This window comes from Oncorhynchus keta, chromosome 25, assembly GCF_023373465.1.
Source record: "Oncorhynchus keta strain PuntledgeMale-10-30-2019 chromosome 25, Oket_V2, whole genome shotgun sequence".
NCBI classification, from domain to species: Eukaryota; Metazoa; Chordata; class Actinopteri; order Salmoniformes; family Salmonidae; genus Oncorhynchus; species Oncorhynchus keta.
Window position 1 is genome coordinate 24,459,567 of NC_068445.1, and position 62,244 is coordinate 24,521,810.

General features: G+C 42.0%; 2 protein-coding genes and 1 non-coding gene across 3 annotated transcripts; 1 reads left to right on the forward strand and 2 right to left on the reverse strand.

The window, feature by feature from the left end:
• The first annotated feature begins 31,596 nt into the window (after positions 1-31,596).
• On the forward strand, positions 31,597-31,652 carry LOC118371723 (U7 small nuclear RNA). The gene has a single exon (XR_004823062.1). It is a non-coding gene; the product is annotated as a U7 small nuclear RNA (small nuclear RNA).
• A 2,364-nt stretch (positions 31,653-34,016) lies between these two features.
• LOC118371716 (proliferating cell nuclear antigen-like) lies at positions 34,017-35,798 on the reverse strand. Its single transcript, XM_035757288.2, has 5 exons — positions 35,537-35,798; positions 35,271-35,338; positions 34,923-35,117; positions 34,568-34,691; positions 34,017-34,466 (listed from the first exon to the last, which is right to left on the reverse strand). Exons 1-5 carry the CDS (start codon positions 35,796-35,798, stop codon positions 34,390-34,392), a joined length of 726 nt encoding a protein of 241 aa, XP_035613181.2. The 3' UTR covers positions 34,017-34,389.
• Positions 35,799-49,829: 14,031 nt separating this feature from the next.
• zgc:152830 (uncharacterized protein LOC767682 homolog) lies at positions 49,830-60,011 on the reverse strand. The gene is made up of 16 exons (XM_035757287.2): positions 59,862-60,011; positions 58,196-58,237; positions 57,998-58,088; positions 57,747-57,895; positions 57,432-57,540; positions 57,046-57,173; positions 56,797-56,896; positions 56,392-56,467; positions 55,978-56,063; positions 55,756-55,860; positions 55,562-55,637; positions 55,248-55,366; positions 54,840-54,923; positions 54,674-54,731; positions 50,465-50,646; positions 49,830-50,363 (listed from the first exon to the last, which is right to left on the reverse strand). The coding sequence occupies exons 1-16, from the start codon at positions 59,870-59,872 to the stop codon at positions 50,229-50,231; spliced, it is 1,551 nt and encodes a 516-aa protein (XP_035613180.1). The 5' UTR covers positions 59,873-60,011; the 3' UTR covers positions 49,830-50,228.
• Positions 60,012-62,244: the final 2,233 nt, after the last annotated feature.

The window sequence follows — 62,244 nt, forward strand, 5'->3', positions numbered from 1 at the left end:
TATTTGAATATAGTGGCCATTAGGAAATTTGAAAAACTCACAAAATAATGGAATGGCATCAAATGCCACAAAATTAACTGAGCCAAGGTGAATTATTGTTCACCTCTTCTGAATTATTTGTATTCTCTTCTCTGTCATTAGGCTACTGTTTACCATAATAGGCATCCAATTCAATGTCATCATGTGGAGAAGACCAATCCTCTGGGGAGGACTGTGGTGTGTGTGTGTGTGTGTGTGTGTGTGTGTGTGTGTGTGTGTGTGTGTGTGTGTGTGTGTGTGTGTGTGTGTGTGTGTGTGTGTGTGTGTGTGTGTGTGTGTGTGTGTGTGTGTGTGTGTGTGTGTGTGTGTGTGTCTGCACACACGTGTGTGACCAGAGGCGTCATGCCCATATACAGTGCCTTTGGAAAGTATTCAGACCCCTTGACTTTTTCCACATTTTGTTACATTACACCCTTATTCTAAATGGATAAAAAAAATAATGATAATCCTCAGCAATCTACACACAAAACCCCATAATGACAAAGCAAAAACAAGTTTTAGTACATTTTTGCAAATGTATTAAAATAAAAAACAGAAATACCTTGCTTGCATAAATATTCAGACCCTTTGCTATGAGACTCAAAAATGAGCTCAGGTTTCCATTGATCATCCTTGAGATGTTTCTACAACTTGACTGGAGTTCACCTGTGGTAAATTCAATTGATTGGACATGATTTGGAAAGGCACACACCTGTCTATATAAGGTCCCACAGTTGCCAGTGCATGTCAGAGCAAAAACCAAGCCATGAGGTCGAAGGTATTGTCCATAGTGCTCTGAGACAGGATTTGGGGAAGGGTACCAAAAAATGTCTGCAGCATTGACGATCTCCAAGAACACAGTGGCATCCATCATTCTTAAATGGAAGAAGTTTGGAACCACCAAGACTCTTCCTAGAGCTGGCCACCCTGTCAAACTGAGCAATCAGGGGAGAAGAGCCTTGGTCAAGGAGGTGACCAAGAACCCGATGTTCACTCTGCCAGAGCTCTAGAGCTCCACTGTGGAGATGGGAGAACATTCCATAAGGAAAACCATCTCTGCAGCACTCCACCAATCAGTCCTTTATAGTAGACTGGCCAGACGGAAGCCACTCCTCAGTAAAAGGTACATGACAGCTAGCTTGGAGTTTGCCAAAAGGCACCTAAAGGACTCTCAGACCATAAGAAACAAGATTCTCTAGTCTGATGAAATGCCAAGTGTCACATCTGGAGGAAACCTGGCACCATCCCTAGTGTGAAGCATGGTGGTGGCAGCATCATGCTGCTGGGATGTTTTTCAGCTGCAAGGACTGGGAGACTAGTCAGGATCGAGGGAAAGATGAACGCAGCAAAGTACAGAGACATCCTCCGGACCTCAGACTGGGGCGAAGATTCACCTTCCAACAGGACAACGACCCTAAGCACATATCCAAGCCAACGCAGGAGTGGCTTCGGGACAAGTCTCTGAATGTCCTTGAGTGGCCCAGCCAGAGCCCGGACTAGAACGCGATCGAACATCTCTGGAGAGACCTGAAAATAGCTGTGCAGCAACACTCCCCATCCAACCTGACAGCGCTTCAGAGAATCTGCACAGAAGAATGGGAGAAACTCCCCAAATACAGGTGTGCCAAGCTTGTAGCGTTGTACCCAAGAAGACTCGATGCTGTAATCGCTGCCAAAGGTGCTTCAACAAAGTACTTAGTAAAGGGTCTGAATACTTATGTAAACGTAATATTACAGTTTTTAATTCTTTATAAATTAGCAACAATTTCTAAAAATCTGTTTTTGCTTTGTCATGATGGGGTATTTTTGTAGATCGATGAGGGGAAAAAACAATTGAATCAATTTTAGAATAAGGCTGTAAGGTAACAAAATGTGGAAAAGTCAAGTGGTCTGAATACTTCCCAAAAGCACTATATATACAGTATATACAGTTGAGAGAACAAGTATTTGATACACTGCCAATTTTGCAAGGAATGTAGCCCAACCCAGCCTTGTGCAGGTCTACAATGTTATCCCTGATGTCCTTACACAGCTCTCTGGTCTTGGCCATTGTGGAGAGGTTGGAGTCTGTTTGATTGAGTGTGTGTACAGGTGTCTTTTATACAGGTAACGAGTTCAAACAGGTGCAGTTAATACAGGTAATGAGTGGAGAACAGGAGGGCTTCTTAAAGAGAAACTAACAGGTCTCTGAGGAACTCACATTCCTTTCAAACTTTTACACGGATTTGAGCAGAAATGCAGAGAAGCATATTTAGTTTCTTTAAAAAAAACACCAGTCAGGATACAGACAGCTTAAGAGGTATGCTTAGATATGCAGAAAAAAATACAGTAATGATTATGGCTCCAGACTGCAAGAAATAGCTGTTTCAATTTATGGACGAGGGGCTTAGGCCCCCAACGGACCTCCAACCAGCCATCCTCACATACTTTGTGCCCGCTCATATTTTTTCGGTACATCACGCCCAAGAGGCTCAGCGAAAATCCAAATCAATTTAGGCGACCTTGTTTTAGTCTGAGGCTGCTCATGTCAGAGAAAGGCGGAGAGGGTGAGAGAGAACGGGGTTGGAGTGAGAGAGGGTGTGAGAGAGATGGGGAGGGAAGGGAGAGAAGAGGGGTTGGACTTGGAGAGGGTGTGAGAAAGGGAAGGGAGAGAAAGAGATATAGAAAGGGGTGTGAGAGAGAGGGCTTGGATTGGGGGAGGGTGAGGGAGAGAGAGGGTGAGAGAGAGAGAGAAATGGGGAGGTAGGGGAGAGATAGACAGGAGAGAGGGGTGAGAGAGAGAGAAATGGGGAGGTAGGGGAGAGATAGACAGGAGAGAGGGGTAAGAGAGAGGGCCTTGGATTGGGTGAGGGAGAGAGAGGGTGAAAGAGAGCGAGAAATGGGGAGGTAGGGGAGAGATAGACAGGAGAGAGGGGTAAGAGAGAGGGCTTGGATTGGGTGAGGAAGAGAGAGGGTGAGAGAGAGAGAGAAATGGGGAGGGAGGGGAGAGATAGACAGGAGAGAGGGGTGAGAGAGAGAAATGGGGAGGTAGGGGAGAGATAGACATGAGAAAGGGGTGAGAGAGAAATGGGGAGGTAGGGGAGAGATACACAGGAGAGAGGGGTGAGAGAGAGAGAGAAATGGGGAGGTAGGGGAGAGATAAACAGGAGAGAGGGGTGAGAGAGAGAGAGAAATGGGGAGGTAGGGGAGAGATAGACAGGAGAGAGGGGTGAGAGAGAGAGAAATGGGGAGGTAGGGGAGAGATAGACAGGAGAGAGGGGTGAGAGAGAGAAATGGGGAGGTAGGGGAGAGATACACAGGAGAGAGGGGTGAGAGAGATAGAGAAATGGGGAGGTAGGGGAGAGATAGACAGGAGAGAGGGGTGAGAGAGAGAAATGGGCAGGTAGGGGAGAGATACACAGGAGAGAGGGGTGAGAGAGATAGAGAAATGGGGAGGTAGGGGAGAGATAGACAGGAGAGAGGGGTGAGAGAGAGAGAAATGGGGAGGTAGGGGAGAGATAGACAGGAGAGAGGGGTGAGAGAGAGAGTGAAATGGGGAGGTAGGGGAGAGAGACAGGAGAGAGGGGTGAGAGAGAGAGTGAAATGGGGAGGTAGGGGAGAGATAGACAGGAGAGAGGGGTGAGAGAGAGAGTGAAATGGGGAGGTAGGGGAGAGATAGACAGGAGAGAGGGGTGAGAGAGAGAAAGAAATGGGGAGGTAGGGGAGAGATAGACAGGAGAGAGGGGTGAGAGAGAGACCTGGGTGGAATAGCAATCAAACGGGTCAGACATTTTCTGGACGTGTGCATTGCATGATAAAGAGTTAAGATATGCAAACAGCCTGCAGGAGCCACAGGCTAGAAGATAATCTACTCTGAATATACTTTACTCCCTAATACAGCGGTCCTGTGGTTAAGCAGTAATATCTGATTGAAGGAAACCGCAAAGAGAGGTCATGTGAGTAAGGGCAAAGGTTATCCCATCCCATGTTGTCCTATTTTAGTAATGATTATTAAGTCCACAGGCACGACTGATTTCCTGCTATGAAGCACATGCACTTGGACTAAGCTCAATGGAAGTTTGGGATATGTTCACGGTCACACACACAACAGACCGGAAACAGATAATTACATAGTGGCTTCATTAGGTGGCTTTCTTTCTCTCTCTTTTCACTATATTACCCAGTGTCGGTGGTCTTCTTTGGGTCAATACTCATTACACACAGGGATCTTTTACTGTAGACAACTGTCACACACAACCACGGAAAACATCGCCAGACCATTATTCCTCCTCTACCAAACTTTACAGTTGATATTATGCATTGGGACAGTTGGAATTATGCATTGGGGCAGGTAGCGTTTTCCTGTTCTGCCATACCCAGATTTTTCAGTCGGACTGCCAGATGATGAAGCGTGAATCATCACTCCAGAGAATGCGTTTCCATTACTCCAGAGTCCAATGGCGGTGAGCTTTACACCACTCCAGCCGACGCTTGGCATTGCGCATGGTAACCTTAGGCTTGTGGGCGGCTGCTCGGCCATGGAAACTCATTTCATGAAGCTTCCGACGAACAGTTCTAGTGCTGACGTTGCTTCCACAGACAGTTTGGAACTCGGTAGTAAGTGTTGCAACTGAGGGCAGACAATTTTTACGCACCATGTGCTTCAGCACTTGGTGGTCCCGTTCTGTGAGCTTGTGTGGCCTACCACTTTGCGACTGAGCCGTTGTTGCTACTAGACGTTTCCCTTTCACAATAACAGCAATTACAGTTGACCGTGGCAGCTCTAGCAGGGCAAGCATTGGTGCTGCTTGCCGTGCAGTAGCAGAGAGAACAGTCTATGACTTGGGTGGCTGGAGTCTTTGACAATTTGTAGGCCCTTCCTCTGACACCGCCTGGTATAGAGGTCCTGGATGGCAGGGAGCTCGGCCCCAGTGATGCACTGCCTTGCGTTCTGATGCAGAGTAGTTGCCATACCACGTTGTGATGCAGCCAGTCAAGATGCTCTAAATGGTGCAGTTGTATAAATTCTTGAGGATCTGAGGGCACATGCCAATTCAGCTTACTGAGAGGGAAGATGCATTGTCGTCCACTAAGCCCAGTCTATGTGAATGGGGGCGTGCTCAGCCCTCCGTTTCCTGTAGTCCACGATCATCTCTTTTGTCTTGCTGACGTTGAGGGGGAGGTTGTTGTCCTGACCCGTCAGGAAGTCCAGGATCCAGTTGCAGAGGGAGATCTTCAGTCCCAGGGCCCATAGCTTAGTGATGAGCTTGGAAGGCACTATGGTGTTGAACACTGAGCTGTAGTCAATGAACAGCATTCTCACATAGGTGTTCCTCTTGTCCAGGTGGGAGAGGGCAGTGTGGAGTGGAGTAAAGATGGCATCATCTGTGGATATGTTGGTGTGGTATGCGAATTGGAGTGGGTCCAGGGTGCCTCGGATGATGGTGTTGATGTGAGCCTTTCAAATCATGGCTACAGATATGAGTGCTACAGCACGATAGTCATTTAGACAGGTTAACTTAGCATTCTTGGGCACAGGGACTATGGTGGTCTCCTTGAAACATGTGGTTATTACAGACTGGGTCATGGAGAGGTTGAAAATGTCAGTGAAGACACTTGCCAGCTGGTCAGCGCATGCTCTGAGTAGGGGCCCTGGCAATCCATCTGGCCCTGCGGCCTTGTGAATGTTAACCTGTTTAAAGGTCTTACTCACATCAACTACAGAGAGCGTGATCACACAGTCATCCAGAATAGCTGGTGCTCTCATGCATGGTTCAGTGTTGCTTGCCTCGAAGCGAGCATAGAAGGCATTTAGCTCGTCTGGTAGGCTTGCGTCACTGGGCAGCCCATGGCCAAGTTTCCCTTTGTAATCCATGATAGTTTGCAAGGCCTGTCATATCCGAACGTCATAGCTGGCATAGTAGGATTCAATCTTAGTCCTGTATTGACACTTTGCTTGTTTGATGGTTTGTCGGATGTTGTAGCGGGATTTCTTATAAGCGTCCGGATTAGTGTCCCGCTCCTTGAAAGCGGCAGCTCTAACCTTTAGCTCAGTATGGATGTTGTCTGTAATCCATAGCTTCTGGTTGGGATATGTACGTACTGCAGTGGCGGTCGGTGCCGTTTAAGTTGAGGGAAGACAGTAATTTTTTTAATGAGCATGGCCTTATTTCTATTACAGCATATTGGATGACTGTCATTCATATTTCATTCATCCATCTCAATGTAACCTCGATAGGTTTAGGTTACTACATGGTACTCCAATTTTTCTTATATCCATAATGAGGTTGTTACAAGGGGACAGACAATGACACATTCAATACCGCCTTGTACACTCTTGCCTGAATCTAGCTGATCTAGGGTGTAATCATTAGTCCAACAGTTGCAAACGAGAGTTTTCTATTGGACAAATTCAGGTATGTTTATCCCCGTTTCGTTCCGTTTAATTCTGTTTAAGAAACATTTTTCAACAGAATCGATGGAATGAATACACCCCTGATCACATGCAAACATAGTTCACTTTCATAGCAGCCATATAAAAACAGCATTATCACTTTCCTTGTTAATTCCTTCTCGCATCTACGGGCTCCCTCCTCTCACCTTTTCCCTTCGCTTGAACGCTTCAGTGCAAAACACATCAGCTGTCTTTTACCTGGCGAAAAAAACCTTTCCAAGCCAAACCTTTATATCATACCAATAACCGCTACACACAGCCTACATCGTTGTCACCATATTAGCTAATGTCAGTCAACATAGTTACTATAAATAAAGTGTAAACCTGCTACAATCGTGCAGTACTGTGCAGAGTTAGCAAGCAGTTTAGCAGTTACACTGGTGGGCCCTGGTGGCAATACATTTATAAAACCAAAAGCTTACCTTGACTTGGAAAAGTTCCAGTGTTGGATAGCCATAGCCAGCTCGCTAACATGGCATCCCTCCCTGTTTGAGCAGGATGTTTGAGTAGGCAAAACTAGCTAGCTGCAAGTGAAAGTGAAAGAAAATACAACAAGAAAACTCTCTTGTTTCTCCTTTATTTTTGAAAAATGTATTTGTTCAAAACTGTTCAACTATTGTCTTTCTCTCTCTTTGAGTCAACTACTCACCACATTTTATGCACTGCAGTGCTAGCTAGCTGTAGCTTATGCTTTCAGTACTAGATTCATTCTCTGATGCTTTGTTTGGCTGGACAATATGTCCAACATGTTCATATTTCAAGAGGTTGGAGGACGTCCTCCGGGAGTTGTCATAATTACTAAGTCTGTGGAAGGGGGCGAGAACCTCCTAGATTTTGTATTGAAGTCAATGTACCCAGAGGAGGAGGGATGCTGTCTGTTGAGGCTACTTTAGACCTTCGTTGCAAAACAGTGTGTTTTAATCAATTATTTGGTGATGTGAATATATTTAATACAGTTCTATCTAAAAACAATAACTTTTTTAATGTTTCACTATTTTTATTTTTTATGAAATTCACTGAGGAGGATGGTCCTCCCCTTGCTCCTCTGAGGAGCCTCCATTGATGTACTGTCACTTTGGGACAATACACTTATTAATGAAGCTGGTGACCGATGTGGTAAACTCCTCAATGCCATCAGATGAATACCAGAGCATATTCCAGTCTGTGCTAGCGAAACAGTTCTGTATCTTAGCATCCACTTCATCGAACCACTACCATATTGAGCACATTACTGGTACTTTTTGTTTGAGTTTTTGCTTGTAAGCAGAAATCAGGAGGATAGAGTTATGGTCAGATTTGCCAAATGGAGGGCGAGGGAGAGGGAGAGCTTTGTATGTGTTTCTGTGTGTGGAGAAAAGACGGATTTCAGTTTCACTGCATTAAACTCACAGGCCACTAGGGGCACCGCCTCCGGATGAGCATTTTTTGTATTCAGCTTGTTGAGTGCGGCCTTAGTGCTAGCCTCGGTTTGTGTTGGTAAATAGACAGCTATGAAAAATATAGATGACATTCTCTATTCCACCATCAAACAGAAAACAGACACACAGGTACTGTACTAACACGCACGCACGCACGCACACACAGTCAGAACACCGTTTACCACTTGTAGCTATTTTTAGAGGTGATATAAATAGCTTTTCTTTAGCTCAAACATTTGCATTCATGTCTGACTGTAGCCAGCAGCCTTGTTTTCTGTTGTCTATAGATGTTAGACACGGATGTTATCATCTACTCTGTGATTCTGTTCTCTCTGCTATCGCACGGCAAGAGGTATGGGAGCGCCAAGTCTTGGACCAAAAGGCTCCTGAACATCTTCTACCCCCAAGCCATAAACCAGCTGAACAGTTAATCAAACGGCTACCCTGACTATTTACATTGATCCCCTTTTTATTTCAACTGACTCTCTTGCACCAGTGCTATACAAACTCACTGAACTCTACCCACACACTCACACTTTCTACACTGACACAACACACACACACACATCGACTACATACAACTACACACCCTCACACACACACGTATATTGACATAACACACACACACACACACACTTTCCCACTCTTTCACACACACTGCTGCTACTCTGTTTATGATCTATTCTGATTGCCTAGTCACCTTAACCCTTACCTACATGGACAGTTGAAGTTGGAAGTTTACATCTTAGCCAACTACATTTAAACTAAGTTTTTCACAATTCCTGACATTTAATCCTAATAAAAATCCCTGTTTTAGGTCAGTTAGGATCACCACTTTATTTCAAGAATGTGAAATGTCAGAATAATAGTAGAGAGAATTATTTATTTCAGCTTTTATTTCTTTCATCACATTCCCAGTGGGTCAGAAGTTTACATACACTCAATTAGTATTTGGTAGCATTGCCTTTAAATTGTTTATCTTGGGTCAAACGTTTCTGGTAGCCTTTCACAAGCTTCCCACAATAAGTTGGGTGAATGTTGTCCCATTCCTCCTGACAGAGCTGGTGTAACTGAGTCAGGTTTTTAGGCTTCCTTGCTCGCACCCGCTTTTTCAGTTCTGCCCACAAATGTTCTATAGTATTGAGGTCAGGGCTTTGTGATGGCCACTCCAATACCTTGACTTTGTTGTCCTTAAGCCATTTTTCCACAACTTTGGAAGTATGCTTGGGGTCAATGTCCATTTGGAAGACCCATTTGCGACCAAGCTTTAACTTCCTGACTGATGTCTTGAGATGTTGCTTCAATATATCCACATAAATTTCCTCCCTCATGATGCCATCTATTTTGTAAAGTGCACCAGTCCATCCTGTAGCGAAGCATCCCCACAACATGATGCTGCCACCCCCGTGCTTCACAGTTGGGATGGTGTTCTTTGCCTTGCAAGGCTCCCCCTTTTTCCTCCAAACATAACGATGGTCATTATGGCCAAACGGTTCTATTTTGTTTCATCAGAACAGAGGACATTTCTCCAAAAAGTAAGATCTTTGTCCCCATGTGCAGTTACAAACAGTAGTCTGGGTTTTTTTAATGTAGGTTTTGGAGTAGTGGCTTCTTCCTTGCTGAGCGGCCTTTCAGGTTATGTTGGTAATGGAATCGTTTTACTGTGGATATAGATATTTTTGTAGCTGTTTCCTCCAGCATCTTCACACGGTCCTTTGCTGTTGTTCTGGGATTGATTTGCACCTTTCGCACCAAAGTCTCCTTCCTGAGTGGTATGGCGGCTGTGTGGTCCCATGGGGTTTATACTTGCATACTATTGTTTGTACAGATGAACGTGGTACCTTCAGGCGTTTGGAAATTGCTCCCAATGATGAACCAGACTTTATTTTCTGAGGTCTTGGCTGATTTCTTTTGATTTTCTCATGATGTCTAGCAAAGAGGCACTGAGTTTGAAGGTAGGCCTTGAAATACATCCACAGGTACACCTCCAAATGGCTCAAATTGGCTCAAATGATGTCAATCAGAAAGCAACTAAAGCCATGACATCATTTTCTGGTATTTTCTAAGGTGTTTAAAGGCACAATCAACTTAGTGTATGTAAACTTCTGACCCACTGGAATTGTGATACAGTGAATTATAAGTGAAATAATCTGTCTGTAAACAATTGTTGTAAAAATGACTTGTGTCATGCATAAAGTAGATGTGCTAACTGACTTGCCAAAACTATAGTTTGTTAACAAGAAATGTGTGGAGTGGTTGAAAAATATAAGTGTATGTAAACTTCCGACTTCAACTGTACATATTACCTCAATTACCTCAACTACCTCATACCCCTGAACATTGACTCCTTGTATATAGCCTCGTTATTGTTATTTTATTGTGTTACTGTTTCCTTTTTTAATGTTCGCAAAAAAACATTTTGTCTCTACAGTGTTGGGAAAGGACTCGCGAGTAAGCATTTCACAGAAAAGTCTACACCTGTTGTATTCAGCGCATGTGACAAATAAAATTTGATTTGATCTATATAGCTGTTATATGACCTGGCTCTTAACACAGAGCACTTATATTGGTGTGTGTGTGATGTCTCTCCATCCTATCACCCCACAGATTTCCTGGAAATTCTTTCTAGAAACTGGGATTTGAGGACAACCACACACAGTAACACACACACGCTCACACAGTCCCTTAATTGCCTTAATCTATAGTTTCTCTAAAGCTCTCTGATCTTACTATTAAAACACAGAGCAGTGCTATAGGACAGTGCACCTCATTCATCCATATAAATGTCCCTCTGTTCCTGCAATGGATATTCTTAAAAGCTTTGCAATCATTGATTGTTTCTGATATGTGCAGTATTCCATTTAAAGGGAGGAAGATGTAAATTCAATACAATGTTTTCTTCTCATTAACCCCTACTAGTCTAATCCTGTAGAAGGTGACATCCACTAAGCTAACATATGGAGCTGTTTTATTAATATGGTCATAAGATGGACCACTTAGCTATTTGATTTGGAGTTTTAGGACCCCTGTAAACCAATACGTTTAGCCTTTATTAAAGCCTTCATGGTGGAGCTTTAGGAAGTGGATGGAACAAAACACAGCCCAGAGACACAAAACACAGCTTATCTTGGAGGTGGGGTGGGGGCGATGGAGGGAGACACGTTGTAGCCTTGGAAACGGTTGCTAAGTAGCGGGGCGAAGGATGCCTGGACAGAGGGACCGAGATGGAACTGAGGAGGGATGAGGAGAGAAAAGAGGGGGAGACCCATGTGTGTGTGCGTGTGTGTGTGTGTGTGTGTGTGTGTGTGTGTGTGTGTGTGTGTGTGTGTGTGTGTGTGTGTGTGTGTGTGTGTGTGTGTGTGTGTGTGTGTGTGTGTGTGTGTGTGTGTGTGTGTGTGTGTGTGAACAGTATGTGAATCGAGTCACTCATACACACATGGAACTCTAAAGTGCTTTTGCACTCCGTGGACCCTGCCTTTGGTGGGATAAAAATAACCAGGTTCTGGCTATCCAACACACACAACTGTATCCTACAGACACACACACGCACACAGTGCTAGCCTCGGTTTGTGTTGGTAAATAGACAGCTACGAAAAATATAGATGACATTCTCTATTCCACCATCAAACAGAAAACAGACACACAGGTACTGTACTAACACACACACACACACACACACACACACACACACACACACACACACACACACACACACACACACACACACACACACACACACACACACACACACACACACACACACACACACACACACACACACACACACACACACACACACACACACACACACATTTCCATTCAATCTACTCTTACTTGAGTGTATTCCACACGATGCCTAGTTGAACTAAAACCTCTGTACCCTCTGTTTTTTCTCCTTTCCTCTGTCTATCCCTTCTCCACTCTCTTTTATCCTCTCCTTTCCTCTGTCTATCCCTTCTCCACTCTCTTTTATCCTCTCCTTTCCTCTGTCTATCCCTTCTCCACTCTCTTTTATCCTCTCCTTTCCTCTGTCTATCCCTTCTCCACTCTCTTTTATCCTCTCCTTTCCTCTGTCTATCCCTTCTCCACTCTCTTTTATCCTCTCCTTTCCTCTGTCTATCCCTTCTCCACTCTCTTTTATCCTCTCCTTTCCTCTGTCTATCCCTTCTCCACTCTCTTTTATCCTCTCCCTTCCTCTGTCTATCCCTTCTCCACTCTCTTTTATCCTCTCCTATCCTCTGTCTATCCCTTCTCCACTCTCTTTTATCCTCTCCTTTCCTCTGTCTATCCCTTCTCCACTCTCTTTTATCCTCTCCTTTCCTCTGTCTATCCCTTCTCCACTCTCTTTTATCCTCTCCTTTCCTCTGTCTATCCCTTCTCCACTCTCTTTTATCCTCTCCTTTCCTCTGTCTATCCCTTCTCCACTCTCTTTTATCCTCTCCTTTCCTCTGTCTATCCCTTCTCCAATCTCTTTTATCCTCTCCTTTCCTCTGTCTATCCCTTCTCCACTCTCTTTTATCCTCTCCTTTCCTCTGTCTATCCCTTCTCCACTCTCTTTTATCCTCTCCTTTCTCTCTTCCTCAGTTATGAAATATGAATGACAGAAAGCGGACACAGACGACATGCAATTCATATGCTAATCCATGTGGGTTGGATTTCCGCAGTACTGGGCCACATTCAGTGAATACACAAGTTCACTTTAAATCAATTTGGATTAAAGCATCTGCTAATTGAACCTTTTGTTTTTATATTAAAATTATATTATATGTGTTATTGGAACTTCTCTCAATCACCGAAACAGTGCTTACTTACTTGCTTATGGTAGCTCAATTCATCAGATGATGGTACGCATAGTTCTCTGTTAATCATGACAGTAGATGTCGGTAGATGTTGTCCACGTATGTTTCATGTGGTCTTCCACTATGAGACCACTGGTGGCCAGCTGATGATGCCTGAAACATACAGAAACTGTATTGAAGATTAAAATAATAAACACAAATCATAAGACCAAGTAGGACATGGACAGACACGCAGTCTAATGCACACATGTATTCCGTGTATATTCCTGAATGGTAACTGACGTATTCTAAATGGATACAGGTGTAACTGACGTATTCTAAATGGATACAGGTGTAACTGACATATTCTAAATGGATACAGGTGTAACTGACGTATTCTAAATGGATACAGGTGTAACTGACGTATTCTAAATGGATACAGGTGTAACTGACGTATTCTAAATGGATACAGGTGTAACTGACTTATTCTAAATGGATACAGGTGTAACTGAGGTATTCTAAATGGATACAGGTGTAACTGACGTATTCTAAATGGATACAGGTGTAACTGACGTATTTTAAATGGATACAGGTGTAACTGACTTATTCTAAATGGATACAGGTGTAACTGACGTATTCTAAATGGATACAGGTGTAACTGACGTATTCTAAATGGATACAGGTGTAACTGACGTATTCTAAATGGATACAGGTGTAACTGACGTATTCTAAATGGATACAGGTAACAGGTGTAACTGACGTATTCTAAATGGATACAGGTGTAACTGACGTATTCTAAATGGATACAGGTGTAACTTAGGTATTCTAAATGGATACAGGTGTAACTGACTTATTCTAAATGGATACAGGTGTAACTGACTTATTCTAAATGGATACAGGTGTAACTGAGGTATTCTAAATGGATACAGGTGTAACTGACATATTCTAAATGGATACAGGTGTAACTGACGTATTTTAAATGGATACAGGTGTAACTGACGTATTCTAAATGGATACAGGTGTAACTGACGTATTCTAAATGGATACAGGTGTAACTGACGTATTCTAAATGGATACAGGTGTAACTGACGTATTCTAAATGGATACAGGTGTAACTGACGTATTCTAAATGGATACAGATGTAACTGACTTATTCTAAATGGATACAGGTGTAACTGAGGTATACTAAATGGATACAGGTGTATCTGACGTATTCTAAATGGATACAGGTGTAACTGACGTATTCTAAATGGATACAGGTGTAACTGACGTATTCTAAATGGATACAGGTGTAACTGACGTATTCTAAATGGATACAGGTGTAACTGACTTATTCTAAATGGATACAGGTGTATCTGACGTATTCTAAATGGATACAGGTGTAACTGACGTATTCTAAATGGATACAGGTGTAACTGACTTATTCTAAATGGATACAGGTGTAAATTAGGTATTCTAAATGGATACAGGTGTAACTGACGTATTCTAAATGGATACAGGTGTATCTGACGTATTCTAAATGGATACAGGTGTAACTGGCGTATTCTAAATAGATACAGGTGTAACTGACGTATTCTAAATGGATGCAGGTGTAACTGACGTATTCTAAATGGATACAGGTGTAACTGACGTATTCTAAATGGATACAGGTGTAAATTAGGTATTCTAAATGGATACAGGTGTAACTGACTTATTCTAAATGGATACAGGTGTAACTGACTTATTCTAAATGGATACAGGTGTAACTGAGGTATTCTAAATGGATACAGGTGTAACTGACGTATTCTAAATGGATACAGGTGTAACTGACGTATTTTAAATGGATACAGGTGTAACTGACGTATTCTAAATGGATACAGGTGTAACTGACGTATTCTAAATGGATACAGGTGTAACTGACGTATTCTAAATGGATACAGGTGTAACTGACGTATTCTAAATGGATGCAGGTGTAACTGACGTATTCTAAATGGATACAGGTGTAACTGACGTATTCTAAATGGATACAGGTGTAAATTAGGTATTCTAAATGGATACAGGTGTAACTGACTTATTCTAAATGGATACAGGTGTAACTGACTTATTCTAAATGGATACAGGTGTAACTGAGGTATTCTAAATGGATACAGGTGTAACTGACGTATTCTAAATGGATACAGGTGTAACTGACGTATTTTAAATGGATACAGGTGTAACTGACGTATCCTAAATGGATACAGGTGTAACTGACGTATTCTAAATGGATATAGGTGTAACTGACGTATTCTAAATGGATACAGGTGTAACTGACGTATTCTAAATGGATGCAGGTGTAACTGACGTATTCTAAATGGATACAGGTGTAACTGATGTATTCTAAATGGATACAGGTGTAAATTAGGTATTCTAAATGGATACAGGTGTAACTGACTTATTCTAAATGGATACAGGTGTAACTGACTTATTCTAAATGGATACAGGTGTAACTGAGGTATTCTAAATGGATACAGGTGTAACTGACGTATTCTAAATGGATACAGGTGTAACTGACGTATTCTAAATGGATACAGGTGTAACTGACGTATTTTAAATGGATACAGGTGTAACTGACGTATTCTAAATGGATACAGGTGTAACTGACTTATTCTAGATGGATACAGGTGTAACTGACTTATTCTAAATGGATACAGGTGTAACTGAGGTATTCTAAATGGATACAGGTGTAACTGACGTATTCTAAATGGATACAGGTGTAACTGACGTATTCTAAATGGATACAGGTGTAACTGACGTATTCTAAATGGATACAGGTGTAACTGACGTATTCTAAATGGATACAGGTGTAACTGACTTATTCTAAATGGATACAGGTGTAAATTAGGTATTCTAAATGGATACAGGTGTAACTGACGTATTCTAAATGGATACAGGTGTATCTGACTGATTCTAAATGGATACAGGTGTAACTGGCGTATTCTAAATAGATACAGGTGTAACTGACGTATTCTAAATGGATGCAGGTGTAACTGACGTATTCTAAATGGATACAGGTGTAACTGACGTATTCTAAATGGATACAGGTGTAAATTAGGTATTCTAAATGGATAGAGGTGTAACTGACGTATTCTAAATGGATACAGGTGTAACTGAGGTATTCTAAATGGATACAGGTGTAACTGACGTATTCTAAATGGATACAGGTGTAACTGACGTATTCTAAATGGATACAGGTGTAACTGACGTATTCTAAATGGATACAGGTGTAACTGACGTATTCTAAATGGATACAGGTGTAAATTAGGTATTCTAAATGGATACAGGTGTAACTGACTTATTGTAAATGGATACAGGTGTAACTGACGTATTTTAAATGGATACAGGTGTAACTGACGTATTCTAAATGGATACAGGTTTAACTGACGTATTCTAAATGGATACAGGTGTAACTGACGTATTCTAAATGGATACAGGTGTAACTGACGTATTCTAAATGGATACAGGTGTAACTGACGTATTCTAAATGGATACAGGTGTAACTGACATATTCTAAATGGATACAGGTGTAACTGACGTATTCTAAATGGATACAGGTGTAACTGACGTATTCTAAATGGATACAGGTGTAACTGACGTATTCTAAATGGATACAGGTGTAACTGACTTATTCTAAATGGATACAGGTGTAACTGAGGTATTCTAAATGGATACAGGTGTAACTGACGTATTCTAAATGGATACAGGTGTAACTGACGTATTTTAAATGGATACAGGTGTAACTGACGTATTCTAAATGGATACAGGTGTAACTGACGTATTCTAAATGGATACAGGTGTAACTGACGTATTCTAAATGGATACAGGTGTAACTGACGTATTCTAAATGGATACAGGTGTAACTGACGTATTCTAAATGGATACAGGTGTAACTGACGTATTCTAAATGGATACAGGTGTAACTGACGTATTCTAAATGGATACAGGTGTAACTGACGTATTCTAAATGGATACAGGTGTAAATTAGGTATTCTAAATGGATACAGGTGTAACTGACTTATTCTAAATGGATACAGGTGTAACTGACTTATTCTAAATGGATACAGGTGTAACTGAGGTATTCTAAATGGATACAGGTGTAACTGACATATTCTAAATGGATACAGGTGTAACTGACGTATTTTAAATGGATACAGGTGTAACTGACGTATTCTAAATGGATACAGGTGTAACTGACGTATTCTAAATGGATACAGGTGTAACTGACGTATTCTAAATGGATACAGGTGTAACTGACGTATTCTAAATGGATACAGGTGTAACTGACGTATTCTAAATGGATACAGATGTAACTGACTTATTCTAAATGGATACAGGTGTAACTGAGGTATACTAAATGGATACAGGTGTATCTGACGTATTCTAAATGGATACAGGTGTAACTGACGTATTCTAAATGGATACAGGTGTAACTGACGTATTCTAAATGGATACAGGTGTAACTGACTTATTCTAAATGGATACAGGTGTATCTGACGTATTCTAAATGGATACAGGTGTAACTGACGTATTCTAAATGGATACAGGTGTAACTGACTTATTCTAAATGGATACAGGTGTAAATTAGGTATTCTAAATGGATACAGGTGTAACTGACGTATTCTAAATGGATACAGGTGTATCTGACGTATTCTAAATGGATACAGGTGTAACTGGCGTATTCTAAATAGATACAGGTGTAACTGACGTATTCTAAATGGATGCAGGTGTAACTGACGTATTCTAAATGGATACAGGTGTAACTGACGTATTCTAAATGGATACAGGTGTAAATTAGGTATTCTAAATGGATACAGGTGTAACTGACTTATTCTAAATGGATACAGGTGTAACTGACTTATTCTAAATGGATACAGGTGTAACTGAGGTATTCTAAATGGATACAGGTGTAACTGACGTATTCTAAATGGATACAGGTGTAACTGACGTATTTTAAATGGATACAGGTGTAACTGACGTATTCTAAATGGATACAGGTGTAACTGACGTATTCTAAATGGATACAGGTGTAACTGACGTATTCTAAATGGATACAGGTGTAACTGACGTATTCTAAATGGATGCAGGTGTAACTGACGTATTCTAAATGGATACAGGTGTAACTGACGTATTCTAAATGGATACAGGTGTAAATTAGGTATTCTAAATGGATACAGGTGTAACTGACTTATTCTAAATGGATACAGGTGTAACTGACTTATTCTAAATGGATACAGGTGTAACTGAGGTATTCTAAATGGATACAGGTGTAACTGACGTATTCTAAATGGATACAGGTGTAACTGACGTATTTTAAATGGATACAGGTGTAACTGACGTATCCTAAATGGATACAGGTGTAACTGACGTATTCTAAATGGATACAGGTGTAACTGACGTATTCTAAATGGATACAGGTGTAACTGACGTATTCTAAATGGATGCAGCTGTAACTGACGTATTCTAAATGGATACAGGTGTAACTGACGTATTCTAAATGGATACAGGTGTAAATTAGGTATTCTAAATGGATACAGGTGTAACTGACTTATTCTAAATGGATACAGGTGTAACTGACTTATTCTAAATGGATACAGGTGTAACTGAGGTATTCTAAATGGATACAGGTGTAACTGACGTATTCTAAATGGATACAGGTGTAACTGACGTATTCTAAATGGATACAGGTGTAACTGACGTATTTTAAATGGATACAGGTGTAACTGACGTATTCTAAATGGATACAGGTGTAACTGACTTATTCTAGATGGATACAGGTGTAACTGACTTATTCTAAATGGATACAGGTGTAACTGAGGTATTCTAAATGGATACAGGTGTAACTGACGTATTCTAAATGGATACAGGTGTAACTGACGTATTCTAAATGGATACAGGTGTAACTGACGTATTCTAAATGGATACGGGTGTAACTGACGTATTCTAAATGGATACAGGTGTAACTGACTTATTCTAAATGGATACAGGTGTAAATTAGGTATTCTAAATGGATACAGGTGTAACTGACGTATTCTAAATGGATACAGGTGTATCTGACTGATTCTAAATGGATACAGGTGTAACTGGCGTATTCTAAATAGATACAGGTGTAACTGACGTATTCTAAATGGATGCAGGTGTAACTGACGTATTCTAAATGGATACAGGTGTAACTGACGTATTCTAAATGGATACAGGTGTAAATTAGGTATTCTAAATGGATAGAGGTGTAACTGACTTATTCTAAATGGATACAGGTGTAACTGAGGTATTCTAAATGGATACAGGTGTAACTGACGTATTCTAAATGGATACAGGTGTAACTGACGTATTCTAAATGGATACAGGTGTAACTGACATATTCTAAATGGATACAGGTGTAACTGACGTATTCTAAATGGATACAGGTGTAAATTAGGTATTCTAAATGGATACAGGTGTAACTGACTTATTGTAAATGGATACAGGTGTAACTGACGTATTTTAAATGGATACAGGTGTAACTGACGTATTCTAAATGGATACAGGTTTAACTGACGTATTCTAAATGGATACAGGTGTAACTGACGTATTCTAAATGGATACAGGTGTAACTGACGTATTCTAAATGGATACAGGTGTAACTGACGTATTCTAAATGGATACAGGTGTAACTGACATATTCTAAATGGATACAGGTGTAACTGACGTATTCTAAATGGATACAGGTGTAACTGACGTATTCTAAATGGATACAGGTGTAACTGACGTATTCTAAATGGATACAGGTGTAAATTAGGTATTCTAAATGGATACAGGTGTAACTGACTTATTCTAAATGGATACAGGTGTAACTGACTTATTCTAAATGGATACAGGTGTAACTGAGGTATTCTAAATGGATACAGGTGTAACTGACATATTCTAAATGGTTACAGGTGTAACTGACGTATTTTAAATGGATACAGGTGTAACTGACGTATTCTAAATGGATACAGGTGTAACTGACGTATTCTAAATGGATACAGGTGTAACTGACGTATTCTAAATGGATACAGGTGTAACTGACGTATTCTAAATGGATACAGGTGTAACTGACTTATTCTAAATGGATACAGGTGTAACTGAGGTATACTAAATGGATACAGGTGTATCTGACGTATTCTAAATGGATACAGGTGTAACAGACGTATTCTAAATGGATACAGGTGTAACTGACGTATTCTAAATGGATACAGGTGTAACTGACGTATTCTAAATGGATACAGGTGTAACTGACGTATTCTAAATGGATACAGGTGTAACTGACGTATTCTAAATGGATACAGGTGTAACTGACTTATTCTAAATGGATACAGGTGTATCTGACGTATTCTAAATGGATACAGGTGTAACTGACGTATTCTAAATGGATACAGGTGTAACTGACTTATTCTAAATGGATACAGGTGTAAATTAGGTATTCTAAATGGATACAGGTGTAACTGACGTATTCTAAATGGATACAGGTGTATCTGACGTATTCTAAATGGATACAGGTGTAACTGGCGTATTCTAAATAGATACAGGTGTAACTGACGTATTCTAAATGGATGCAGGTGTAACTGACGTATTCTAAATGGATACAGGTGTAACTGACGTATTCTAAATGGATACAGGTGTAAATTAGGTATTCTAAATGGATACAGGTGTAACTGACTTATTCTAAATGGATACAGGTGTAACTGACTTATTCTAAATGGATACAGGTGTAACTGAGGTATTCTAAATGGATACAGGTGTAACTGACGTATTCTAAATGGATACAGGTGTAACTGACGTATTTTAAATGGATACAGGTGTAACTGACGTATTCTAAATGGATACAGGTGTAACTGACGTATTCTAAATGGATACAGGTGTAACTGACGTATTCTAAATGGATACAGGTGTAACTGACGTATTCTAAATGGATACAGGTGTAAATTAGGTATTCTAAATGGATACAGGTGTAACTGACTTATTCTAAATGGATACAGGTGTAACTGACTTATTCTAAATGGATACAGGTGTAACTGAGGTATTCTAAATGGATACAGGTGTAACTGACGTATTCTAAATGGATACAGGTGTAACTGACGATATTCTAAATGGATACAGGTGTAACTGACGTATTTTAAATGGATACAGGTGTAACTGACGTATTCTAAATGGATACAGGTGTAACTGACTTATTCTAGATGGATACAGGTGTAACTGACTTATTCTAAATGGATACAGGTGTAACTGAGGTATTCTAAATGGATACAGGTGTAACTGACGTATTCTAAATGGATACAGGTGTAACTGACGTATTCTAAATGGATACAGGTGTAACTGACGTATTCTAAATGGATACGGGTGTAACTGACGTATTCTAAATGGATACAGGTGTAACTGACTTATTCTAAATGGATACAGGTGTAAATTAGGTATTCTAAATGGATACAGGTGTAACTGACGTATTCTAAATGGATACAGGTGTATCTGACTATTCTAAATGGATACAGGTGTAACTGGCGTATTCTAAATGGATACAGGTGTAACTGACGTATTCTAAATGGATACAGGTGTAACTGACGAATTCTAAATGTATACAGGTGTAACTGACTTATTCTAAATGGATACAGGTGTAACTGACTTATTCTAAATGGATACAGGTGTAACTGAGGTATTCTAAATGGATACAGGTGTAACTGACGTATTCTAAATGGATACAGGTGTAACTGACGTATTCTAAATGGATACAGGTGTAACTGACGTATTCTAAATGGATACAGGTGTAACTGACGTATTCTAAATGGATACAGGTGTAACTGACTTATTCTAAATGGATACAGGTGTAAATTAGGTATTCTAAATGGATACAGGTGTAACTGACGTATTCTAAATGGATACAGGTGTATCTGACTGATTCTAAATGGATACAGGTGTAACTGGCGTATTCTAAATAGATACAGGTGTAACTGACATATTCTAAATGGATGCAGGTGTAACTGACGTATTCTAAATGGATACAGGTGTAACTGACGTATTCTAAATGGATACAGGTGTAAATTAGGTATTCTAAATGGATACAGGTGTAACTGACTTATTCTAAATGGATACAGGTGTAACTGAGGTATTCTAAATGGATACAGGTGTAACTGACGTATTCTAAATGGATACAGGTGTAACTGACGTATTCTAAATGGATACAGGTGTAACTGACGTATTCTAAATGGATACAGGTGTAACTGACGTATTCTAAATGGATACAGGTGTAAATTAGGTATTCTAAATGGATACAGGTGTAACTGACTTATTGTAAATGGATACAGGTGTAACTGACTTATTCTAAATGGATACAGGTGTAACTGAGGTATTCTAAATGGATACAGGTGTAACTGACGTATTCTAAATGGATACAGGTGTAACTGACGTATTTTAAATGGATACAGGTGTAACTGACGTATTCTAAATGGATACAGGTGTAACTGACGTATTCTAAATGGATACAGGTGTAACTGACGTATTCTAAATGGATACAGGTGTAACTGATATTCTAAATGGATGCAGGTGTAACTGACGTATTCTAAATGGATACAGGTGTAACTGACGTATTGTAAATGGATACAGGTGTAAATTAGGTATTCTAAATGGATACAGGTGTAACTGACTTATTCTAAATGGATAAAGGTGTAACTGACTTATTCTAAATGGATACAGGTGTAACTGAGGTATTGTAAATGGATACAGGTGTAACTGACGTATTCTAAATGGATACAGGTGTAACTGACGTATTTTAAATGGATACAGGTGTAACTGACGTATTCTAAATGGATACAGGTGTAACTGACGTATTCTAAATGGATACAGGTGTAACTGACGTATTCTAAATGGATACAGGTGTAACTGACGTATTCTAAATGGATGCAGGTGTAACTGACAAATTCTAAATGGATACAGGTGTAACTGACGTATTCTAAATGGATACAGGTGTAAATTAGGTATTCTAAATGGATACAGGTGTAACTGACTTATTCTAAATGGATACAGGTGTAACTGACTTATTCTAAATGGATACAGGTGTAACTGAGGTATTCTAAATGGATACAGGTGTAACTGACGTATTCTAAATGGATACAGGTGTAACTGACTTATTCTAAATGGATACAGGTGTAACTGAGGTATTCTAAATGGATACAGGTGTAACTGACATATTGTAAATGGATACAGGTGTAACTGACTTATTCTAAATGGATACAGGTGTAACTGACTTATTCTAAATGGATACAGGTGTAACTGACTTATTCTAAATGGATACAGGTGTAAGAGGTATTCTAAATGGATACAGGTGTAACTGACGTATTGTAAATGGATACAGGTGTAACTGACTTATTCTAAATGGATACAGGTGTAACTGACTTATTCTAAATGGATACAGGTGTAACTGAGGTATTCTAAATGGATACAGGTGTATCTGACGTATTGTAAATGGATACAGGTGTAAATTAGGTATTCTAAATGGATACAGGTGTAACTGACGTATTCTAAATGGATACAGGTGTAACTGACGTATTCTAAATGGATACAGGTGTAACTGACGTATTCTAAATGGATACAGGTGTAACTGACGTATTCTAAATGGATACAGGTGTAACTGACGTATTCTAAATGGATACAGGTGTAACTGACGTATTCTAAATGGATACAGGTGTAACTGAGGTATTCTAAATGGATACAGGTGTATCTGAATTGTAAATGGATACAGGTGTAAATTAGGTATTCTAAATGGATACAGGTGTAACTGACGTATTCTAAATGGATACAGGTGTAACTGAGGTATTCTAAATGGATACAGGTGTAACTGAGGTATTCTAAATGGATACAGGTGTAACTGACGTATTCTAAATGGATACAGGTGTATCTGACTTATTCTAAATGGATACAGGTGTAACTGACGTATTGTAAATGGATACAGGTGTAACTGACGTATTGTAAATGGATACAGGTGTAACTGACGTATTCTAAATGGATACAGGTGTAACTGACGTATTCTAAATGGATACAGGTGTAATTGACGTATTCTAAATGGATACAGGTGTAACTGACGTATTCTAAATGGATACAGGTGTAACTGACGTATTCTAAATGGATACAGGTGTAACTGACGTATTCTAAATGGATACAGGTGTAACTGACGTATTCTAAATGGATACAGGTGTATCTGACGTATTGTAAATGGATACAGGTGTAAATTAGGTATTCTAAATGGATACAGGTGTAACTGACGTATTCTAAATGGATACAGGTGTATCTGACTTATTCTAAATGGATACAGGTGTAACTGACGTATTCTAAATGGATACAGGTGTAACTGACGTATTCTAAATGGATACAGGTGTAACTGACGTATTCTAAATGGATACAGGTGTATCTGACGTATTATAAATGGATACAGGTGTAACTGACGTATTCTAAATGGATACAGGTGTAACTGACGTATTCTAAATGGATACAGGTGTACCTGACGTATTCTAAATGGATACAGGTGTAACTGACGTATTCTAAATGGATACAGGTGTAACTGACGTATTCTAAATGGATACAGGTGTAACTGACGTATTCTAAATGGATACAGGTGTAACTGACGTATTCTAAATGGATACAGGTGTAACTGACGTATTCTAAATGGATACAGGTGTAACTGATGTATTCTAAATGGATACAGGTGTAACTGACGTATTCTAAATGGATACAGGTGTAACTGACGTATTCTAAATGGATACAGGTGTAACTGACGTATTCTAAATGGATACAGGTGTAACTGACGTATTCTAAATGGATGCAGGTGTAACTGACGTATTCTAAATGGATACAGGTGTAACTGACGTATTCTAAATGGATACAGGTGTAACTGACGTATTCTAAATGGATACAGGTGTATCTGACATATTGTAAATGGATACAGGTGTAACTGACTTATTGTAAATGGATACAGGTGTAACTGACGTATTCTAAATGGATACAGGTGTAAATTAGGTATTCTAACTGGATACAGGTGTAACTGACGTATTCTAAATGGATACAGGTGTATCTGACTTATTCTAAATGGATACAGGTGTAACTGACGTATTCTAAATGGATACAGGTGTAACTGACGTATTCTAAATGGATACAGGTGTAACTGACTTATTCTAAATGGATACAGGTGTAACTGAGGTATTCTAAATAGATACAGGTGTAACTGACGTATTCTAAATGGATACAGGTGTAACTGACGTATTCTAAATGGATACAGGTGTAACTGACGTATTCTAAATGGATACAGGTGTATCTGACGTATTATAAATGGATACAGGTGTAACTGACGTATTCTAAATGGATACAGGTGTAACTGACGTATTCTAAATGGATACAGGTGTAACTGACGTATTCTAAATGGATACAGGTGTAACTGACGTATTCTAAATGGATACAGGTGTAACTGACGTATTCTAAATGGATACAGGTGTAACTGACGTATTCTAAATGGATACAGGTGTAACTGACGTATTCTAAATGGATACAGGTGTAACTGACGTATTCTAAATGGATACAGGTGTAACTGACGTATTCTAAATGGATACAGGTGTAACTGACGTATTCTAAATGGATACAGGTGTAAATTAGGTATTCTAAATGGATACAGGTGTAACTGACTTATTCTAAATGGATACAGGTGTAACTGACTTATTCTAAATGGATACAGGTGTAACTGAGGTATTCTAAATGGATACAAGTGTAACTGACGTATTCTAAATGGATACAGGTGTAACTGACGTATTCTAAATGGATACAGGTGTAACTGACGTATTTTAAATGGATACAGGTGTAACTGACGTATTCTAAATGGATACAGGTGTAACTGACTTATTCTAGATGGATACAGGTGTAACTGACTTATTCTAAATGGATACAGGTGTAACTGAGGTATTCTAAATGGATACAGGTGTAACTGACGTATTCTAAATGGATACAGGTGTAACTGACGTATTCTAAATGGATACAGGTGTAACTGACGTATTCTAAATGGATACAGGTGTAACTGACGTATTCTAAATGGATACAGGTGTAACTGACTTATTCTAAATGGATACAGGTGTAAATTAGGTATTCTAAATGGATACAGGTGTAACTGACGTATTCTAAATGGATACAGGTGTATCTGACTGATTCTAAATGGATACAGGTGTAACTGGCGTATTCTAAATAGATACAGGTGTAACTGACGTATTCTAAATGGATACAGGTGTAACTGACGTATTCTAAATGGATACAGGTGTAAATTAGGTATTCTAAATGGATACAGGTGTAACTGACTTATTCTAAATGGATACAGGTGTAACTGAGGTATTCTAAATGGATACAGGTGTAACTGACGTATTCTAAATGGATACAGGTGTAACTGACGTATTCTAAATGGATACAGGTGTAACTGACGTATTCTAAATGGATACAGGTGTAACTGACGTATTCTAAATGGATACAGGTGTAACTGACTTATTCTAAATGGATACAGGTGTAAATTAGGTATTCTAAATGGATACAGGTGTAACTGACGTATTCTAAATGGATACAGGTGTATCTGACTGATTCTAAATGGATACAGGTGTAACTGGCGTATTCTAAATAGATACAGGTGTAACTGACATATTCTAAATGGATGCAGGTGTAACTGACGTATTCTAAATGGATACAGGTGTAACTGACGTATTCTAAATGGATACAGGTGTAAATTAGGTATTCTAAATGGATACAGGTGTAACTGACTTATTCTAAATGGATACAGGTGTAACTGAGGTATTCTAAATGGATACAGGTGTAACTGACGTATTCTAAATGGATACAGGTGTAACTGACGTATTCTAAATGGATACAGGTGTAACTGACGTATTCTAAATGGATACAGGTGTAACTGACGTATTCTAAATGGATACAGGTGTAAATTAGGTATTCTAAATGGATACAGGTGTAACTGACTTATTGTAAATGGATACAGGTGTAACTGACTTATTCTAAATGGATACAGGTGTAACTGAGGTATTCTAAATGGATACAGGTGTAACTGACGTATTCTAAATGGATACAGGTGTAACTGACGTATTTTAAATGGATACAGGTGTAACTAACGTATTCTAAATGGATACAGGTGTAACTGACGTATTCTAAATGGATACAGGTGTAACTGACGTATTCTAAATGGATACAGGTGTAACTGACGTATTCTAAATGGATGCAGGTGTAACTGACGTATTCTAAATGGATACAGGTGTAACTGACGTATTGTAAATGGATACAGGTGTAAATTAGGTATTCTAAATGGATACAGGTGTAACTGACTTATTCTAAATGGATAAAGGTGTAACTGACTTATTCTAAATGGATACAGGTGTAACTGAGGTATTGTAAATGGATACAGGTGTAACTGACGTATTCTAAATGGATACAGGTGTAACTGACGTATTTTAAATGGATACAGGTGTAACTGACGTATTCTAAATGGATACAGGTGTAACTGACGTATTCTAAATGGATACAGGTGTAACTGACGTATTCTAAATGGATACAGGTGTAACTGACGTATTCTAAATGGATGCAGGTGTAACTGACAAATTCTAAATGGATACAGGTGTAACTGACGTATTCTAAATGGATACAGGTGTAAATTAGGTATTCTAAATGGATACAGGTGTAACTGACTTATTCTAAATGGATACAGGTGTAACTGACTTATTCTAAATGGATACAGGTGTAACTGAGGTATTCTAAATGGATACAGGTGTAACTGACGTATTCTAAATGGATACAGGTGTAACTGACTTATTCTAAATGGATACAGGTGTAACTGAGGTATTCTAAATGGATACAGGTGTAACTGACATATTGTAAATGGATACAGGTGTAACTGACTTATTCTAAATGGATACAGGTGTAACTGACTTATTCTAAATGGATACAGGTGTAACTGACTTATTCTAAATGGATACAGGTGTAACTGAGGTATTCTAAATGGATACAGGTGTAACTGACGTATTGTAAATGGATACAGGTGTAACTGACTTATTCTAAATGGATACAGGTGTAACTGACTTATTCTAAATGGATACAGGTGTAACTGAGGTATTCTAAATGGATACAGGTGTATCTGACGTATTGTAAATGGATACAGGTGTAAATTAGGTATTCTAAATGGATACAGGTGTAACTGACGTATTCTAAATGGATACAGGTGTAACTGACGTATTCTAAATGGATACAGGTGTAACTGACGTATTCTAAATGGATACAGGTGTAACTGACGTATTCTAAATGGATACAGGTGTAACTGACGTATTCTAAATGGATACAGGTGTAACTGACGTATTCTAAATGGATACAGGTGTAACTGAGGTATTCTAAATGGATACAGGTGTATCTGACGTATTGTAAATGGATACAGGTGTAAATTAGGTATTCTAAATGGATACAGGTGTAACTGACGTATTCTAAATGGATACAGGTGTAACTGAGGTATTCTAAATGGATACAGGTGTAACTGAGGTATTCTAAATGGATACAGGTGTAACTGACGTATTCTAAATGGATACAGGTGTATCTGACTTATTCTAAATGGATACAGGTGTAACTGACGTATTGTAAATGGATACAGGTGTAACTGACGTATTGTAAATGGATACAGGTGTAACTGACGTATTCTAAATGGATACAGGTGTAACTGACGTATTCTAAATGGATACAGGTGTAATTGACGTATTCTAAATGGATACAGGTGTAACTGACGTATTCTAAATGGATACAGGTGTAACTGACGTATTCTAAATGGATACAGGTGTAACTGACGTATTCTAAATGGATACAGGTGTAACTGACGTATTCTAAATGGATACAGGTGTATCTGACGTATTGTAAATGGATACAGGTGTAAATTAGGTATTCTAAATGGATACAGGTAACTGATTCTAAATGGATACAGGTGTATCTGACTTATTCTAAATGGATACAGGTGTAACTGACGTATTCTAAATGGATACAGGTGTAACTGACGTATTCTAAATGGATACAGGTGTAACTGACGTATTCTAAATGGATACAGGTGTATCTGACGTATTATAAATGGATACAGGTGTAACTGACGTATTCTAAATGGATACAGGTGTAACTGACGTATTCTAAATGGATACAGGTGTACCTGACGTATTCTAAATGGATACAGGTGTAACTGACGTATTCTAAATGGATACAGGTTGACTTCTAAATGGATACAGGTGTAACTGACGTATTCTAAATGGATACAGGTGTAACTGACGTATTCTAAATGGATACAGGTGTAACTGACGTATTCTAAATGGATACAGGTGTAACTGACGTATTCTAAATGGATGCAGGTGTAACTGACGTATTCTAAATGGATACAGGTGTAACTGACGTATTCTAAATGGATACAGGTGTAACTGACGTATTCCAAATGGATACAGGTGTAACTGACGTATTCTAAATGGATACAGGTGTAACTGGTGTGTCCTTGACTTGTGCGGCCAGTCTTCCTTGCACACGTCCATATATCTATAGGACTAACTCTGTCGGGAGAACATTTGGCCATCAGAATTCTCTCGATTTTCCTGTCTCTTACTTCTCTTTTTATCTATCTCCCGCTCTCCTTTTCTCTCTCTTGATCTCCCCCTTCCCTGCTCCCTCTACACCAGGGGAGAACGACTGGTCCCTCTACACCAGGGGAGAACGACTGGTCCCTCTCGTTGAAGACACGAAGTTCAAGGCCAACCGCCGTACTGCAGGAATTGTTTGCAGAAAATAGGATCCCCATTATAATGAAGGGGAAATGGCGATCTTTGTGGTCAATCTTCATGTAAATAAATACACATTTGAAGGAAATCATGGTACCAATATTACTTCTATAACACCAGATGTATGTCCTTGAAGAGATTATTTTTAAATCACACAGAAGAAATTATAAGGATAATTTAGTAGCTAATATCATCCTGCAGTACCCCAGTCAGTCTTCAATTTGAGGAGCAGCACTGAGCTACCCTCTAAGGTCACTTGATCGAGTAGCTCAAACTTTGCATGTGAGGTCTACATAAATCTCCCACGAGACGCCATTTTACCAACTTCCTGGGCTGCGTTCCAAACACTTAACAGACACACCCTCTCAAATTAAGTGGACACTTCTGATGACGTATCATGATATCTGACGAGTTTACACTTGCAGGGCAAGGGGCGAGGGAGGAAGGAAGGAATTTTAAATGGACTATTTGCCCGGATATTCGTCCTCGTTTATCCCACGACGATTGTGTTTTCAGCCACTGGTAACTTGTGGGTGCTTTATATGCGCTACAGTCAATTATGATTGCATGTCTACTTGTATTAAATATATAATTATTCATATACGCATACTGTATGATAGCTAGCAAATTGATTAGCTAACTAACGTTAACCTGCCTAACTGGAACTTCTGAAGTAGGATTTATTTTAATTTTTACAATTTCCATAAGCTAACCAAACAAAAACATAATTACTGAAAACGAGGGCTGAGGGGCTTACGTTGCAAACTTCCCTTGCTTGGCTAATCATTTGGACCAACGACAAATATGGCCGCAGGGATTCCCCCAAGGGCATAAGATGAGGATAAATGAATAAGGGTGTGTCTTTTATGAGTTTGAAACGCAGCCCTGGGTTTCAAATGCGCTATTGAGTCTTCAGATAGGAATGAATGGTGTCACGTGATAAATGTAGTCTTTGCGCTGTACCCACCTAGGTATACCTAGACTCACAGAGTAAGACCAAAGTGACTTGCTCTCCTCCCTCTCTCCATTAGCGATCCCCTGACTTTTACTATCGCCATGTATCTTCATCTCACTCTGTCGTTTCTCTGTCTCGGTCTGGGTGACCCACACTCATTGAGAAGAGTCTAACGCAGCTCTGTATTAACTCATTTCCCTCTGCCTCAGAGAAAACTATAGCACTTACTATAGAATTATGTTGTAAACTGTACAACACTAGACTCCACACTGTAGTATCCCTCGTTCATGTGTTGTACTACAGTATACTATAGACCACAAAAACACTACAGTAATCACTATAGTATATACCGCAGTATTTAATTTGCATATACCCTGGCCATTCCCCTCCCCAATAACCCAATTTGTGTCACCTATAAGTGACTGGAGGCTGCTATAACAGCCAGTCTCCAGTCTTCTGGGAAGGCTTTCCACTAGATGTTCGAACATTCCTGCGGGGACTTGCTTCCATTCAGCCATTAGAACATTCATGAGGTCGGGAACTAATGGATGATTAGGCCTGGCTCGCAGTTGGCTTACCAATTCATCCCAAAGGTGTTCGATGGGTTTGAGGTCAGGGCTCTGTGCAGGCCAGTCAAGTTCTTCCACACTGATCTCAACAAATCATTTCTGTATGGACCTCGCTTTGGCCACAGGGGCATTGTCATTCTGAACGATGGAAACACAAAAAACATCAACCACAACCACACATCCCACCAGTATCCTGAAAAACAAGTTTCCATCCCCTACTTTCTATTTTTAATAAAGTTATTCACCCCCTCCCCAACCATACCCTAAACTGGGTTTGTATCCTATTCCCAACCCTACCTCTTAAACCTAACCCCATCTCCTCTGTTTTATCCTCTTTACATTTTTTTATTCATTTGTTTTTTTAAATCAAGTCGAGGAAGACAAAAGGTGAACTTCACCACCCCTCCCCCTTGTAAATTGTCAAACCTGATCTTCAACCAGACAGCTACACTGAGAAGAGGGATAGAAGGCATGATACCCTGAGATGTCCCTACCAGTCCCAAAGTTTGTTGTGTATATCTCCAGGTTATAGAAAAGAGCAGCTCTTAACTATCTGTACAGACTCCAGTCCTAAATACCTACAGGCTATGGAATATTTGCTCTTTTAGTATTTGTCCAGTAGGTTTCCTCAAGGAGAAAGACCACATGTATATTACAAAAATAACTAAACAAAAACACAAGAGTAAATACTACAATCATGTCCGCAACACTACATTGAATACAGCAAAAACACTAGTGTATACTATCGTATTTATACCGTAGTGTACTATACTATTTTTTCATGTGAGGGGAGAGAGCAATAGAGACGATTGACACGCAAACCTAAGTATTCTCAGTACTGGATAATCTCCTTTTGCATCTGAGGGGAGGGGGGCACAGAGAGAGGCGGCGTCTCACCCTGTCCCCTTATCTCACCCCGTCTCTGGCGCAAATCCCAGTCCGCTAAAAAGCAGTTTACAGACCAGACAGAAAAAGCAGAGGGAACGAGAAAGGAATGGACTAGAGAGATAAGTGCAGTAGAGTAATGAGCAGAAAAGGCTGAATAGACAGAAAGGGCACTCCAGGCCAGAGAGAAAAGCTAACTGTATACGAAACATGTAAAGCAGAGAAGGCAAACTCTATAGGCTAAATTTATGAGATGTCTGGCTCAAGAGATGTGAAGGGGTGAATTGTTAGACTGCGCAGCAGTAATGCTTGTTAATGTACTTTTAAATTATTAGAATGCTTGGGCAGAAATAACTATATAAGTCAAATGCAGGGGCTATGCAGACAGACCTGTCACCAGAGGAAGACTGATAAATGGAAGTGTCCAGTTAAACCGTCATAGCTGCCTCAATATTTAATTAACCACTCACATATAGAATTAATCAGAAGTCCACCTAGGTTTGTAACCAGAGAAGGGGGAAGGATGGAAGCATTGCCTGGAGCAACCTGAGGCAGTAGTTATTTTTACCTTCAGTAGAAATTGGTCACAGAACCCATGATGATTTAACTTGAAATGAAGGTTGAGGGAAAAAAAATAAAAAATTCTCCCCTGGTTGCTGTGGATACTAACTCAATGCAGCTCAGCAGATTAGTTTTGAGAGAGCCTGTGGTAGCTGGGAAAGGGATAATGTAGAAATGCAATCTACAGTGAGATTATAATCCAGCCCTCCCCTTTGTTGCTTTTGGGCTGGTTGAACCCAGTGAAGTGCTAAAATTGAGTATACATCTGAAGCCAGATGTACCGATGGGATTAGAGTTTTAGAAAACCCAGACTGACAAGAGCTGTGTTGGCTAGGCCCGTAGAGAGAATTGCTAGAGGACATAACCTATTCACTTATAGCATGAGTGCCAGTGGTTGTGCCATAATGCCAAACAGTTTGGTTTGACAATGACAGTTGTCAAGGGCAAACAGATCTGGGCCCAGGCTACTATTTACAGCAGTCAAAACGGTTTTGATTGTAAAAAGCTTGGATTTTGATTGCTATAAATAGCCTGGTCCCAGATCTGTGTGCCCTTGACAACTGTCATTGTCAAACCAAAGAAGCATTTTAAGACTAGGTAGAAACCACATATCTGTGATCAACTCACATTACCCCAATCGGTAGGGGGATTAGGGGGTTGAAGAAATACCAGACCCTATATGGTTAGTAGGAACTAGCAGGATCAGTGGGTCCCCCAGGGGATGGTTGAGCTAACCTAGGCTAATGCGATTAGCATGAGGTTGTAAGTAACAAGAACATTTCCCAGGACATATCTGATATTGGCAGAAAGATTAACAAGAAGTTTAAGCTAACTGCACGGTACAATTTACAGTAGCTATTACAGTGAAATAACACCATGCTATTGTTTTAGAGTGCACAATTTTGAACATGAAGTTATTAATAAACAAATTAGGCACATTTGGGCAGTCTTCATACATTTTGAACAGAAATGCAATATTTCTTCGGATCAGTTTAAAATTTGGCACACTTGCCATCTAGTGGCCAAAATCAAAATTGCACCTGGCCTGGACTAATGTTATGGCCTCTTGCATCAGACAATAAAAATAAAGTACTTTCTTTTATCAGATCTAACGCGTTATATTCTCCTACATTAATTTCACATTTCCACAAACGTAAGCGTTTCCTTTCAAATGGTATCAAGAATATGCATATCCTTGCTTCAATGCCTGTGCTATAGGCAGTTAGATTTGGGTGTGTCGTTTTAAGCAAAAAAATTGAAAAGGGCAGATCCTTATTAAAACATGCACCAAGTGTCTAAATACATTGGTAAATTAATCTGGAAAAAAGTTTCCCTTAAAAACAAGAGTATGTTAAGAGGCATATATTATTTTTCAGGGACACAGATCAACCCCAATACTGGAATAAAAATGTGTTCAAACAAGATTCTCCATTGCAAGTAATTTGTCAAACTGGTCCATCTATGCCCAGGAAAACTGCAAATGAAATAGCACTGAGAAAGTTCTGATTATTTTATAGTCATGGGCCCCACCTTGTGGTAGCAGATAGAAAATACATATTGTAAATCAGAATCAAATTATTTATTTATTGGGGTTCAAGAATAAAAAGTTGAAGTGGTGAACATGACCACAGAACATATATACAGACATATCTACAAACTGGAATGAGCATTTGCTTTCCAGACAGAAGAGGGAACAGGGGGAGCATGGAGTTCTGTTGATCTTCCTCACAGACAGCTGGCCAGGTAAGATTAGCAACTAAAAAGTCAGTCAAACTGCTGATAAACTAACGTATCCAAATAAAACACAATAGCGATGCGATGCGATGATGCAGACAAAGTCAGCCAGCCATCTCTTTCCCACCCGCCAACAAGATCCTCCTCCCACCCACAGGAAGGAACATGAACACCCCCCCATTGGAAATTTGGACCAGGGAGGTTTAGGAAGCCTCCTCGACAATCTTGGGCGCCAGGTAGTACTTGACATGGCCCATGTCAGCTATCTTGTACTCCACCACTGTCAAAGAAAAGATCAGTCAGACATCAGAAAACAATGTACAGTACCTTATAGGCTGTGTGTATGGGGTAGAGGTTAGGGGGCAGGAGCAGGTTACCTACCTAGGGGGATGTCTGCAGACATGCTGAGGATGACTGTCTTGGAGAGGGGTGTGGCCTTGGTGAAGAAGTTGAGGTAGTTGAGAGCAAAAATCAGCTGGACTGGCTCGTTCATCTCAATACTCACCTAAGAGGAAGGAATGGGAGAAAATATTTAATTCAACATCAAAGCTTCCAGTGATCCCAGACAAAACTGCAAATCTGTTGTCCAAGGGAACAACCTTTACCGAGCTGATGGCCATTCTGGCTGACATGTTCATTGTCCATCTGATATGCAGTTTCTCACACTTCACCCCAGGGATCAAATTATATAGGGAATAATTTGGGATACAGACCCAGGTCTCCTCCCCATACGTACCGCTTCCTCCTCCTTGTCCACGTTGCTGGTTTGGGACAGCTTGACGTTGCCAGTGCCCAGCTCTCCCGTGGCCGAGAACTTAACGCCATCCTTGGCGCAAGAGATCATGACGGCGTCACCAATCTGAGACAGGTCACGGCAGATACGGGCAAACTCCCCCGATGGCATCTTGACCACACAGCTGTACTCCTGCTCCTAGAGGGTAAGAGAGGGGTGAGAATGTGACAACCAACATGGCATGGTCTGGTGACAAGTGGCAAACGCTACTGCCACAAGTATGGTTCAAATAGCACACTCTAAAGAGAAGTTTAGAACTTTTACTTAATGGAATATTGGGAGAACACTTACTGGGATTCCCAACTGTTCTACATCGAGATCCATCAACTTCATCTCATAGTCCGACACTTTCTCCTGGTCTAAGAGAAGAACAGGTTAACACTGACATCTAATTAAACATTTAATACATGACCAAGCATATATGATAGCAGTGGTTTACCATGGGTCCTGGGAATTCAAGTCGTCCTACTACAGTTTAAACTCTATCATTCCAGCTGCAAAATGAAATATCCCTACTGTAAAAGTATAGATATTGCTTGATGGATAAAGGTACTCACTGAGTGTCTCGAAGACTAGGGCAAGTGTGTCTGCGTTGTCCTCTGCTCTGAGAGTGATGATGTCCTCATTCCCAGCACACTTCAGGATCTTTGACATACTAGGAGGGAGAGTGGTAGACCAGTCATAATTTCTGTTGATAATGGGATATGTAGATAGGGCGAGTCGGTCAAGGATCGATTCGGACAAGGTGGTAAATTGTATGACAAGCGACAGTTTATTCAGAGTAAAGATATCTGGTACAACGTATACGGGCTCATTCATTTGGCTCACAAGGAACCAGCAGAAAGAAGCCCCGATAACAGATTGCAAGCATGTTATGTACAGTACAGAAAGTGGGTTGAGTCTGGAAGTCCCGGTCTTTTGGTTGGCCACAGTTGAGGTGTTGTCTTCTTGGATTGGTCCTGTTGAGCCGTCCGTCGTTCCTCCGGGTCTCGTCGGGCCGTTCTCAGTCACACAATGTTCGGCTAGGAAGGAGATTGTGTGTGTGTGCTTGTGTCTGCAAGTCAAGGCTGTGTCTCTTCCTCCCAATGTGTGGGTGTATGTCTTATCTGTGTGTCCTCGGCAGTTAGTGTGTGTATGTGTGTGTGTGGGTGTGGAAGCTATCCTGTATGGGACCTAACATGTTTCACTGTGAAAATACGTTGTCTCAGTTATAGCAATGTAATAGCAGTAAGCTGGTCATTTGCATAAGAAATAGCACTTCCTTACAAATCCCTCTCTTCACGTCTCCCCAGAGACGTGACACAACCTAACTAGATCCAGACACAAAAATAAAACTTTTCCCAGAAGGAAAAGTTTTGTGATTCCCTCTCTATAGTCCAGATACATTACTCCAAGCAAAAACAAAAACATAACCCAAAAAGGAAAACAGCCTAAACTAGGTAAGTCTATACGGAATGGCCCACAAAGGCCGCAATGCCCCCTTTTCCCATCTCAGAAGAGGCACGACATACAATGGAGAAGCTTAATCAATAAAAGCAACTGGATCCCCCTCTTCATACTCGGGTTCCCCATCCCCTAAAAGGGGAAATATCTGGGAAGGGCTTGCTGGGTCAATGGCCTTAGATATAACTCTAGTAGTGAGTGAGCGAATACATGGAATGCAGCAGCAGCCGCACAACACTAAAATGGCTGCAAAAACTGAAAGATGGGTCCCTGCTCCTGGCGCATCTGTTGATGTAACTTGCTTATGAAGAACATCCAGGCTCTCATGCCCCATACCGTTATCTCGCACCTGGCTCCTGTTATCTAACAAAATACCGCTTGTTCTCGCAACACCCCGCTCTGAATGTTCCCCCCTCCCAACTCATTTGAACAGTTCGTCTTCATGCTACTCTGTATTTTTCCATCATGAGAAAGGCCCATGGCCCTGATACTTTTGACAATGTTTCAAATCAGCTAGGTTGCATAACACATACATACATCCACACAAGGCAACAGCAGATAATATGCAATCATATATATGGTAATGGCTATAATGTAAAATACAGGATCCAACAATCCCACTTTTTCACACCCCCAAGGGTGTGAACAAAAATTCAGCAATGAATCATATAACAGTTACAAAGTTTCAAATACCTTCATGTCCTCCATTCGATCCCACTATGTACTAGATTGGCTACCAGCCACCTAGGAACTTACAACCCTCATGTCAAAAGAGAACAACAGCTCATTCAAAAACAGAACAAAAGAAAATGGTGTGAAATTTAAGTCCCCCTTTTGACACCCGCTAGGGTGTCACTCATTATCCTTTATTTCAGCAGTCCCCAACATAGTAATATGTTAATAGCATTTCATGAAAATAATAAAAAGTTTATTATTAATAAAACAGAAAAACAGAAAAGAAAAATCAACCAAGAAAAATAGAAAAAATGGACAAGTGATATATGCTTTTGTTTCCCCCTTTTGTCACCCACAAGGGTGTCACTTATCAAAAACAGGATAAAACTTTATTGTTTATTGACATGCAAGATATAGGATACAACTTTGGTCATGGAAAACAGTAAAGCATTATTATAAACCATCTGGTCCTCTCAGCTACTCCTATCCTGTACCAGGTGGGCTCCTTGCCACCCAGGGACTCTAAACCTTCACAACAGGGAGAACAAAGATACTGGAAAGAAAACCTATCATAAAAATGTATAACAAGGAACTGTGGTGGTGTAAAATTTATTCTACTACCTCACCCACAGCATACCATGTGTCATCCTCAGTCAGTCCCATCCTCCCCTGAAAGCATGCTTCAGTATCAGCATCTCCAACTGGAGCATCAAGCAAAGGCATCATGCCTGAAGCCTTCACCACATCTGTAACAGACTTCTTAAAACACGGTATGATGCAAGCAGCACAATCACATCAATAACAAATAATACAAGAATTAGGGTCAGAAATCCAGTAACCACCATACCCAGTGTACTTACCTAACCAGGCTCGCTACTAAGAGAACAGTCAGACTCCTCCACCCCCCGCCATGGTCCTCATCTCAGCAGATAGTGCATCAAGCCCATTAAGGGCCTTAGATATACTATCATCTGGACTGGTATTATTAGGAATATACGTGCAACATTGTTTACCGAACATCTTGCAGACGCGCCCCTGACTGGCAAGAAGCATATCCAAAGCAAGTCTATTCTGTCTGGAAACCCTAGATGTGGCCCCAAGCTGTTCAGACATACCAGTGAGTGCATCACGGGAGTAATTCACAAAACGCTGTTGATTATAGTAGATATAATTAATCCATGCAGTCGGTCTAGCATCCACTATGGCTGGACCCATAATAGGTAGTAAGTGCCAGAGTCCATCATTCCTACCCAAGGCCTGAAACTCATGAGGAACCCCCGCTGGCACTCCCAACAGGTTAGTGTGTATGTCAACTACATCCTCTGTCCATGGAGTACTACGTCTATGTCTCCCATGGGATGGAATGTTTTCAGGTCCCCTGGATACAGAACCCAACAGCTGTTCAGCAGTAACATCAACAATGGTCAGTGGAATTATCAAACTGGTCAGACCACACGTACCTTGCCATTCTCCTCTAAGAATGGGTCTCAGCACTCTTTTGGCTCCACACATCCACCACACATCAGCCAGACCACTAGTTTGGTTTAGGCCTGTAACTGGCCAAGTGGAATTAATGGTTATGTTACTACTGCAATCAGCTTCAGGCAATCTCCCATAATCAATGCCATTACCTGTACCCGTGATGCTACTGTAATTGCCCCCATATGCCTCAACACCCCAAGAGGCCCGATGAGGAGGTACTGCAGGAAACACAAGGCTCAAAGAGGAACAGAGGGTTGAATTGGGCTTAACCTGGTAAAAACTTCTCAGAATACACAACCACCCCTCTCCTTCTCCTACAGCAAATGGGTGTGTAGCCAGAACAGGTCTAGCATTACAAATAATGCAGTCCTTTCTTCTCAGGGTTTTAGCTGTATACCTCATATAGGACAGCCACAAATTGTCACCACCATCAAAACCAGTCTCAGTGCCTAATTGATCAAATAGCTGAATAGTCTCTAACATTAATTACTTGAATGGTATTTTTAACACAGTGGTGGTAGGTGGCAGGTTCGGTCCAGGGGTGGTAGAGGAGTGTGTCTGGCTCTGGTTCGTCTGGGACCTCTGGTTTTGGCAGCACCTTAATAGAAAACACACCCATCATGTCTGTCCTCGTCCTTTGTAGTCCGAGGGTGTAAGTGCCTGCATCAGAGAGCTTAATAGTTTTGATGGTTAGTAGGATTTAATCACCTTTACAAAGTTCAACAGTGCTCCCAGGTTTTCCCATATCGTGGAAAACCTATCCACCTTTGTGGGATCCCCTATGCTATAAGGATACCCTCTTCTCCAATCCTAGAACTGTCCGAAGTCGGTTATCATGTAATCTCTACTCTAACTTCCTGTCTACCCAGATCTAGGGATCTCTTATGCTTATTTTGGAACAAAATCCTCATCGTCTAAACCATGGGTCAAATTACCACTCTCCGCATACTCAAGTAGGACGTGCTGTATCAGGAATATGTCACCCACGATAAGACAGCTCAGACGAACAGCTTCCATTTGAAGCCCCACCCTTTCCCCAAGAACACATCACTTAGCAAGAGCCAGACACATCTTCACTTCTATGAACAAAAACAGGGGTGACAGGACAGGGAGGGTTACTTCATTCGAGAGATGGCCCCCGGAATTCTATTAATTCCAGTTCTCCTCCCGAACACTGTTTATTGTTCGACAGTGATAACGTGTCTTACCCTCCCGCCGTGCGATATGAATCTGGGTAGCTCTTTCAGCTAGCTGTCACCATGAGTCTTTGGTATGGTCCCCAAGCCTCTGGGACTGGATTGAGTGACTTCACCTGTAGTTCACCTGTAATGCATAAAATCCTGGACATACAGGCTTGGTTAACAAACAATTTCTCATATGTTTTATCTGATTATATCTTTAACTTCTATGCCCATTTGTTAGCTACATTTTTTTTTGTAATGATTAGTTTCTTATCCAATAGGCCCCATCCTATCTTAGACCACAATTTACCCATCCCCCTTTTGATACCTGGCTCTGCCCAGGTAACAACCTTACCTACTCTAAATAATGACTTAGGTAAGATTAGTATATTATCCTTCTGTTCTGACATTATCATGTAGGAGCACCCCTTTCATTTTCCACATGTCCAATTCTCCCTTTTGTCTCCATTCAGTAACTGTTATCTTTGCCTGTCCTGGCTCCCCTTCTTTCTTATCCTCTCTGCTCTCCAACCTTCAAGGTCTCTGCAGTGCGGGGGGAGGGCTCTTCTGTCTGCCTTTTCCCCTATCTGTCTGTCTGGGAACGTGGAAATCCCCTTAACCCAAATGTTTACTACAAAAACAAAACCTAATAATTATGATAATCCCCTCAAACTCAAATAATTTGTCTCGATGTTTCATGTTTTATTCGTGTTTCTCCAAATTGTCTCCCCAAAATACTTCTTAAATACCCAGCCATTAGACACACACACACAACTGTGATAAACGTGCACTGTCCCTTTAACCTAAAAACCTCAGCCTGCAATCCCCTCTGCGGGCCTTTCATTGTTCCCCATAATGAAAACAGATTCTAATGTTAGTATACCTTAACCTCCTGTTTAATTTCAGTGGTCAATCAAACCAAAATCAATAACCGGGAAGTACTTGTGTAAATTAATTAAAAGAACAAAATAAATCTACCTTATTTCTCAGCACTTGGTTAGAACACCACTCCCGACCACACCCGTCGCCCCGTATCTAGTGTATATCTTATCTATTACTCAGTGGCTCAATTAATGTTTAACGTAAGTATGTTCAGATGGATGTTGATTATGTAATTCTACAATATTAGTATAGTTCAAACCTCATAATATAAATCTACACACAGAATTTTACGTTAATAGAGTTTAACACCTTTTCCAACAGTCATGCACACCCCCTCAATATTCTATGATATAACTCTCATCAGCAAGCCTGCGACTTTTTCAACATTCTCAACGGTACCAGCTCCAACTGAAATACCTAATGTACCACACTCGCTTGGTCCCCGACCTCATTCATACCGATATTAGTCCCCGACTGAATATCAAGCGTATTTCATGCACACGATTTGAGTCTCACAAATCTTCATTTACGCCAGTAAGCTTCAATTTACACCATACACACACAAATCTTCATTCTCCCCAGCAAGCAGACCAGTAGGAGATGCAATGGCCCCACCTTCTGTCCATTCTCTGTACAGCTTCTCACCCCGTCTCTTCCACTCCTTACCCTCTCTGCCTTCATTCAATTCTAGAGTGGACTTCAGCGTTCTCAACACCTTTTCTATTTCCAACGACATTTTATGTACACTACAATACTGTCAACAACCTATGCCTTTACTAAAACCCAAGTGGTACCCTTTCCCTACGGCTAAATCGGCCCCCAATTAGGTCTAAAGTAAGAACTCAATTATGCACTGTGGGTCCCCTAGGGTATTAAGAAGTCTAGTGTCCCCCGGATTATCACCTTTACTTCACTACCCAATGTACTTCACACACACCTATGCTTTGTTAGGACCTTAGAGAGACCCTTTCCCGAAGGCTAAATCGGCCTCAAGTCCGAGTAATCAATTTAAATATCCGTCATTCACACTTGGCCCTGCCTAGTACATCACGTTCGCATCATATGGCTTTCTATTCGCACTTTGGTGATCACTCGTTACCCACCACTCATACATGTAGTCCCAGACTATCCAGTCACACTTTTATAATCAACTAGAATGAATCATACATGTAGTCCCAGACTATCCATTCAAGCTTTGGTGGTCACCCGTTACCCACCATTCATACACGTAGTAAGTGTTCTCTGTTACCACCTACCAGCCAGGCATACTAGTACATCCCATACACAATGCACCATTAAGTATGGTTGATCAATAATAAAATTGCAGTTTCCAATGGAGATATTACTTTCTCAACTATTTTCCAATCTCACACATCATAATAGTTTAAATTTAGTAACTTACATCAAACAGGTGTCTCACAAAACTAAATTTGGATAACTGCAATGTGCAGAACTTTAGTTTTTCACAACAGGTGTCTGCTTACCCTTTTTAGTTGACCGGTCAGGATTTGTGAGACACACCGTCCGACGACAGTACTGGCCAATCGGCTGGCACACCAATGTCCAGCGATGTCCTTTCACCAGATCACGTCGGGGTCACCATTTGTCATGTATTGTATGTTTTAGTAAATATATATGTATATTTTGACCAATTGAAATATATATATTCAGTGTCTCTTCGATAGCCCAAGTTCCTATTTTTAGTTCAGCTTCTGCCCTTTCTCTCTGTTTAGTCCCTTCTTTCTTAAATAAGTGATTTTTGTTCTTTTCTGCCTCTTTATCTCTAGCTTCCTGCAACGTCTCTCTTAACCCACATTCCATTGTTTTCAACTGGGCCATCTTTTTATTTTGATAGAGGTTAGGTTATCCAGTTTAGCCTTCTGGCCTACTCTACGTGACATATGGTGGCAGTGGTGGGATGGCGTACCGCAAATCAGTGAATTCCAACAAGAGAGGTAAAGGAATGCGTACAGGATTGCGTTCTCAGCAACAGCATCAACTGTCAGAAAAAGTACCTGAAGTTGAACCGGGGTAGAATACCATGGAATCGTCTGGTGAAGAAGAGGTCAAGTATGAGAAACTAGGAGCCCGACCGCGGGGCCAAAGACAACCAGAACTGGGTGAGCTGCTGACTGAAGGAGCAGTTGGGGGACCAGAATCACACCCAACCATGGTAACCCTTTTTCAGCAACTTTTCACCTGCCTTGAGAAGAGGGACGAAGACCTCAAGCAGGAGTTACGTGGCCTACGCCAATCTATCCTCACAGCTCCCCACCAGGTGGAACTCGTCAGTGAGAGCCCAAGATTGGGTCTTCCAACACCAGGACGACAAAGGCTCGATGCAGCAGGGACTTCAACTCCACAGCAGGCACCCCAAGCAGTAATGAGGCCAGCACCAGGAGACCAGTCCAGCAGTGTTAACGTCCATCTTCCAGCATTCCTGAGGAAGGAGCCAAAGATGCCCTCATACCAGCAGGGGGAGGACATTGAAAACTACCTGCTGAGGTTTGAGCGCATGGCTAAGACGTGGCAGTGGCCTGAGATAGAGTGGGCCTGCAGGCTTGTCCCATTGCTGACGGGCAAGGCCTTAGAGGCTTACACAGCAATGGATGAGGGGCTGTCCAATGTCTACAAGGGCTTGAAGGAAGCGCTGCTGGTGAAGTTTGACATCTCACCGGAAACCTACCGTCACCGCTTCAGAGCTGCATCAACGCCATCGGGTGAGTCGCCGACAGAGATGTACCACCGCCTCAAGGGTCTCTACCGACGATGGGTTCGACCGGGGGAGAAGACACAGGACGAAATCGGGGAGGTCATCATCCTCGAGCAACTTCTACAAGTTCTACCACACGACATTCGAACCTGGGTCCGAGAGCACGAGCCCAAGGACGGGCTTATGGCGGCCAAGCTTGCACTGCAGTATCTTAATGCACGTAAAGGGGGCCCACCACAACCTGCAGCACCCGCTCCAAGGAGTCTCAGACACAAGGGACATCAGAAACGCCAGAGATGGTGGAGGTAACTCTGGGGGTTATGTGTCTGGGAGGGAGATAAGGGATCATGCAGTTCGCTCTGATGGGAGGGGTCTGACCTGTTTTTACTGCCGGCAGCAGGGGCACAAAGCTTCAATGTGTCCGCTACGTAAATCCAAGCTCTCAGGTTACTGTTATGTACCCAGAGAGGGGGATGGTGTTCAGAATAGACAGACTCTGGAAGGGTCATGCTTGGTACCTGTAAAAGTGAATGGTAAAAGTCTTACTGCAATGATTGACACCGGCAGTTCCCTGTCATTGATCAGAAAAGGTAATGTACCTGTTAATGACATTGATTATGGTCATCAGACACTGATCCAATGTGTCCATGGTGACCAGTCAGAGCAGCCCACAGCTGAGCTCACAGTTGAGATTCAGGGTCAGAAATACCTCAAAGTTGGGGTAGTGGAGAAGCTACCTTTTGAGATGATTTTGGGGAGGGATGTGCCTGTACTCTCTGATCTGTTGGGAAGTGTGGGGGGTCAGCTATATGAGCAGTCAGTTTGCCAGTCTGATGTTCAGATGGCATGTTCAGTTGTCACTCGTGCCCAGGCCAAAGCTGGTTTACAACCTCTGCCTGACTTGTGTGATAGTCTGTGCGAGGGGGGAACCAAAGGGCCCTGAAAGTCACGCCGCCAGCGGCGTCTTGAGAAGTATGTGGGAACCCCTGTACCTGTTGCTGATGTGTCTGGGTTAGAGGTGCAATGGGATGTTCCACGAAATGTTGCTACACTGCAGAAGTCTGACGCAACCTTGAAATGTTTGTTTGACAAGGCCTTAGCTGGGGACAGCCAATCTTCATGTGGGGGGGATTTACACAGTAGACAACCACATACTCTACCTTGGGTCAGAGGCAGATAGCAGGAAGTTGGTGGTGCCATCTACCTGTAGACCACTTGTTCTCAACCTTGCACATACAGTTCCATGGGCAGGCCATCTAGGGCAACATAAGACCTATCTTAGGCTAGGCTCCCGTTTCTTTTGGCCCTCCATGTATACTGATGTACAAAAATACTGCAAATCATGCCCCACGTGCCAGAAAACCAGTGCTGTCCGTAGGTCTGAACGGGCTCCTCTATGTTCACTGCCTGTTATCTCTACCCCATTCAAGAGAATTGCAATGGACATTGTTGGACCCTTGGAGAAGAGTAGTGCAGGTTACAAGTATATATTGGTGATCTGTGACTATGCCACCCGGTTCCCAGAAGCCTTCCCACTCCGTTCCATAACCACTCCAAAAATAATCAGTGCTCTTGTTCAGCTCTTCTCTCGTGTAGGAATCCCAGATGAAATCCTGACGGACCAAGGGACAAACTTCACCTCGCGACTGATGGTTCAACTCCACCGACAGCTGGGCATTAAAGGCTTGAGGACTACTCCCTACCATCCCCAAACGGATGGGCTCGTAGAGAGATTCAATCAAACGCTCAAGAACATGTTGAGGAAGTTTGTGGCTGACACTGGTAAAGACTGGGATAAGTGGTTACCCTTTCTGCTTTTTGCTTACAGGGAGGTGCCTCAGGCATCGACAGGTTTCTCGCCATTCAAACTCCTCTATGGATGGCCAGCGCAAGGACCACTGGACCTGCTGAAGAAGTGCTGGGAAGGTTCCCAGTAGCTACCTCAGGACAGGGGATTGTCCAGTATGTCCTCCAGATGCGAGACAGGTTGGAACGGTACCGAGAGGAAGCTAGAGCAAACCTTCAGCAAGCCCAGAAGAGAGGCTATGACCAGCACGCTCGCCACAGAGAGTTTGAGCCAGGACAGAAAGTCCTGCTCCTCCTTCCCTCGTCTACCAGCAAGCTCCTTGCGCAATGGCAAGGACCGTACCTAATCGGGAGGAAGATGGGCCCAGTGACCTATGAGGTGCTGCACCCGGACAAGGGTAAGAAGAAGCAAACCTACCATGTGAACCTTCTCAAGGCCTGGGAGGAGAAAGAGGAACTCTCCAAAGGAAAGTCCTTTCTGGTCCGCAGAGTAGAAGAGGATGAGTCGGATGGGGTCACAGAGGCATGGAAAGAACGAGCAGAAGTCATACTGGCTCACCTGGAAGAAGACAAGCAAGATGAGCTGAAGCAGCTGTTTGGCAAGTATCCGGCCCTCTTCAGTCAGAGACCAGGAAGAACCAAAGTCCTAGAACACGTCATTCGTTTGAAACCTGGCCAGAACCCTGTCCGCCAGCATCCTTACCGTGTGCCTGAGAGGCTGGTGGTAGCCCTCAAGGAAGAGGTCCACACCATGATAGAGATGGATGTTGTCGAGCCATCTTCAAGTGAATGGAGCAGCCCTATTGTCATTGTCCCAAAGAAGGATGGCTCTTTGCGCGTCTGCATGGACTTCCGTAAGGTGAATGCCATCTCCCAGTTCGATGCCTATCCCATGCCCCGCATTGACGACTTACTGGAGAGAATAGGTAGAGCTCATTACATCACCACATTGGATCTCTGCAAAGGGTACTGGCAGGTGCCCCTGGATGAACAATCCAAGGCCTACACTGCATTCCGGACGCCAATGGGCCTGTTCCAGTTCAAGGTCATGCCGTTTGGCCTTCATGGGGCCCCTGCGACTTTCCAGAGGCTGATGGACAAGGTCCTCCAGGACTGTGACGATTACTGTGCTGCTTACTTGGACGACGTGGTGATCTACAGCCACTCCTGGGAGGAGCACATACAGCATCTTAGCAGAGTCCTGGGGAAGATCCATGAAGCAGGCCTCACGCTTAACCTCCTGAAGTGTGAGTGGGCGAAACAGAGACAAAGTACCTGGGTTAACAGCTGGGTAAGGGTGAAGTTCGGCCTCAGGTGGAGAAAGTGGAGTCCATCAGGAATAGCCCTCAACCCAGAACCAAGACACAGGTGAAGTCCTTCCTAGGTCTGGCAGGGTGGTACCGGAGATTCATTCCACAGTTTTCGACCATCGCTGTCCCTCTGACCAACCTCACTTCGAAGGGGGCCAGCAACCCTGTGAAGTGGACTGAGGAGTGTGAGGAAGCCTTCATGACACTGAAAAAACGACTGTGCTCATTCCCTGTTCTCCAGACCCCTGATTTTCAGAAGAGATTTCTCGTGCAGGTGGACGCTTCGGCTGTAGGAATTGGAGCTGTACTGGCCCAAGGGGAGCCAAGAGAAGAGCTTCCTGTGCTGTACCTGAGTCGGAAGCTGTTGCCCAGGGAAACCAGGTATTCTACAATCGAAAAGGAGTGCCTGGCTATAAAGTGGGCCCTGGATAGCCTCCGTTACTACCTTCTTGGGAGGGAATTTGACCTGCACACGAACCACAGAGCACTGACCTGGATCCAGTCCATGAAGGACCGGAATTCTCGTGTGACCAGGTGGTATCTGGAGCTCCAGCCCTTCAGGTTCTGTGTCCGTCACAAGGCAGGAAAAGAGAACGTTACTGCGGACTACCTATCAAGGCTCCCGAACATGGTCGCTTCAGGAGAGGAGGAAGGTAATGTGACGTAGAAGTCCGTCACTGGCCGCGGGCAGCATTTGGTTCTTTAACGCACACACATATTCATCACTCCTCCCTGCGCCATTATAAGATAAGTTAACAATGTGGGTCGACACACAAATTAACTTCTGTCTTGGCGCATGCATTTCACACTTGTCAATGTTCATATTTGAGAGATACAATAATTATGATACTTATCAATGTTGTGGATGAGCGCATTGTTTGTTTGTTCTGTTCCTTCCTCTCCATCTCTGTAGCTTCCGGGTAAGCTGGAAAAGGACCCGAGCTAAGGGAATTGGGTTGGCTTTATAGTGCCTGTCCCAAATGGCTCATTAATGCATATGGGCATATTGAAAGATATTGTCAGTAGTGATGTAATGTTGTAAATGTTATGTTGTGATATTGTTTAAAACCGTGTTGCAATGTATATCCTTTAGTATGTTTAGTTCGTGGAAAATGTAGGTTTGTATTGTTAATTGATTAATGAACCAGGGTTAATTGTTCTGAGGGGAGGGGCTAGCCCTACAAAAGGAGCCTCTCTTTCAGTCATGGGGAGGGCATTGTTGGATTGAGCTGTGGATGGGGCAGCATTGTTTTTAAGCTGTCCCATAAGGTAGACGTTGATGGCAGTACTGTTGTTTTTTTGTTCCGGAATCACTTGTAAATAAACACCTTTGCACAGAATAACTTTTGCGGTTCCGCCATCTTTTTATTTTGATAGAGGTTAGGTTATCCAGTTTAGCCTTCTGGCCGACACTACGTGACAGATTGTGTGTGTGTGCTTGTGTCTGCAAGTCAAGGCTGTGTCTCTTCCTCCCAATGTGTGGGTGTATGTCTTATCTGTGTGTCCTCGGCAGTTAGTGTGTGTGTGTGTGTGTGGGTGTGGAAGCTATCCTGTATGGGACCTAACATGTTTCACTGTGAAAATACGTTGTCTCAGTTATAGCAATGTAATAGCAGTAAGCTGGTCATTTGCATAAGAAATAGCACTTCCTTACATTTCACTCAAAGCTTGCTGAAGCACAAAATATGAAAATTGATTTGATATGCTTTGTTTATACGGCAATATTTTTATTAGCATATTTAAACCTGCTCTTTCCATAGGCTGTGTATGTCAATCAAATGCAATTTTGGTTAGGCCGTCATGACACTGCACGGAGCACCATTGTCTAGAAGCTCTGCTACACGTTAGTGGCTAAATTATACATAAGCATTTATGAGAATATACAAAGTGATTTCCTATAGCTAGTAAACGTGATCGTATGCTCCATTTAGCAAACAGCCAACTTCAAACAATGGTGACTGACGTCACGTGAACTTGCGAAATTCCCGCCAACCTTCAACCAGCAATTTGGAGCTCAAGTGACGTCACTTTCAAAAGGCGGCTTTATTACATACATGTTACGCTGCAACCGGTCGACATCAGTTTTCCAGGAAAAACATTGTCTACAAACTTTTAACTTCTGAAAATTGCACGAGACTTGAACGTCTAAAATGTCCTCACCACAGTAAAAAGTAGAATACTAAAGCCACGCCAACAAAAGAACATGGTTAACTTAGCTTACTAGCGACAATAAAATCTTAAACTAGTTACCTCCCTGCTAAACTAACGACATTATTGTTCTCTAGGCAAAGTAACTAACCTTGACAATCATGTATGTTGTCATACTCAATCAGTTCCACTAACCTGCTAAGATTGACTCCCATTGAGAGGTTGCGGTCACAACGGTAGGAGTCGAATCCGTCACTGCGGAGAGTGAGCTGAACTAGGGAGATTTGGGACTAGACCATACTCTGAAGAGATACCCGACGAGCTCACGTCCCAACAGGCCTCCGTGATCAGGTCCTTCAGAGCCTCCAAAACCTTCTTCAGGATGGATCCCTGTAACAAGCGAGCCTCAAACATTGTCGAGTCTGTTTGTATGTAGTAGAAATACAAAATTATTTCCTGAGACCTTCTCCTTCAACTTTGGTCCTGCTGTCTAAAAATGCAGGCTTGGATAAAAAAAATAAAAAAAATTAAAAAAGAGCTCCCTTCCTCGCTTCTCAAAATGCGATAAGAGTTCTCTTCTCTAGTTGGAGGGGAAACGGTCTGTTGATCACAAACGCGCGCTAACGTGTCGTTTTAAGCGTCAATCGTCATTTCCGTTTAATGGACGCCTTCGGCTCCTCCCACTGAAGAAATTGAGGCACAATAATCTCTTTGATATAGTTTTAGGCACTTGTTCATACGCATACGTTGATCCAAAATGGTATATGTTACAACCTATTTTCAAAATAAGGAAGTTCGATGGCGCCAAATGTTCTCCAGCTTAATTTTCAAAACAGTAAAATGACTCCGATATTTCAACTTAGCTATGTATACATGTTCTCTGGTTTTACTTTATTTGACTCATATTACTTTAACCCATTTGTTTGAGTGACATGCAACTGTATGCGCTGCTGCATTAGGTTTGTCTGAGCTTTCCCAGCATGCATTTTTTGTTGCAAACAGTCCATGCACCATTCAAATGTATTACATTTGTCATTAAGAGAAACTATAGCTTCCATATTCAGCATACAATTGTTTAAAAATGGATTTCCCCAAATAGACAACCATATTTTATATATGTGATTGGTGGCCTACCTCTAACCTATATACCTGCCATCCCACAATTCCTGGCCCTACAGATGTTAACATTGGTTATTGAAATAAGTAAACATTGAAAATCGAATATTTTATTGAAGCACACAACCATTTGACTTGCCACTCATCTCAAGTTTCACGTGTATAAATTGGATGAACACAGAGCATGTCATTTCTCCCCTGAGAGTATTCAATACAGTGACTCATGTTAGACATGGGGGTAAAACATTTGGGACACTTAAGGTTGGATGGATATATATTAGCATGATCTTAGAAACAGAATCTATCGAACAACAACCTGAGCTCTTGGAATGTTTGCAATTAACTGCCAATATCACACCATTGATGGATGTCTATTCTTATTCTTTGTGTAATATATCAAATTATACTGGCACTACCATATTAGGACGGTTATATGTGATATAACTCAGGACAGAGTAGGGTACATTCTACACATTCTTATATCACAAGGTTGCTAGGCGCTGGGCAGGATGTAGTTAGTAGCCATGGCAAGGACTGGCGCTCCGGTGGGTACACCGGGGAAAGGACCGCTGGAGCCAGCGATGTCGATGTGAGAGTATGGCAGAGGACTGCCAGAGTCCACACCATACTAATGGAGGGAAACAAACAAACACACAGATTATGTTCGATCCAGGGCTGTGAAAAGAGCTGGAGAATTGTGTGTCTGTGTGGTGTGGGATGTGTGTGTACCTTGTCCAGCCCAGAGGCCATGATGAGGAAGGCAGCGGGGGTCTGATGTCCGCGGGGAGTAGCAGAGGATGGCAGGTTGTTGCTCTGCAGAATCTCCTCGTACTCAGACTTCCCCTTATGGAAGTCATAGTCCTCACGCCTGATACTGGACACCTCAAACAGATCACCCAGCACCTCCCCCGCTACACAGAGGGAGAAAGAAATAGGACTAACACATTAAACCATGTCCAACCCAGAAAACCCACATTCAGGACCTGTAAACCCTGGTTTGAATGACTAGTATCCTGTATGTACAGTGGGGCAAAAAAGTATTTAGTCAGCCACCAATTGTGCAAGTTCTCCCACTTAAAAAGATGAGGCCTGTCATTTTCATCATAGGGACACTTCAACTTGCTATGTCATAACCCATAGCAACGATAAAAACATTCCCAAACCAGAAACCGTGGATTGATGGCAGCATTCGCGTGAAACTGAAAGCGCGAACCACTGCTTTTAATCAGGGCAAGGTGTCTGGTAACATGTCCGAATATAAACAATGCAGCTATTCCCTCCGCAAGGCTATTAAACAAGCTAAGCGTCAGTACAGAGACAAAGTGGAATCTCAATTCAATGGCTCAGACACGAGGCATGTGGCAGGGTCTACAGTCAATCACGGACTACAAGAAGAAACCCAGCCCAGTCACGGACCAGGATGTCTTGCTCCCAGGCAGACTAAATAACTTTTTGCCCGCTTTGAGGACAATACAGTGCCACTGACACGGCCTGCAACGAAAACATGCGGTCTCTCCTTCACTGCAGCCGAGGTGAGTAAGACATTTAAACGTGTTAACCCTCGCAAGGCTGCAGGCCCAGACGGCATCCCCAGCCGCGCCCTCAGAGCATGCGCAGACCAGCTGGCCGGTGTGTTTACGGACATATTCAATCAATCCCTATACCAGTCTGCTGTTCCCACATGCTTCAAGAGGGCCACCATTGTTCCTGTTCCCAAGAAAGCTAAGGTAACTGAGCTAAACGACTACCGCCCAGTAGCACTCACTTCCGTCATCATGAAGTGCTTTGAGAGACTAGTCAAGGACCATATCACCTCCACCCTACCTGACACCCTAGACCCACTCCAATTTGCTTACCGCCCAAATAGGTCCACAGACGATGCAATCTCAACCACACTGCACACTGCCCTAACCCACCTGGACAAGAGGAATACATATGTGAGAATGCTGTTCATCGACTACAGCTCGGCATTCAACACCATAGTACCCTCCAAGCTCGTCATCAAGCTCGAGACCCTGGGTCTGGACCCCGCCCTGTGCAACTGGGTACTGGACTTCCTGACGGGCCGCCCCCAGGTGGTGAGGGGTAGGCAACAACATCTCCCCGCTGATCCTCAACACGGGGGCCCCACAAGGGTGCGTTCTGAGCCCTCTCCTGTACTCCCTGTTCACCCACGACTGCGTGGCCACGCACGCTCCAACTCAATCACCAAGTTTGCGGACGACACAACAGTGGTAGGCTTGATTGCCAACAACGACGAGACGGCCTACAGGGAGGAGGTGAGGGCCCTCGGAGTGTGGTGTCAGGAAAATAACCTCACACTCAACGTCAACAAAACTAAGGAGATGATTGTGGACTTCAGGAAACAGCAGAGGAACACCCCCTATCCACATCGATGGAACAGTAGTGGAGAGGGTAGCAAGTTTTAAGTTCCTCGGCATACACATCACAGACAAACTGAATTGGTCCACTCACACTGACAGCGTCGTGAAGAAGGCGCAGCAGCGCCTCTTCAACCTCAGGAGGCTGAAGAAATTCAGCTTGTCACCAAAAGCACTCACAAACTTCTACAGATGCACAATCGAGAGCATCCTGGCGGGCTGTATCACCGCCTGGTACGGCAACTGCTCCGCCCTCAACCGTAAGGCTCTCCAGAGGGTAGTGAGGTCTGCACAACGCATCACCGGGGGCAAACTACCTGCCCTCCAGGACACCTACACCACCCGATGTTACAGGAAGGCCATAAAGATCATCAAGGACATCAACCACCCGAGCCACTGCCTGTTCACCCCGCTATCATCCAGAAGGCGAGGTCAGTACAGGTGCATCAAAGCTGGGACCGAGAGACTGAAAAACAGCTTCTATCTCAAGGCCATCAGATTGTTAAACAGCCACCACTAACATTGAGTGGCTGCTGCCAACACACTGTCATTGACACTGACCCAACTCCAGCCACTTTAATAATTGGGAATTGATGGGAAATGTAAATATATCACTAGCCACTTTAAACAATGCTACCTTATATAAATGTTACTTACCCTACATTATTCATCTCATATGCATACGTATATACTGTACATCATCGACTGCATCCTTATGTAATACATGTATCACTAGCCACTTTAACTATGCCACTTTGTTTACTTTGTCTACATACTCATCTCATATGTATATACTGTACTCGATACCATCTACTGTATGCTGCTCTGTACCATCACTCATTCATATATCCTTATGTACATATTCCTTATCTCCTTACACTGTGTATAAGACAGTAGTTTTGGAATTGTTAGTTAGATTACTTGTTGGTTATCACTGCATTGTCGGAACTAGAAGCACAAGCATTTCGCTACACTCGCATTAACATCTGCTAACCATGTGTATGTGACAAATAAAATTGGATTTGATTTGACTATGACAGACAAAATGCGAGAAAAAAAAAATCCAGAAAATCACATTGTAGGATTTTTAATGAATTTATTTGCAAATTATGGTGGAAAATAACTATGTGGTCACCTACAAACAAGCAAGATTTCTGGCTCTCACAGACCAGTAACTTCTTCTTTAAGAGGCTCCTCTGTCCTCCACTCGTTACCTGTATTAATGGCACCTGTTTGAACTTGTTATAAGTATAAAAGACACCTGTCCACAACCTCAGTCACACTCCAAACTCCACTATGGCCAAGAACAAAGAGCTGTCAAAGGACACCAGAAACAAAATTGTAGACCTGCACCAGGTTGGGAAGATTTATTCTGCAATAGGTAAGCAGCTTGGCTTGAAGAAATCAACTGTGGGAGCAATTATTAGGAAATGGAAGACATACAAGACCACTGATAATCTCCCTCGATCTGGGGCTCCACGCAAGATCTCACCCCGTGGGGTTAAAATGATCACAAGAACGATGAGCAAAAATTCCAGAACCACACGGGGGGACCTAGTGAATGACCTGCAGAGAGCTGGGACCAAAGTAACAAAGCCTACCATCAGTAACACACTACGCCGCCAGGGACTCAAATCCTGCAGTGCCAGACGTGTTCCCTGCTTAAGTCAGTACATGTCCAGGCCCGTCTGAAGTTTGCTAGAGAGCATTTGGATGATCCAGAAGAAGATTGGGAGAATGTCATATGGTTAGATAAATATAACTTTTTGGTAAAAACTCAACTCGTCGTGTTTGGAGGACAAAGAATGCTGAGTTGCACCCAAAGAACACCATACCTACTGTGAAGCATGGGGGTGGAAACATCATGCTTTGGGGCTGTTTTTCTGCAAAGGGACCAGGACGACTGATCCGTGTAATGGAAAGAATGAATGGGGCCATGTATCGTGACATTTTGAGTGAAAACAACCTTCCATCAGCAAGGGCATTGAAGATGAAACGTGGATGGGTCTTTCAGCATGACAATGATCCCAAACACACCGCCCGGGCAACGAAGGAGTGGCTTCGTAAGAAGCATTTCAAGGTCCTGGAGTGGCCTAGCCAGTCTCCAGATCTCAACCCCATAGAAAATCTTTGGAGGGAGTTGAAAGTCCGAGTTGCCCAGCAACAGCCCCAAAACATCACTGCTCTAGAGGAGATCTGCATGGAGGAATGGGCCAAAATACCAGCAACAGTGTGTGAAAACCTTGTGAAGAGTTACAGAAAATATTTGACCTCTGTCATTGCCAACAAAGGGTATATAACAAAGTATTGAGATAAACTTTTGTTATTGACCAAATACTTATTTTCCACCATAATTTGCAAATAAATTAATAAAACAATCTTACAATGTGATTTTCTGGATTTTGTTTTCTCATTTTGGCTGTCATAGTTGAAGTGTACCTATGATGAAAATTACAGGCCTCTCTCATCTTTTTAAGTGGGAGAACTTGCACAATTGGTGGCTGACTAAATACTTTTTTGCCCCACTGTATATGTATGCATGTGCAGAGCGTCTCACCTTTCTGCCACTGACGGGCATTGCCAGAGCGTTGGGCAGCTCCGTTGTCCATGATGATCTAAAAGGGGACAAAGTTTAATCAAACAAAATTGTCACCATGGCCAGTGTGTTGTATTGTACTGTGTGTGTGTATGGTAGAGTAGTGTGTATATGGTCCAGTCCTCACAGAGTAGTTTGGTCCCATGGCTCTGATGGCATGTCCTGTCAGAGTGGCAATGGTAAACAGCTGAGGAGACACCTCACATACCGCCTGGAAAGAGAGGAGATAGAGGGTATTATTACACTTGACGAAACATCCTGCCAAGAAATTAAACTTTAAACCTAATTTTACATTGTCATCAACAGCTATCCCCTAGAATGCCGCATGCAAACATATCCAGTGACACCTGTTTTGGGACTTAAACAGATATACGCACACATTAAAGGTCTTGCCCCTTGACCTGGAAGACATAAAGTCACTGACTGACAGTCAGTTTTTGACAGGAAGAGGTGAGATTAAGGTGACAGAATGGGTTGGACACGAGAAACAGAGGGAGAGATGGAGAGAAGAGGGAATAGAGTTGTGTATTCTCACTTTCTCCTTCATTTCACAGAGCAGGTCGACCATCACCATGCGTCCCTCAGCGTCCGTGTTCCCCACACGAACTCTGCGACCCGCACGGGACACCACCAACTCATCAGCTACGTAGCAGTCTGAAAGAAGAGAACCACAACACAACCCTTAAACCCTCATCCAGTCAGAGAGAGACAACACAGAGAGAGATATGAGAGAGGGAAGACACCAACTGTACACTCATTAGGTGAAAACTATAGAAATAGAATAATAAAAATAGATTTTCAGATAAGATTCTATTTGTGAAACCCCTACCCCTATGTCATCACACTGACCTGAGCCCACGCTGTTCCTGACCATCGCCATGGCACCGACCACCTTCAGATGCTTAGGCTTGAGTTTGGCCAGGACCTGACAGGACAGAGCTACATGTTAGCAGGAGTAGCAGACTATTTGAGGGACTATGAAACATCTCTAACTACCATCCTCTAGTGATAACTAAATAGTGTCAAAGTGCTAGTTGTTGAACCTGGAAGAACCCAGCCACGGCAGCAGCACCACACTTGTCTCTGTGCATGCCAGCCATGAAGCCACCAGCCTTGATGTCAGCTCCACCGGTGTCATAGGTGATGCCCTGAGAGAAACACACACAAACATGTTACATCCAAAAACATGTTCATGACATGATGAGAACACCCCACCCCCTTTATCGCCACCATCATCTTCCCTTCTTCCACACTCTCCCTCTCACCTTGCCGACCAGCATCAGTGTGTGTTGGACTGGTCCTTCTCCACAGTACTGCAGTTTGATCACTCTGGCCTGGTGACGAGGCACAGCTATAAGAGACAAACACACGGATGAAAAACACAGACACACCAGACCTAGGTTCAAATACATGTGAATTTGAGTATCTGGTATTTAAAATACTTTTCTCTGTGTATTTGAGTATTTTCAAATAAACAGCCCAAAACAAGTACTTTTATTTGAGTATTTGAATGGTTATTTGTAAAAAACAGAGAATATTAGAGCATTTTCAAATACATGGGTGTGTATGAGTATTTTCAAATATTCAACTACTATTCAAATAAGAGATCTGAATACTTACTGTGAATGTATGTACAAGTAATTGAGATATTTGAACCCAGGTCTGACACACACACTTACCATTGGCACAGCGGTTGACAGCAGCGAGGCAAGGGTACTCCTTCTCCAGCACCTTCAGATCACTCACTACATCTACCTGAGAAAGACAGGGTGGTTCAGCTTCATCACATTAACATATTAGTGAAATACATGAGACGAGTTTAGATATGCTGGCACTACTAAAGGCTGGTACAGAATGGAGAGCTCATCTGGGTAAAGTCATATTCACAAAAATTAAAGGTGATTGCATCTCTGAAAAAGAATTGCAACAAAGCTTTGACAAAGACCGATTGAGGTCGAAACAGATCAGCTTTTTTAACTAATAAAAAAAGCACCTGAATCACAAAATCACTTTGTTGTTGCTGTCTTTTTGGGAGATAGAAATCACCTTTTCCTTTTTGGATGTATGAGAAAATCATCTCTCACCTGCACTGGGCTGTCCTTAAAGAGGGCCTGGATGTACTCAGCTACACGAGGAGCAGCCATCCTCTCAGGATCGGACCCTCCTATGTCGCGGCAAGCCAGCCTGGAGAAAGAGAGAGGGTAGTCGGCAGAAGAGATAAAGATTGCTTTTTTAAAACTCACAAAAACCTTTTTTTGCAGATCTAATACATTTAAAAACCTCTCCCCATAAGACAGATCACTAAGTTGTGAAAATGTGTGTGTGTGACCCACCGTCCACTCTCCAGAGCAGAGGCCAGATCCACCAACTCCTTCCCCTGGGCCTCCTGGTCCACCCACAGCCCCAGAACACACACCTTATACTGGCTAGGCTTCACAGACGCCTCCCTCACTTCCAGAGGCTGAGAGAGAGAAGGAGATGGAAAAAGAGAGAGTGAGAAAAAGAGAGAATAAATGTCAGCACCATATTTGGTGCAAGATAATTGATTTTCTAGAGCTCCATATGTGTGCAAAGTTTATTTGAATAAGGGTCTAGGGGTTTATGGGCACAGGAGTGCCTGAAAGTTATTCGGGTCGAAACGTTGCACAATAAAAAACAACTATGGGAGCATTAGTCAGTGTACTGGTATATATTCTGTTTTTCATAGGATAGTTCTCACCATGTAGAGGGCGTGCAGGGCACCTAGGGCAGCCACCAGGGTGCTCCTGTCATAGCTGCTATGGCGAGGACAGACCAGAAGGGGGCGCTGCATGCCTGCTTTCATGGCCCTGAAGAAACACCCATACAGTATATGGTAATGAATGACACACACACACACACACACACACACACACACACACACACACACACACACACACACACACACACACACACACACACACACACACACACACACACACACACACACACACACACACACACACACACACACACACACCTCTTGATACCATTTGTGTGTGTGGTGTTGACTGACCTCTTGATGCCATTAACAGCTGCGTCACTGAAGCGTCTGACATCATCGTAGTCCCGGTTAACGGGCCCGGTGGACGCAAACACCAAGCGGTTACCAGGCAACCCCGGAACCTTCAACACCACCACCTCGTCTCCCAGACCACAGTCCACCTAGAGAAAGGGAGAAAGGAGAGAGATGAGGAGGAAAAATGAGAGGGGAGAGGAAAAAAGTAGGGATATATTCATCTATCTATATGTTGTTGTGTGACTCACAGAGCTGTAGTCCAGCAGAGGTGCTTTCAGACATTGCAGCTCCTTGGGCAGCGTGTCATAACTCTGCGTCACCAAGACTATTCCATCATAACTGGAGAGAACACACAGTTAGATCTCACACACACACACACACACACACACACACACACACACACACACACACAATACTCACACACAATACTCACACACAATACTCACTTCTGGCTCTTACAGTCAGTGGTCCACTCGATGGGCTGGACACTATAGACAGTGGTGGAAAAAGTACCCAATTGTCATACTTGAGTAAAAGTAAAGATACCTTAATAGAAAAATGACTCAAGTAAACGTGAAAGTCACCCAATAAAATACTACTTGAGTAAAAGTATTTAGTTTTAAATATACTTAAGTATCAAATGTAAAAATGTAATTTGTAAAATATACTAAAGTATCAAAAGTAAAAATAATTTCACAGTCCTTATATTATGCAAACCAGAGGGCACAATGTTTTTGTTTGATTATTTTAGGGATAGCCAGGGGAACACTCCAAAACTCAGACATTTACAAACAAAGCATGCGTGTTTAGTGAGTCCACCAGACCAGAGACAGTAGGGTTGACCTGGGATGTTCTCTTGATTAAGTCTGAACTGTACTGCTAAGCATTCGAAATGTAGCTAGTACTTTTTTGCGTGTCAGGAAAAATGTATGGAGTAAAATTACATTATTTTAATTAGGAATGTAGTGGAGTAAAAGTGGTCAAAAATGTAAAGTAAAGATGCCCCCCAAAAACTACTTAATTAAGTAGTACTTCACACTTCTGACTATAGAGAAAAACGTTAATTACAGCTCAATATTACTGGTCTTGAAGGTCCAACTCACAAACCTGGTCCCTGATTTGTATGTGACCTTGTCAACCCCATTGCTGTCATTGTCAAGCCAAACACTGTTAAGCATGATAATGAATGACAAGGAGTTGGAAATCATTATAGTACACACTGGATCTCTGGTTACCAACTCAGAATAATACAGTGAGCTGTTTTGACTGCAGAGAAAGGTGAGATAATGTATTGCTTTGCTTTCCAGTCTGGTATTCTCTGCTGCAGGGTTAGCGATTTCACTGAGACTGTGTCAAAGTCTGTTTTGCAGAGAAACCTTTGGCCTCTAGCTAATCTGCAAGACTCGTGTATATACTCGGACTGTTAAGGCTCCCTGGTTATCTCTAAAGGTACATAGTCAAGGGGTCATCGCAATACTCTAAAGCAGCCCTTTTGCTTTTCCCTGCCCAATTCATCCACAACGCACAAGGGACATAGAGACCTTTGAGATCCACTTTATGTTGAGTTGCAGACCATACGAGTCCGACTCAGTATTTACGTATCTAGCCATAAAACGAACCATGCCTTCATATTGAAATGGCATGGGTGTTCTAAAGACCAGTGTTACTTTTCTCTCACCCTCCCTTTCCTGTAATGTGGAGATTCATGCCTTTGTCACAAGAATAACATGTCATGTGGGGAGACTATTATATCTCCAAAAACAAGGAACACGATCCAGGAACAGAAAGTGAAAATGGCAGATTATATATTTTTTGCCATAGGCCAAGACAAACTGGGCTGTAATAAAAAGCTAGTTCGCAGCTACTTGAATGCAAAATTGCAACTATTTTGCTAATCCGCCTGTCTGTAAAAACAATCGACAGTCCTTGCGAATTGATCAAGTGGATTTAAATATGCATGCAATCCTGTCGAACAAAGCCACGGCTCAAGAAGTTAGTTCGCTCATTCATACCAGATAACAATTGATCCTGCACACATGTATTTCACAATGTACATTTTCTGACCGAATCTTTGCACGAAAAACAGCTAAATATATGATTCGGTAAGCTTACCGGGCACACATTGCTGTCCTTCCGACGTCTAGAGGGAAAGAGACAACAAGCTGACAGAACGAAGCCTCCTTCTGGTTGATCACCTGATTTATCAACGTTCTTTAAATTTAATCATGGGAATTGTAGTTTATACATTGCAATTACTCATCGTCTCGGTCGCGGAAATGTATGCAGATTATCCATAGAAATTGTTCAGATAATCAATTGTAAGTGTTACTTATGATGCACATGCTAGAGAGCATTGACCGTTGATCTCACATACTGTGAGCACTGAGTGACAGTATCCAGTAAACTAAACTACAAACACTGGCCAGGAAGTGCTCTTCTGTGCATATCTGTTCCGTAGACAAACTAGCAAAGCGAGTTTATTGATCTTCGGTCCAAAGTGCAATAATGCGACGATTTACAAGACGTTTGACCTGATTTATATGATATCGGTAAAAACCAGCTACTTTTCATTGACTAGATTGTATTAGCAGATTTTGGTTGTGCAACGTAGAGTATATGTTGCTGGCTGCGTAATGTATACACACCAGTTCCACAGCATAGGGAGAAGGGGTTAATTTGGGATTGGTTACAAGTGTTGTCTGTTGTGGTCCTCAGTGCTTGACTTCAGCAAGAACTCAGCGGAGTTGACTACTGGCACCTAAAATGTTCTACTGCTTGAGCTCCTGTTCCTCTCATAAGTATTGTGAAGCTCCTGCACCACAATGAAGTGTTCCTGTATATGTGTGTGTTTCAGAGAGGTGACGTGGTTGAGTGTCAGATAGACCAGCTGGGGGTAATAGCAACAATGTTGTCTAATCTATGACTCCTGAAGCAGCCAGCCCATTGGTCAGCTCTTTTTTAATCAACCAATCATTATGATTGATAGATTCAGCTCTCTTTTGGACCGAAGTGGCATTATTCTACTGTACTGTAAATCAGGTCACAAATCCAAGAAATGTTTTGTGTGTAAATTCTGTCAATCTAACTCATGTTGCATATATTTTGTGGAATATTTGTAGATTTGACTAGATTACTTATCAATTCAAGTTCTGTGTGTGTTCGGTGATCATTATACAAAATATCTGTTGTCATACTAAAATACCACTCACATGGCTAAATGCATGATGAGTCTTTACAGAAGTCAAGTGTGCTATAACAATGTTTCCATCCCAAATGGCACCCTGTTACCTACATGACCACAGACCAAAAGTAGTGCACTATATAGGGAATAAGGATGCCATTTGTGATGCAAACAGTGTCATGAAGAATATATTTTTACCTAGACAATTAGAATAAGCAGGACTACCATTAATAATTATGATAAATATTCATGGGGGTCATAATATAATATAATAATAATATATGCCATTTAGCAGACGCTTTTATCCAAAGCGACTTACAGTCATGTGTGCATACATTCTACGTATGGGTGGTCCCGGGAATCGAACCCACTACCCTGGCTTTACAAGCGCCATGCTCCACCAACTGAGCTACAGAAGGACCACGTCATTATGACTCATATCACTGTTATATTTCTTTGACAATAGATATACTCAGTGGTCCGTTTATTTAGGTACACCCAGCTATAATGAACAAAATTAAATGCAAAATGCAACAACTTCAAAGATTTTACTGAGTTAAATGAACTTAAAAGGAAATCAGCCAATTGAAATACATTCATTAGGCCCTAATCTATGCATTTCATATGACTGGGAATACAGACAGGCAACTGTTGGTCACAGATACCTTTAAAAAAAGGTAGGGGTATGGAACTGAAAACCAGTCAGTATCGGGCGTGACCACCATTTGCCTCATGCAGCGCAACACAACTCCTTCGCATAGAGTTGATCAGGCTGTTGATTGTGGCCTGTGGAATGTTGTCCCACTCTTTAATGGCTGTGCGAAGTTGCTGGATATTGGCAGGAACTGGAACACGCTGTTGTACAAGTCGATCCAGAGCATCCCGAACCGGCTCAATGGGTGACATGTCTGGTGAGTATGCAGGCCATGGAAGAACTGGGACATTTTCTGCTTCCAGGAATGGTGTACAGGTCCTTGTGACGTGGGGCCGTGCATTATCATGTTGAAACATTAGGTGATGGCGACGGATGAATGGCAGGACAATGGGCCTCAGGATCTTGTCACAGTATCTCTATGCAATCAAAAATTGCCATCGATAAAATGTTTGTTGTCCGCAGCTTATGCCTGCCCATACCATAACCTCACCGCCACCCCTCTGTTCACAACGTTGACATCAGCATACCGCTTGCACATACATGAACCCTCCAGGACACCTACAACACCCGATGTCACAGGAAGGCCCAAAAGATCAAGGACAACAACCATCCGATCCACTGCCTGTTCACCCCGCTATCATCCAGAAGGCGAGATCAGT

Excerpts from the sequence above, each read along its gene's own strand:
- LOC118371716 (XM_035757288.2), bottom strand. The coding sequence starts at position 35,798 with ATGAATGAGCCCGTATACGTTGTACCAGATATCTTTACTCTGAATAAA. Across the intron at positions 35,118-35,270 it reads TAGAACAGTTGGGAATCCCA|GAGCAGGAGTACAGCTGTGT; the intron begins GTAAGTGTTCTC and ends CTTACCCTCTAG. Across the intron at positions 34,692-34,922 it reads TGGACAAGGAGGAGGAAGCG|GTGAGTATTGAGATGAACGA; the intron begins GTACGTATGGGG and ends CCTTCCTCTTAG.
- zgc:152830 (XM_035757287.2), bottom strand. Across the intron at positions 57,896-57,997 it reads CTCTGCTGGACTACAGCTCT|GTGGACTGTGGTCTGGGAGA; the intron begins GTGAGTCACACA and ends CCCTTTCTCTAG. Across the intron at positions 56,897-57,045 it reads TCTGCTCTGGAGAGTGGACG|GCTGGCTTGCCGCGACATAG; the intron begins GTGGGTCACACA and ends CTCTTTCTCCAG.